Genomic DNA, 72,089 nt, shown 5'->3' with positions numbered 1-72,089 from the left:
GATCCTACGTGGGGAGCATGTACCCAGTGACTCCCGTTGTTGATTTAACAATTGGCACTCTTATTTATGACATCAGCAATCACCCGAGACTCTTGCTATGAGCTGTCTAGGCTATGGAAGCCCCTTGAGGATTTCTAATATTTTTCTGTAATAATAGCATAGCTAAAATTAGAGCTTAAATTATAATTTCACAGCTAGATTTACTTCACCATGGGCACGGTAAACAGGCAATACCTTCCATTCAGACCAAATAAAGGGAGAGACAGTTTTAAAGTGAGTACATAGCTTTCTTCATGGGCATTGTCTACCTCACAGAAAAACCACTATCAGAATATGCCTATCAGAATAATAGATTTATAGTTTAGGCCACCAAAGATTATAAATGTGACTGAACACCCCCTTGACTTGCATCCTCTTAAAGGTTTCCTCTGGTCTTCTTTAACAGAAACCAGGAGGAAGAGAAAGCTAGGCATCAGAAGCAGTGTAAAGATAGGTGGCAGGCCTATTAATGGCTGCTCTACACAGTGATCTGCCCTCAAGGAGACCCAACAGGCCAGTCCACTGCATGGCTTTCAATGTGGAAAGCCAGGGCTTCAGCAGAAGTCAGCTTATGAAGAGCCCTGACAGCTCTGCCAGCCAAGTGTTGGGTCACTGGAAATGGAACTGCCCGGGAGTCGAAGGACTTCAGGTCAGAGCCACAGATCTTGTTGGCTCTAAACTGAAAAGCTCTTCCCTCGGCCCAGTTTCCAAAATAACCACTGCTGGAGGGGACAACCAACTAGGGTCAGTAACATTTTAAACAGAACTGTAAATTTCGTGTTAGAGATGCCACCTGCTTTTACCAGCAAGCTCTCCTCCCAGGCCAGGTAGGTAATGGAAGTCAGCAGGGTTTCTTCCCCAAGGAGGTTCACACCTCCCTTAGGATGTACGCCAATGTGGAAAGATAGATAGGTCTGGGCCTCATAACTGGCAAGGCCTTAAAGTCCACCTGATTATTACCCAGCCCCTTCTGTCAATTTCTATTGGCCTCTCAGAGAACTTATTCATGGTTTACACAGCACCTATCTTAGGTCCTGTAATAATGATTCTGTCCTTTGTTCTAGACCCTGTCTAGCCCAATTGGGACCTCATTCCTTTATAATCATACCCTCTACTCTTACATCAATGGCTCCACTCCCAATCTGTGTGTATTGATGGTTCTCTCCCCAACTTAGCATTGTATAATTGTTCAGAATTTTTCTACAGACAAACCCCTCTACCCACAAGAGATGAACAGCCTTTCTCTCAGTCTTGCCTAGGATCAGCTTTGCATCCTCTCTCTCCTCACTTGTGATCTCAGGAACAGCTTTGGGCCACCAAATCAAAATTATAATGATATATAACCTCACATTTGTTAGAATGACTACTTTTTTAAGATTTATTTTAGTTATTTGAAAGACAGAGTTACAGAGAGAGGTAGAGACAGAGAGATCCATCCCAGATGGCCACAATGGCCGGAGCTGTGCCGATCCAAAGCCAGGAGCCAGGAGCTTCTTCTGGGTCTTCTTACATGGGTACAGTCTCCCACGCAGCTGCAGGGATCCCAAGGACTTGGGCCATCTTCTACTACCATCCCAGGCCATAGCAGAGAGCTGGATCAGAAGAGAAGCAGCTGGTACTGGAACCGGCACGCATATGGGATGCCAGCACTTCAGGCCAGAGCTTTAACCCGCTGCACCACAGTGCCAGTCCCAGGATGACTACTTTGCTTTAAGATTTATTTATCTGAAAGGCAGAGTGACAGAGGGAGGGAGGGAGGGAGAAAGAGATACAGAGAGATCTTCCTTCTGCAGGTTCCCTCCCAAATGGCTCGGCCAGCCCAAAGCCAAGAGCCAGGAACTCCATCCAAGTCTCCTACATGGATCGAGGGTCCAAGAACTTGCACCATCATCTACTACAGGAAGCTGGATTGGAAGCGGAGCAGCCAAGACTCAAAATAGCCTCTCATAATGGATACTTACATGGCAAACAGGAAATTAGCCCAGTATGCCACAACAGCCCCCAGGGAAGAATATTATTTGTTTAAAAGTTTGGCAAGATGGTAGATAAACTCGAGTCCTTGTACACTGTTGGTGAGAATGTAAAATGGTGTAACCATGATGCAGAATAGTGTAGAGATTTTTCCAAAACACCACTACTGTGGTGTAGTGGGTAAAGCCGCCCCTGCAGTGCCGACATCCCATGTGGGCATCAGTTCGAGTCCCGGCTCTCCACTTCCCATCCAGCTCTCTGTTATGGCCTGGGAAAGCAGTAGAAGATGGCCCAAGTCCTTGGGCCCCTGCACCAGTGTAGGAGACCTGGAAGAAGCTCCTGGCTCCTGGCTTCAGGCTGGCTCAGCTCCAGCCATTGTGGCCATTTGGGGAGTGAACCAGCAGATGGAAGACCTCTCTCTCTCTCTCTCTCTCTCTCTCTCTCTCTCTCTGCCTCTGCCTCTCTGTAACTCTACCTTTCAAATAAAATAAATTAATCTTTAAAAAAATTATTTATTTATTTGAAAGGCAGAGTTATAAAGAGAGAGAGATAGAGACAGAGAAAAAGATCTTCCTCCTACTGTTTCACTCCCCAAATGGCCACAACTACTGCAGCTGGGCTGTGCAGAAACCAGGAGCCAGAAGCTTCTTCATTTGGGTCCCCCATGTGGTTGTCAGGGGGCCAAGTACTTGGGGTCATCTATTGCTGTTTTTTCAGGCACATTAACTGGGAGATGGATTGGAAGAGCAGCAGCCAGGACTCGAACCAGAACCCACATGGGATGCTTAACCCACTGTGCCAGAACACCAGACTCCTCTTACCAACTTTTTCTATGAACTTTTTATATTTATTTATTTGACAGGTAGAGTCATAGACAGTGAGAGAGAGAGACAGAGAGAAAGGTCTTCCTTCCGTTGGTTCACTCCCCCAATGGCCGCTACAGCCGGTGCTGTGCCGATCCAAAGCCAGGAGCCAGGTGCTTCCTCCTGGTCTCCCATGAGGGTGCAGGGCCCAAGCACTTGGGCTATCCTCCACAGCACTCCCGGGCCAGCTGGACTGGAAGAAGAGCAACTGGGACTAGAACCCAGCGCCCATATGGGATGCTGGCATGGCAGGCAGAGGATTAACCAAGTGAGGCACAGACCCAGCCCCTCTATGAACATTTTTAAATATAAAGAAAGGTTGAAGACAACATATTAAAAACTGAATGTCAGTGGTAAAGTTTAAATAATTGCTAACATTCTTTTATAATTGTTTCATTTATATGTGTGTATATGAATATATATGCATGTGTGTATGTGTACACGTGTTCTTAGACACATGTAGAAAGAGGGAGAGAGTGGAGAGGTGGAGAGAGTTTTCTTTTGTTGTCATTGTTTTATTTTTGACTTTTTATGATTCTTTTTTCTAAGTTCAATTTATTTATTTATTTTTACCTAGAAATCTTTTATTGAACTTCATGCATTTCATATATATTAATTATATATTAATTTAGGAACATAGTGATTCTTCCCACCCTCCCATCTTCAATCCCACTCTTCTTACTCCTCTCTCTCCTATTCCCATTCTTATTTTTTACCAAGATCTATTTTCAATTAACCTTATACACATAAGATTAACCCTACACTAAGTAAAGAGTTCAACAAGTAGTATGAAGAAAAAAAAAAACTGTTCAACAGTCGAGACAAGGGCTGTTCAAAATCATCACATCTCAAAGTATCAAATTTCACTTCTTTTTTTTTTTTTTAAAGATTTTATGGCTATAAATTTTATTACACTAAATAAAGTTTATGGCTTTGAATACATATGCCCATTACATTTTGTGGAATTTTATAATACAATTACAAAGAACATGTAAATTATATGGAAGAGATGACATTGTATTAACAGTATGGGGATGAATTTTAAAATATGATTGATAGTATATTTAAATATGTATGTATATGTATACACAAACATATAATGATATCCATTCTTTCTTTAAAAACAACAATAAGCCCAAACTTAATTTCTTATACTATATTATAGAAAACATTACTAGAAAAATAAAACAAACAAATTAAAGCATAACTAATTCTCTGTTGGGTGTCTGACAGTAGTGTTTATGTTTACCAGACCTGGATAGCTCAAACTTTTGCCTGGGATCATGATGTAGCAGCAATAGCTAGTCAAACAAAATGCAATTAGCTATTTGGCTTCATATAGATACAAGTTGTTATTTGTAAGCAATTTTGATATTGCTGTGGTGCTGCTGTGAATTATTCTCCCATGCAGTGTTTGTGTCATATACCCTTATGGTTATTGACTCTGCCATGAGCAATTCTCTCACATTGTGATTCCACAATGTTCCCTTGTTGTGATTGGCAAAGCCACAGAATGGCTATAATTTTGGAAGGCCCAGTCTAACAGATTTCATAGTTGAACATGATGTTTAGCGAAAAATTTATTTTCTGTTCTAAGGTAATGAATATTTAAAATAACTTCTATATTTCATTGACTAAAAATACTTTTTCAAAAGTTATTTTCATGTGCCCACCAGCTCTAACAGAAGTTACTAAAATCTGCAGGGGCAAGGAGCATATTTGTCTCTTTCCAAATCTGGGTAAGGTGACCCCTTCTGGAAGACTGTTTACAACTCCAATTCTTCAAAGTCTTTGCTGCATCAGGGTACCTTTTAGGTAAGAGTGGAAAACATTTAACAGTAAGGGACTCTTGTGCAGACCAAGACTTGTCTCTACCACTTAATAACCTTATTATAACCAAGTCGCTAATACTACCCACTTCAACTACATTGCTAATAGGTTGAGAAAATAATGCTTATCTTAATAAATAGTTGTAAGATTGTTATAAACAAATGATTTGAAGACATTCATTTTGTTTCTCATTTAGCAAAATTTACATACTTTTATATGTTTTTTTTATTTAAACATTTTATTGAAATACAGTATACATACCAAGGCTCTATACACAGCTACACAGATAAATGAACATTTTGTCTTCGGAACAGTCTCACAAACAACACATAAATTAAGAACAAAACATTACTACTAGTGCAGTTTTCATTACTCACCCCTCTATTTCTATTCTTTCAAACATGGGGAAATGAGAATATGTTGTCATTTAGATGGTATGATTCAATGAAGCAATTATAATTAAATACAAAATGATCTGACATCCTCACAATTTGTATACTCTCTGTGTATATTAGCTTCCACAAATAAGAGGAAACTTATGCTATTTGTTTTTCTGAGTCTAACTTATTTTACTTAGCATAAATGATATTATTTTTATATAATTATATTAACTTAGCATAATGATTTCTAGTTGCATATATTTTGTTGCAAATGCCAGGGTTTCATTCTTTTTTTTTTTTTTAAACTCTTATTTAATGCATATAATTTTCCAAAGTACGACTTATGGATTACAATGGCTTCCCCCCCATACCGTCCCTCCCACCCACAACCCTCCCCTTTCCCACTCCCTCTCCCCTTCCCTTCACATCATGATTCATTTTCGATTATCTTAATATACAGAAGATCAGCTTAGTATACATTAAGTATGGATTTCAACAGTTTGCTCCCACACAGAAACATAAAGTGAAAAATAATAGATGATTTTTTTAGATGATGATGAAATCAGAGCAGACCTATTGTCATGTTTAATCCCAGTGAGAGTCAAGTTGGGAATTGATAATTTCTTTTTTTTTTTTTCTTTTTTTTTTCTTTTTTTTTTTTTTTTACAGAGGATCAGTTTAGTATGCATTAAGTAAGGATTTCAACAGTTTGCACCCCCATAGAAACACAAAGTGAAATATATTGTTTGAGTACTCGTTATAGCATTAAATCTCAATGTACAGCACATTAAGGATAGAGATCCTACATGAGGAGTAAGTGCACAGTGACTCCTGTTGTTGACTTTACCAATTGACACTCCTGTCTATGGCATCAGTAATCTCCCTATGCTCCAGTCATGAGTTTCCAAGGCTATGGAAGCCCTCTGAGTTCTCCGACTCTTATCTTGTTTAGACAAGGTCATAGTCAAAGTGGAGGTTCTCTCCTCCCTTCAGAGAAAGGTACCTCCTTCTTTGATGACCTGTTCTTTCCACTGGGATCTCACTCGCAGAGATCTTTTGCCAGAGTGTCTTGGCTTTCCATGCCTGAAATACTCTCATGAGCTTTTCAGCCAGCTCCGAATGCCTTTAGGGCTGATTCTGAGGCCAGAGTGCTATTTAGGACATCTGCCATTCTATGAGTCTGCTGAGTATCTCACTTCCCATGTTGGATCACTCTCCCCTTTATTTACTCCATCGGTTAGCGTTAGCAGGTACTAGACTTGTCTATGTGTTCCCTTTGACTCCCAGTCCCTTCACCATGACCAACTGTGAACTGAAACTGATCACCTGGAACAGTGAGATGGCATTGGTACATGCCACCTCGATGGGATTGAATTGGAATCCCCTGGTATGCTTCCAACTCCACCACTTGGGGCAAGTCAGCCTGAGCATGTCCCAAATTATACATCTCTTCCCTCTCCCATTCCCACCACCATGTTCAACAGGGATCACATTTCAGTTAATTTTCAACACTTAAGAATAACTGTGCATCAATTACAGATCTAAACCAGTCATATTAAGTAGAACAGATAAAAAAAACTACTAAATTTCACTTCTATAGATTACCTTTTATGTACTCTGTTACCACAGATCAGGGAGAACATACAGTATTTGTCTTTTTGGGACTGGCTTATTTCACTTTATTTTGAAAATATATTGCACTCCGGGGCCGGCGCTGTGGCACAGTAGGTTAACGCCCTGGCCTGAAGTGCCGGCATCCCATATGGGCGCCAGTTCTAGTCCAGGCTGCTCCTTTTCCAATCCAGCTCTCTGTTATGGCCTGGGAAAGCAGTAGAAGATGACCAAGTCCTTGGGTCCCTGCACCCACGTGGGAGACCAGGAAGAAGCTCCTGGCTCCTGGCTTCAGATCGGTGCAGCTCCAGCCATTGTGGTCATCTAGGGAGTGAACCAGCAGATGGAAGACCTCTCTCTCTGTCTCTACCTCTCTCTGTAACTCTGTCTTTCAAATAAATAAAATAAATCTTTAAAAAATTGCACTCTAATGTATATATACACTCTAGTCCTACATACATCAATATTCAGTTAATAGTTATAATATATTTACCCTATAAAACCATAATATTTAATTACACCTAAGGAAATTCTCCAGTACATATTCAAAACCCCTAATTTTCCCCTAAATGTCATTTATAGGTGATTGCATTTCAATTTAGGATTAAATTATAGTTCATGCATTATGACTCTAGAGTATGCTAAGGTAGAGTATTCTCACGTTTTTTCTCTCATGATGTTGACATTTAAAAGAGATCAGTTCTTCTAAAATGTTTACAGAACTGATTTTTAAACCATCCTATTTGAATTCCCTTATTCTTTGCTCACAGGTTAATATCAACTTTTCCCCCTACTCTCAAGTCCAGCCACCTTTTTACTCTTGCACATTTGGCAGGTGATTTGCCTATTTATTTTTCTTACTTTGTTTTTGTGCCCTCATTGTTTTGTTTTGATTCAGCTGCCTGTCTTTTCATCAGTACCAGATTCAGTGTTGCTTACTAGGAACCTATCTTGAATAGTTTGTGTATAGGAATTATGAACATATGCCTCGGAAAAATGAATGAAGTAAAGCTTATCTTTGGTGCTCATAGTCTGGTGAGTGAATTGTCTAAACACAAGTAATCAAGGTTTAGTTTGTCTTCTACCTGATATGGAAATCATTATTTCTGGTACATTCAGTTGAACGCAGCAAACATAAATTGAGCACCTACTATACCTATTCTATTTACTTATTTTCTGACAAAACAACACATGTCTTTCAGGTGCTCAGTAATGAAACAACTCAGCTAACAAGAAGTACAATGACCATAGGAAACCAAGAAATTAAAAATAAGCCATTCCAGGTTAAACAATAAGGAGTTTGCACTGAAAATACCAGTGTATCGTCTCATCCTCAAACTAATCATCAATGAAGGGCAGTGGAAAACTTCAAAGAGAACAGCACACCAGTTCTCTCCAATTAAAGTAATCTACCCAAATTGACCCAAACCAGATATTTCCTTTAATTTAAAAAATTATAATGTCTACTCACTTTAATCTTCTAGCAATATAATGAAATCAGAGTTAGTGCCACTAATAAGACTGACATTATGAAACCAGCTCCAAATCAGCATTTTGATGATACAGTAACAATCATACAGAATAATTCTCCAGATGTTTCAAGAAGGACCAGCACCTCACTTGATACCAAAGACTATTGTGGTGTTTTGATTGGGTTTTTATCCAGTTAAAAATGACAAAATGATTTTGATCAAAAAGAAACTTCATATGGAGTCAAGATTTGCCACATTATATCAGTGACAACGTGCAGCTCCAGTAGATCCAGGTATCCATTCTTCCTGTCTATAGTGGCACAGGAATCCAAACTTCTCTGCAAGGGAAAGGGTGGCAGTCACATGAAATGATGTATCTTATTCTAATTCCCAGGATAAGCACAGCATCAAATTTCACTTATCTGAAAAAAAACAGATCACATTAACACTCAGGTGGCTAGAAATATTGGTATATACTATGTTGGATCATGTTAGTCATAGATGTTAAAATTGTTTTAAAAATTATGTATACTTGCAAGTGACCAATTTTAAGACAAAATTGATGGCAGGTTTGCTCTAAACATTCTTCTAGTCTCAGTTTTTGAGTTTTCTTTCTACTATTATTACCTTATTGCCTTCATAATAGATTGTATAATTTGGGTTTGCATTATTATTATGAAATATGAGACAGGCTAACTTTATAAATAAAAAGTGTTTATTTAGCTCATAGTTTTGGAGGTCCAAGGGCATCAGGTCAGCTCTGGTAAGGGCTTTCTTGGTTGTATCACATCATGACAGATGGTAATGGTGAGAGTTCATACAAGAGGACAAAATCACATTGCATAACAGGAAGCCAGGGAGACACTGGATAAGGCCAGACTGAGGCTTTCCTAACACCACTTTGAGAGAACTAACCATGATTCCACAAGAAACATCTTACTTCTTTCTGAGGGCAGCATCCCCAGTGGTGCAAGGAGTTCTGACTAGGCCCCATCTCTTAACACTGTCACTCTGGATCCAAAGTCCTGACACATGAAACTTTGGGGGAACAAACAACATTGAAATTATAGCATACATTAATATAACAACTTCTGTTTGGGGGCAATAAGCCTTTCTAAGATAAATAAACTCAGAAAAATACTTTGAAGTGAAGTGTTACTTCTTTGGTCACAGTCTCCTCTAAAACAATTAAACAATGTAACCTTTTCTTATAAAGCTAGTCAATCAGTTTTTAATACAGAAATTAGAATTTAGGTGCCAATGACGTAAGTGAAATTTGTAATTGGTTTCTACAGATATATTCTTAAGGATTGATGAGGTACTTTTTCCCATGGCACTCCACATTCTTAATGTATTGAGCACACTTCAAGATGTTTGTGAAAAGGGCATAGAGAGTAAAGCTGCCACCTGTGATGGCAGCACCACATATGGGTACCAGTTTGAGCCCCAGCTGCTCCATTTCTGATGCAGCTCCCTGTTAACAGCCTGGGAAAAGCAGCAGATGATGGCCCAACTGCTTGGGCCCCTGCCATCCACGTAGGAGGCCAAGATGAAGATCCTGGTTCCTGGCTTTGGCCTGGCCTAGCGCTGCCCATTTTGCAGCCATCTGGGGAGTTGGAAAGAGCTTTTGGATGATCTCTCTCTTTCTTCTTTCTCCCTCTGTCTCTCTAACTCTGAATTTCAAAATAAATAAATACATCTTTGTAAAAATAAAAAAATGTAAAATGTTTGAAAAATTGAATTCAAAGATAAGTGTATTTTATGGCAAAAAGTTGAAAACCATGCATAGCTTTCTCATAATATACATTTTTGTGACCTTTTGAAGATACCTTATATATGGATTTCAATTTTTTCACCAAAATAAGCTTATCTTTCAACTGCATTTTTCCATGGACTTTTTGAAGTACCCTTGTATATGCAGACCAACCTCTCAACACCTTCAGTGTGATTAGGATACATTGTGTTTACCATGTTTTCTTTCCAAGTTCCTGTCCACCAATTTCCATGATTTCTTGCCTACCCCATAAGCAGTAAACTCTGTTATTTTCTAATATCTCTTTCCAATTTGTCTGTCTGTAAATAAAACTATGAATACATTATGCAAGTGTTTATTTGCATTTATTATGCAAATATTTGTATGAAATATATACTATTCCACATCTTGCTTTTTTAACTTAATATATCCCAGAGATTTTTCCATTGTAGTATATAGAGAATTCTCTACCCTTTTGTTTCTGTCTTTGCATGTTAATCCACTGTATGGATTGTATGGATTGTAGTTTATTAAAAAGGTTTATTAAACCATTAACATAAACGCATGAGTCTCCAGCTTTTTGCTATTGCAATTAATGTTCAGTGAGCAAATTATACATATATATTATTCTGTACAAATGCATTTGTGATTATTTTTAGACCACCAATTTGTTTTTGTATTTTTATTTATTTTCATTTTTTTTTTTGAAAGAGGGAGAGAAAGAGACAGAGAGAGATCTTCCAACCACTGGTTCACTGCCCATATGCTCTCATTAACCAGGGCTGAGCCAGATTGAATCCAAGAGCTGAGAACTTAAACCAGGTCTCCCATGTGGGGAGCAGGACCCAAGTAGGTGAGGCATCATCTACTGTCTCCTAGGACATGCATTAACAGGAAGCTCAATCAGAAGTGGAGTAGTCAGAATTCGAACCACACTCTCTGGTATGAAATGAAGCCATCCCAAGTAGTGACTTAACTGCTTTGCCAAATGCTCACCCCTGTGATTAATTTCTATAGGTGAATTTTCCAAGTTAAAAAAAATCTTCAATTTTGATAAACACTGCCAAATTAGGCCCCATAGGAGTTGTGCCCATGAGCATTGTATGAGAGGATACATAACGTCAAACTTCATGATTTTTGACACTCTAGTAAGTGAATTGTCTCCCAGTGTACATCTAACTTGCATTTCTCTTACTGTTCTAGTGCTTGGTGCAATTTTCAGATCCCAAAGATAGTTAGAATTACTTTTTCTGTGAACTTCACATACCTTTGACCCTTTTTTGTCTCCTGGCTTTGGCTTGGTGAAGAACTGGCTGTTGTGGCCACTTGAAGAGTGAATCACAGATGGAAAAAATCTTTCTCTCTCTCTTTCTCTCTCTCTCTCTCTCTCTCTCTCCCTCCCTCCCTCTCTCCCTCTTTCTATGTTGCTCTACCTTTCAAATAAATACATAAATACTTATTAAAAAAAGACACCAGTTGGGATGCCTGCTTCCCATATCTATCTATCTATCTATCTATCTATCTATCTATCTATCTATCCTGTCTTTCAAATAAATAAAAATAAATCATTTTTAATGAAGAAAGAAACTATGCTTATTGCTTAAGGGTTTATTTTTTTGTTTGATAATTATGATGCACGTATGGGTTTGATGTTTTTGCATTATAGATAACAAAACTGCAGAATGTCATAAGTATTCCTTTATGAGAGACAGAAAGACAAAGAGCAAGAGTGGCTGTCTGCTGGCCACTCTCCAAATGTCCACAATGGCTTCAGGAGTGAAACCAAGAGCTGGAAACCATCCAAATCTCACACATGTGTGGGAGGAATCCAATTACTAGATCCATCACCACTAACTCCCAAGGTTTGCATTAGCAAGAAACTGGAATTAGCAGCCAGTCAGGAATTGGACCCAAGTGCTCCAATGTGGGATGTGGGCATCATGACCAGAAGCTTAACTGCTAGGCCACCATCCACCCCAAGAATTCTAATGGATATCATGTCATTTTTTTCTTTATTTACGTTTTATCTGAAGTCAGAAATACAGAGAGACAGGGAGCTCTTCCATCTACTGGTTTACTCCCCAAACGCCCACAACAGCAAAGCTGGGCTAAGTCTGGAAGTCAGTCAGGGTCTTCCACTTGGCTTGCCAGGAACTCAAGTATTCATGCCATCAGCTACTGCCACCCAAGGTGCACATTAACAGGAAGTTAGATCAGAAATGGAGGAGCTGGGATTTGAACCAGGCACTCTGATGTGGTATGTGAGTATCCCAAGCTGTGCCAAATGCCCACCCTAATCAGTAGCATTTCTACACAGAAATAATGACCTAGCTGAACAAGATATCAAGATACCATTTATGATAATATAAAAAATCATATTTTAGGTATAAACTTAACCAAGAAGGTAAAAGATTTGGACTCCAAAAACTATAAAATATTGATGAAAGAAATTGAAGACATAAGTAAATGTAAATATAGCCTGTGTTCATGGATGAGGAAAATTAATGTTGTCATAATGCCCATACTATCCAAAGCATCCAGTACAGGGCAGGACACAGGTTTCAGGCATTGATTATCAAAATTTCAATGACATTCTTTCCAGAGATAGAAAAATAATCCTAACATTTATACAAAATCACAAAAAGCCCAAATAGCCAAAGTAATTCTGAGAAAGAAAATTAAAGTTGGGGACATCTTAATTCTTGAAGTAAAATCATATTACAAAGCTATAGTACTCAACACAGTATGGTACTGATATAAGATCAGACATATAGACCAGTGAAAAATAATAGAGAGCCCATAAACAAATCTAAGAATATAAAGTCAACTAGATTTCCCAAAGAGATCCGGAAAGACACAATGGGCAAAGGATATTCTTTTCAATAAATAGTGCTAAGAAAATTTGATATCCATACACAAAAGAATGAAATCCTACCCTTATTAATGGAACAAGGATATAAGCCTCAGCCATTTTAGTTCCTTGCCTGAAAGTAAGTCAAATTCCTGGATGAGTCCTTTACTCCTACATTATTTCAAGAAACCAGTCCATTCCCACACCCTGTATAAGAATATCATGTCATTTTTTCTTTATTTACGTTTTATCTGAAGTCAGAAATACAGAGACCCATTCCCTGCATTCTTTTCCATGTTTGAAAGCCCAGGGAAAACCTGAAATTCCGTAAGAAGAAACTCACCGTGGTCCACTGTCCCCTACCATTCCCTACCCCAACCCTTAGCCCACTCTAAGCTATATAAGACCCAGCCGTCTGGAGGACTGGGCCCTCTGCAATGTATTCAATCTGTGTGCTCACCGAGAGCTGGCCACCTCTGTGACTTTATTTTTCTTCTTGAATAAATTACTTTTGGCTTGAGTTCGTATCCTGTCTCCTCTTTGTTCTGCTCTCCCTTCCTTACACTTACTTTACACGATACACAAAAATCAGCTCAAAATGGATAAAACACCTAAAGGTAACACAGAAAACCACAAAATTTCTAGATGAAACATAGGTCTTCACAATGATTTCTTGACTAGCACATGACAAAACTCAGATTACAAAAACAAAACTGAATAAATGGGACTTCACCAAACCGAAAAGCTTCTGCAACAAAAGAGGAAACAATCATGATGACCAGGTAATCTGTGTTGTATCCTTGGATCTATCATCTCCCCATTTCCTCTTCACAAAATTGCTCCACTGTTTTATTCTATGTCTCTTTATATATGACTTTGTTAAGATCCCACAAATAAGTGAGATTATGAAATATTTTTATTTCTGTGTTTGGCTTATTTCACTTAGCATTATGCTTTTTCAGATCCATTCATATTGCTGAAAATGGCAGAATCTCCTTCTCCCTTAAGTCTCAACAACTCTAGAAATTTAATGTTCAACATGAGGAATGTAGTTAATAAAATTACAGCATATTAGGGATCTCTGTTTAATAAGTACATTTTTAATTTTTTGTTAATATAAAAAGAACAGATTTTGTGTATTTCATAGGTACAGTTCTAAGATGGGAAGTATAACTCCCAACTAATAGATTTTATCTGTTCTTGTCATAAAGATTTGCTCCACCATAGAAGCCATTTTAAAATATATATAGAGAGAGATAGAAATAATGTAACAGCATGTTGTAAACTTCAAATATGTATAATACCAATTTTTTAAAAAATAAAGCAACCTTAAATTTGGGAAAAATATTTGAAAACCATAGACTTGATGATGTATTAACATCCAAAATTTACGAAGAATTCATGTGAATCAATGGTTAAAAAACATATTAAGTCCAGCTGGCGCCGCAGCTCACTAGGCTAATCCTCCACCTGCGGAGCCGGCACCCCGGGTTCTAGTCCCAGTCGGGGCGCCGGATTCTGTCCCGGTTGCCCCTCTTCCAGGCCAGCTCTCTGCTGTGGCCCGGGAGTGCAGTGGAGGATGGCCCAAGTGCTTGGGCCCTGCACCCACATGGGAGACCAGGAGGAAGCACCTGGCTCCTGGCTTTGGATCAGCGGAGTGTGCCGGCCATTGCGGCCATTTGGGGGGTGAACCAATGGAAGGAAGACCTTTCTCTCTGTCTCTCTCTCTCACTGTCTAACTCTGCCTGGAAAAAAAAATCGTATAAGTCCGTTTTAAAAATGGGCAAAGGACCTGAGCAGATATTTTTGCAAAGAACACAAAAAAAAAAAAATGGGCAACAAGCATATGAAATGTTCAACATCACTAATCACCAAGGAGACACGACCCAAAACCACTATGAGATGTCTTCTCATACCCATAAGGATAGATATCTATTGTCAAAAAGACAAAATAAGGCAGGCGCTGCAGCTTACTAGGCTAATCCTCCACCTGCGTTGCTGGCACCCCGGGTTCTAGTCCCGGTTGGGGCACCGGATTTTGTCCCGGTTGCTCCTCTTTCAGTCCAGCTCTCTGCTGTGGCCCGGAGTGCAGTGGAAGACGGCCCAAGTGCTTGGGCCCTGCACCCACATGGGAGACCAGGAGGAAGCACCTGGCTCCTGGCTTCGGATCGGTGCAGTGCCGGCTGTAGCGGCCATTTGGGGAGTGAACCAACGGAAGGAAGACCTTTCTCTCTGTCTCTCTCACTGTCTAACTCTGCCTGTCAAAAAAAAAAGACAAAATATATCTAAAGTCAAAATATAGCTAAAGTCAAAGAGTCAAAAGATAACAAGTTGGTGAGATGTAGAGAAAAATTAATGCTTTGTACACTGTTGGTGAGAATGAAGGTGATCGGGGCCGGTGTTGTGGTGTAGTGGGTAAAACCGCCACTGCAGTGCCAGCATCCTATATGGGCACTAATTCGAGTCCCAGCTCTCCACTTCCCATCCAGCTTGCTGCTATGGCCTGTGAAAGCAATGGAGGATGGCCCAAGTTCTTGGGCCCCTGCATCCATGTGGGAGACCCTGAAGACGCTCCTGGCTCCTGGCTTCAGTCTGGCTAAGCTCCAACCACCGATGCCCTTTGCAGAGTGAACCAGTAGATGGAAGACCTCTTTCTATTTCTCTGCCTCTGCCTCTCTGTAACTCTGCCTTTCAAATAAATAAATAAATCTTGTTAAAAAATCAGGGTGATCACCATTTTCCCTTATTTGATATTACTTTATTATTGGACACTTGGAGTTCCTTTTTTCAATTTTCTTGTAAAATATATAATACGTTATTGGGACCTATTGTCACCTTACTATGCTGTGTGTACCACTATGAACTTAGTCCTTTCTGCGGTGACTCTTCCTTATCACCACCGGAGAATTAGGCAGGCTGCCCACAGTTTGCCTTAGCTGAGGAGGGGAAGTGCGCCACCCGCCACTCAGCCTCCCCGAACCCCGGGGACAATCAGACGTGATGGGGAGTCCAGTCGAAGCAGGATCTCACTTTATTGTAAGAGGGGAGTGTTTATATAGTTGCAGTACAGAGCAGTGTGGGCAAGGGGTGGGGTGATGTGATGCAAAAGGGTTTTAGCCAATCCTATTATACCACCTCAGTGATCGCTAGGATTTCGAAACTTAGAGACAGGTCTTTAAACTCAAGGCAGGCTTCAGGAAGTTACTCTAGGCCTCTCCGGATCCAGCCTCCCCCACAGCTCCCCCTTTTGGTTTTAACACGCGATCCCTGTCTTAGGTTGCCCCCAGCCATCCTTGTCCTTACCTGTCATTGGTAACCCAGGCAGTTTGGCCATGAGTCCTGTCTTAGGTTGGTACAGGACGCTGAGTGCTTTACCCATCTTGGGGTGTCACGTGACTTGTAATTATGGGAGTGTGGTGAGCCTTCTCCACCGCCTGTCTTAGGTTGTTCTGGTCCATCCGGAATCATACCCGTCATTGGCAATGTGGAGAGCACCGGGGGCGCTTCCCCAGTTCAGGGGATCGTGGTCCTCTGTGGCTACCAGCCTCTGGTAGTGAACCTCAACCTGTCTCACCCTTGTTGCCTCTATGCCCTGTTGTATAAACTGTATGAGGCTATTCATTATGCATGTGCCAATAGTAAGGATTAAAAGCAGGACAAGAAGTGGTCCAAGAAGAAGGAGGAGGTAGGGCAGGAGTCCATTAAGGCCGTCCAAAAGGGGCTTTCTTGGAGTTCTCTTCGTCTTTTTTCCAGGTCCTCCTGGAGTGTTTTGATGATCGCGTTTGGGTCATCGAATCCCCATCACTGGGCTGGGCACTTATTGTCAGGATCACAGCGAAGAGTAGCATCCACATCATCACCTGCCTCTGGATCGCTGTCCGTTTCTGGAAGAGGGAAGACAAGGGCATCTCCCTCGGGGGCGCACCGCTCCCTGGGTGGGTTGTTACTTGTATCGGGCATAGGCCTGATGTTCCTGGCCGGTATCCAAACTCCCATAGGGGAGATGACAGCCAAATCCTCTTCCCAGCTGAATCAGCGGGTCAGGCCCTCTCCAGAGTCAGGTGAGAGGGTCTCTCCATCTAACGAGAATCTGGGGTTTAGGGGTTAAATGTCCCCAATGTTTTTGGAACCTTGACTCCTTTGATCCTTTTGAAAATTTTAAAATATTGATGGTAAACAAGGCCTTATATAACTGTAAATGGGGGGTAGCCACTCCCCCTTTTTGTTTTAACAACTGTTCCTTGAGGCATTGATGGTTTCTTTCCACAACAGCTTGTCCCTGATGGTTATAGGGTATGCCTGTCGTATGTAGAACATTCCAGAGTTTGAGAAAGTCTGAAAATGCCTTGCTGGCAAAGCAAGGTCCATTATCAGTTTTAAGTTGTGTGGGCAGACCAAGAACAGCAAAGCACTGTAAAAGGTGGGACTGGGCATGTTCAGTTTCTTCCCCTGTGTGGGCCGTAGCCCAGCACGCTCCGGAGTAGGTGTCTATGGACACAAAGACGTACTTTAACTTTCTGAATGAGGAGAAGTGAGTAACATCTAGTTGCCAGATGACATGTGGTTTTAGCCCCCTGGGGTTAACTCCCTGCAGCTGCAGGGGAGGAACCCGTAGGTAGGGCTGACATGATTTGCAGGTGTGGACTATTTTCTTTAAATCTTTAGCCGGGACTTGAGGGAACCTGTATTGAAGGCCTCTCCAGTTTACATGGGTTGGATCATTAGCTGGGATGCCTCCTGCAGTGTTGCCACCAAAGTATTGGACGCTAGTTGATCCACCCAACAATTCCCCTCCGCTAAGAGCCCCGGCAGGCCAGTATGACTTCTGATATGATGAATGTAGAGGGGGCATTTTCTTCCCTGCAAAAGCCCTTTACGCATGACCATCAGTGGACAAATAGGATTGTCATCGAGTCTGATGTGCGAATGTGGCAACTGAGGGAGGAGGTTGATCATGTATAGACTATCTGAATAAATATTTAAGGCCTCCTGGCTGTCCTGGAGAACCATAAGGACGGCCATCATTTCCTTAAACTGGGCCGAACCTTGGCATGGTGTGAACCTCTGTCGAATGGGTGTGTCCCATTGCTCAGCAGCGACCCCCATCTGTAAAGGCTAGGAGGGCACCCTCAATGGGCTCTTGGCGAAATAGGGAAGGGAAAACCAGGGGCAATCTCCATACCAGAGTGGGCCACTTAGTGGGGCCATAATGGCAGTCCAGGTTTCCCAGAAACCCCTCCAATGCCAGCGCAAGGCGTGAGTGGGTGCGGGTGAGCCATTCCACATCAGACATCCGAAATGATGGTCTGAGGCTCCGTACCATAATGACGGATGGTGCATTCTCTCCCTTTTATAATAGCGTCTGCCAAGCTGTGGGTAAACCCTTGGTCCCCCTCCCAGAGGGATTTGAATCCACTCTATTGGCTCCCCCTCCTGGGCGATCGCCTCAAGGACGACATCCTTTTGTAGTAGGAGCCACAAAACAAGGGGTAGCAAGGAGCTAAAGTGTCTAAGTGGTCTCTCTTGAAGGGCCCACTGCACAGCCTCAAGGATAGCCAAGTGCTCTGCAGAGGAGGTAATTTCATCGTTGGGTCCCCTATTTCGAAGCAAATCATATAGGGGCAAAAGGGTTCCCTTTGAGATTGGGATCCAAGGGAGTATCCAGTTGACTTCCCCTAAGAGCTTTTGGAGTTGGTTGGTACTTTAGTGGGGATTTTTATACTGGGCTGCATGGGACTGGCCTGGGTGAGGGTCAAGCTAGCCCCCAGGATCTTAAAAGGAGGGACCCTCTGGACTTTGTCTTGGACCACCATTAAGCCACCTTCCCTGAGAAGGCAAAGAACCTGCTTTAGAAGGCGCCCTGTAATGATGTCATCCATATACGTATAAAGCAAAATTTGTTCCTTCTCTGCACCAATTTCCAAACTTTCTGTATGCCCCTGCACACACCCCCATCTCTTATAATGACAATTCTGTGTTCAAAATGAAGGGGATTTTTTTTTAGCTCCCACATTTGAATAACATGCAGTATTTGTCTTTCTATGTCTAGTTTTTCCACTTAGCATATCCTCCAATTCCATCTATTTTGTTGCAAATTACAGGATATAATTCTTTTTCTAGCTCAATAACATTCCATTGTGTATATATAACACAATCTCTTTATCCATTCATGTGATGATGGACATTTTGGTTGATCGCACATCTTGGCTTTTGTGAACAGTGCTGCAATAAACATAGTGAGGCAGGTATCTCCTTGATACAATGAACCTAGACAGTTGATATTTGGCTTACAATGGGGTTAAATTCTAATAAATCCAATATAAGCAAAAAATGCATTTAATAACCAAGCTATCAAATCATATCTTAGCAACACGGTACACTGAAGAATATTGGTTGTCTACTCTCATCATAACACTAACTGGGAGCATTTCAGCAGCCTGGGAAAATTACTAGAAGAGTTTGGGTAGGATTAGTGTCACTATTTCTTTAAGTGTTTTGTAGAATTAACAGGTCAAGTCTTCAAACTTTCTGAATCTTTCTTTTCCCTATCTGAATCTACTACTGAACTTCTGTAGTAAATTTTTCAATTTGACTATTGCATTTTAGCAGCATTATTTCCATTTCATTGTTTTTTATTATTTCTTTGTGTTGATATTACAGTTTTGTTCATAAATCACTTTCCTGATTTTATTTAGTCCTTAGAGCATGTTTTCCTTCATTTCTTTAAAGACTTTTTCTAGTGGGGCCAGAGTTGTGGTGCAGCAGATTAAACTGCTGCAAGCAACACCTGCATCCCATATCAAAGTGCCAGTTTGAGTCCCAGCTGCTCCACTTCTGATCCAGGTCTCTGCTAATGTGCCTGAGAAAGCAGCAGAAGATGACCCAAGTGCTTGAGCCTCTGCCACCCACATAGGAGACCCCAAAGGAGTTCCAGGCTTCTGGCTTTGGCTTGGACCAGCCATTGTGGTCATTTGGAGAGTGAACCAGCATATGAAAGATTTCTCTCTCTCTCTCTCTCTCTCTCTCTCTCTCATTCTGACTTTCAAATAAATAAAATATTTTTTAAAAAGAGTTTTTCTGGTAAGTTTGAAATCTATGTTTCTTTAGAGTCTGTTTCTGGAAGTCAGTTTCATTCCTTTTAATGGACCATATGTTCCTGCTTCTTTGTATGCCTTGTGATCTTCTGTTGAAAAATAAACACTTAAAAAGTGTTACAGTTTGGTTCTCTGTGGATGAAAAACGTGACTAATCATCCTGAAATGAGGTTTCCATACCTTGTACCATATATTTTGTCCCCTCCGGAGAATGCAGCAACAAGGCACCAGGTTGGAATCAGACACTCTACCCTTACAAGATGCTGAGCCTGCTTTGCACCTTGATCTTCCACACAGGAAGATCCTTTATGGGAAAACCTGGCTCAAGTTCCAACTACTAAGCTTCTCACCCAGCTTTCTGTAAATATGTACCTTGAGAGGCAGCAAATGATGGTTCAAGTACTTGATTCCCTGCCCTCCATCAAATTCAGATTGAGTTCTGGGATCCTGGCTTCAGCCCTAGCTATTGCAGGCATCTGGACAAGTGAACCAGAAGAAACATTTCTCTCTTTTTTAAACTTTTTTTAGTAAATATAAATTTCCAAAGTACAGTTTATGAATTACAATGGCTTTTTCACCCCATAACATCCCTCCCACTCGCACCCCTCCCATCTCCCACTCCCTCTCCCATTCCATTCACATCAAGATTCATTTTCGATTATCTTTATATACAGATCAATTTAATATATATTAAGTAAAGATTTCATCAGTTTGCCCCCACACAGAACACAAAGTGCCAAATACTGTTTGAGCACTAGTCATATCATTAATTCACATTGAACTACACATTAAGGACAGAGATCCTACATAGGGAGTAAGTGCACAGTGACTCCTGTTGTTGACTTAACAAATTGACACTCTCGTTTAAGGCATCAGCAATGTCCCCAGACTCTAGTCATGAGTTGCCAAGGCCATGGACGCCCCCTGAGCTCGCCGACTTTGATCTTATTTTGACAAGGCCATAGTCAAAATGGAAGCTCTCTTCTCCCTTCAGAGAAAGGTACCTCCTTCTTTGATGGCCTGTTCTTTCCACTGGCGTCTCACTCACAGAGATCTTTCATTTAGGTCCTTTTTTTGCCAGAGTGTCTTGGCTTTCCATGCCTAAAATACTCTCATGGGCTCTTCAACCAGATCTGAATGCCTTAAGGGCTGATTCCGAGGCCAGAGTGCTGTTTAGGACATCTGCCATTCTATGAGTCTGCTGTGTATCCCACTTCCCATGTTGGATCGTTCTCTCCCTTTTTTATTCTATCAGTTAGTATTAGCAGACACTAGTCTTGTTTATGTGATCCCTTTGACTCATTTCTCTCTGGCTGACTCTATCTCTATCTGTGTCTCTCTCTACCTGCCCCCCTCTCTCCTCTTTCTCTCTATCTTCCTCTCTCTCTCTCACTCTCTCCCTCCTTCCCTCCCTCCCTCCCTCTCTGAATTTCAAATAAAATGGGAAAAAAAGAGGTGCCAGAATAATTCAGTGAAGAAAGCAGAGACTTTTCAAGATGTTGAAGATCTGGAAATGCATACACAAAAATATTAACCTGAACTTCTACCATGTGCCATAAAGAAAAGTTCACTCAATTCGGATAATCAACCTAAACATAAAAGCTGAGACTACCAAGTTTCTAGAAAAAAATACGGAAGAATAACTTCAAAATTTAAGGAAGAATATTTTAGGTAATTTACAAATAAAGCACAAATTGTAAATAACAAATGATACTTCATTAAAAAATAAGCATGTCTAATTATCAGAAGATATTACCCAAATAAAAATGAAAATAACTTCTTTGGTTAAATTCCTGCCTAAATATATTTAATTTTTATTGGTATATGAGTGGATTTCTTTCTTGATTTCCCTTTTAGCAAGATCATTACTGGTATATAAAAATGTTACTGTTTTTAGTATATTGATTTTATATCCTGTGACTATTCTGAGTTTGTTCTAGAGATTTTTTTTGTGAAGTGGATGCCATAAATATGAGAAAACTCCACAGTCCTCGCTGACTTTAAATTCAGTCTAGAGGAGTAACTGGCTATCAAAGGACTGACTTTGCTCCAAAGAAGGAACCTACATTACTTCCATCCATTCCTAAAGCACCAGATCTGAGCTGCTGTTGTAAAACTGCTTAACTCCATTGGTCTTAAAGGGCAGCAAGCAGCTGTGTCTCTACCAGAAGCCCCCAGAGACAGGGCAAGGGCACTTATTAGGACAAAGAGGAGGTCCCTGTGAATCCTGTAGCTGCAGGAGTTCTGGGCACAAGCCTTGAAGCAATAATCACTCCGTGCAACCCGAGGAAGTTCCCCTTGGCTTCTTAGGGATAGTCACCAGCATTAGCCCATACACAATTCCCGAGGGTCAATCCTAAGGAAGTCCCTTATCCAGCTCTTAGCACAGGGAGCTGGGTGGCTATGGCACAAGCCACAGCATCAAACTTATATGCCCTGTTGAAACCAAAGGAAGTCCCCTCTGTTGCTTACAACTCTATGACTGTCATTGTTGGTACTAAAACACCTGGAATAACTTGCACTAGCCTGCATGACCTATAAGGTTCTACTGGCATTCATTTGCTTAAGACTGGTGGCTCCCAGTCCACAATCCCCAGAATAACTTGCAGTCACTCTGTGAAACCTGGGTAGGTACCCCACTGTATCCTGCAGTTCCATGGCTGGGAATAATAGTATTACATTCCTCAGCGTCACCAGAACATGTCCTGTGGGACCTAGGAAATAATTGACCTGACCTGCATTCTACTGCACTAGGCCCATACCTGCCAGGGTGCAGTCCTCAGTCTAACCTGTATTCACCCCACAGGATTGGAAAGATTCCCTGAGCATTCCCCATACTGAGACTTGAGCTCTTGTTGAAATAAGCCCCATGATTAGTCAGTACCACACAGCAGGATCTGAAGAAGGTCCCAGCCATATCACAGTCCCAGGACCAGAGATATTGAAACCATAAGCCCCAGTATCAGTTAGCCTTTCTGGTAGAAAAAAGGGACAACTGCTCTGTGTCCCATAGCACAAAGAGCATGGTTACAGCCATCACAAACCCTACTGTTAGTGACACTTAACTCTCTGAGGACTAAAGGCACACACCTTTGGGAGCTCATGTCCACTTCAACATCTTAATACCACCTAAACAAACTGCCATAGACTAGACAACTTTGGCATGCAGACACTGCTGATACTAATCACAGCTGAAGAAATCACTCAGTGGTTACATTTCCGGGCTTACCTAGAACCAAAGCCAGAGAAACAATCTAGGTAATAAACTACATTCCATCTAAACAAAAAGTCTTTTCAAACTAAACCTACTCCTAAAAATGAGGAACTATTACACCATATATGCAGATATCAATGTAAAGACAAAGGAAACATGAAGGAGAAAGGAAGTATAATGTCTCCAAAAGTACACAATATTTTTCACAAATACATCCTAATCTAAAGGAAATCTATGAAATGCCTGAAAAAGATCTCAAAATATTGATCCTGATGAAACTCAATGAGATGTAAGAAATACAAATAGCTTAAAGAAATGAGCAAAACAATACATGATATGAATGAGAAATTCAACAGAGAGAAAAAAGAATGAAACAGAAATTTTGGAACTGAAAGCTTCAAGTAATGAAATAAAAAATTAGAACCTCAATAACAGAATAAATCAAGTGGAAGAAGGAATTTCTTATCTAGAGGACAAACTTTTGAAGCAACTCAGATGAAAATAAAGAATGAAGAAAGCCTATGTGACATATGGCATGCCAGTAAGTGATCAAATACTCGTGTTGTAGGGATATCTGAAGGAGAAGATAAGGGAAAAGGCATTGAGAAATACTGAGTGAAATGATAGTTGAAAACTTCCAAAGTCTTGAAAAATATATAGGTACACGAATAAAGGAAATTAAAAGAACCTCGGGGCCGGCATTGTGGCTCAGCGGGTTAACACCCTGGCCTGAAGCGCTGGCAGCCCATATGTGTGCTGGTTCTAGTCCTGGCTTCTCCACTTCCCATCCAGCTCCCTGCTATGGCCTGGGAAAGCAGTAGAAGATGGCCCAAGTCCTTGGGCCCCTGCACCCGCGTGGGAGACCTGGAAGAAGCTCCTGGCCCCTGGCTTCAAACTGGCGCAGCTCTGGCAGTTTCGGCCAATTGGGGAGTGAACCATGGATGGAAAACCTCTCTCTCTCCGTGACTCTCCTCTCTATGTGTAACTCTGACTTTCAAATAAATAAATACATCTTAAAAAAAGAACCTCAACCAGGCTCAATGAGAAAAGGCCATCTCTAAAGCATATTATAGAAAAAATTATATAAAAAGTTAAGGCAAGGAAGAAATCCTAAAGACACTGAGAGAAAAAACATCAAGTTACATATAAAGGAAAACCAATTAGACTAATAGCTGAGTTCTCAGCAGAAACCTTACAGGCCAGAAAAGAGCAAGATGATATATTCATAGTATTGAAAGAAAAATACTTCCAACCAGAAATATTATATCCAGCGAAGTCATCCTTAGAAGTGGAGAAGAAATTAAATATTTCCCAAAAGAGCAAAACCTGAGATAATTCAACATCACCAGACCAGCCTTATAAGAAATCCTATATCATTATGAGAATAATACCAAATTCATTAGCAGATAAGATACAATCAGTAACCAATCAACAAAATAACAGGATTTATTTTTTTTTCTTATATAGCAATATTAATCTTGGAAATAAATGGATTAAATTCCCCAGTCAAAAGATCTAAGTTGGCTTAATGGATTTAAAAAAAAAAAGACTACTATATACTATCCACAAGAAATCCACTTCACAGGTAAACATACACACAGACTGAAAGTGATGGGTTGGCAAAAGATACACCATGCAAATGGAAATCACAAATGAGTGGGAGTTGTCATACTCGTAGGAAAAGAGGTAGGATGGAGGATGGAAGTGAGGGAAGGAGTGAGGGCAGAGTGAAAAGTATCATTATTCTCTTACAACTGTATATATAGAATAAATAAAATGTGTTCCCCTTATATAAATAAAAAGTAAAAAGTAAATATTTTTTAAAAATTTAAAACAGACCAAATCAAAAACTGTAAAAAGAGACTAAGAAGGACATTGTATATTGATTAGAGGGTTGATTCAGCAAGAAGATATAACAATCATAAATATCTATGCACCCAAGTGGGTTTAGAGTCCTAAGGACTTGGGCCATCTTCTACTGATTTCCCAGACCATAGCAGAGAGCTGGATCGGAAGTGGAGCAGCTGGGTCTTGAACCAGCGCACATATGGGATGCTGGTGCTTCAGGCCACAGCGCTGGCCCCGAAGAATGCACGTTCTTATCAACACATGGAACGGTTTTCCAGGATAGACCATATATTAGGCCACAAATCAAGTCTCAGGAAATTTGAAAAGATTGAAATTATACCAGGTACCTTCTCAGACCCACAAAGGAATAAAATTAAAAATAAACAACAAGAACAATAGAACATTCACAAACATATGAAAATTAAATGACAAGCTACTGAATGAAGAAATTAAAAAGAAAAGAAAAAACTTTCTTGAAACAAATTAAAATGAATACAGAGCATAACAAAATCTGTAGGATATGTCAAAAGCAGTATTAAGTTTGCCCACTCCTTAGGAGCTTCCAATTTTATCATGAGAATAGCAACGGAGTGGTGATTCCACCCTATTGAGCTCCCAGTTTACTCTGAAAACAAGTTACCTATCCCACCTTTCCCAGATGGCTCCTTTGTTTAATCATGAGCAAGCTAGACAGCACAAATACAAATCAGGTCTTTTGTTGGCTTTTGTCCCTACCTTGTAACTGATTGTTAGCTGATTGACATTTTTTCCAAAAATTGTGCTTAAAAACCCAACTACCACCAACCCCTTCGAGTTTTGCCTCTCTTGGTACCCCACGCCTAGCCACTTCGACAGAAGGTCTCTGACTTAAATAAATCTTGCTTTTCTCTCCTTCTTGAAAAAAAGCAGTATAAAGAGGAAAAATTACAGCAATAAAAGTTCACATTAAAAGTAAGTAAAAAGGCCGGCGCCACGGCTCACTAGGCTAATCCTCCGCCTTGCGGCGCCGGCACACCGAGTTCTAGCCCCGGTCAGGGCGCCGGATTCTGTCCCGGTTGCCCCTCTTCCAGGCCAGCTCTCTGCTCTGGCCAGGGAGTGCAGTGGAGGATGGCCCAAGTACTTGGACCCTGCACCCCATGGGAGACGAGGAGAAGCACCTGGCTCCTGCCTTCAGATCAGCGCGGTGCGCCGGCTGCAACGTGCCAGCCGCGGCGGCCATTGGAGGGTGAACCAATGGCAAAAGGAAGACCTTTCTTTCTGTCTCTCTCTCTCACTGTCCACTCTGCCTGTCAAAAAAAAAAAAGTAAGTAAAAAGTGTGGATGGTGTGGTGGCACACCCGGTTGGGCTACCACCTGTGATACCAGCATCTCATGTGAGCACTGGTTGGAGGCCTAGCTGCTCCACCTCCAATCTGGTTCCCTGCTAATGGGCTGGGGAAAGCAGGGGAAGACAGCCCAAGTGCTTGAGCCACTGCATCCACATAGGAGACCTGGATGAAGCTCCTGGATCCTGGCTTCAGCCTGGTCCAGTTCCAGCTGTTATGGTCATTATAGGAGTGAACCAGCATCTCCCTCTCTCTCTCCCCCTCTCCCTTCTTCCCTCCCTCCCTCTCTCTCTTCCCTCTCCCCCTCCCTCTCTCCTTCTCTCTCCATCTCTTGCTGTTGCTCTGCGTTTCACAAAAATAAATAAATCCTTTTTTAAAAAAGATCATCTCAATAGATGCAGAAAAAGATTGATAATATTCAGCATCACTTTACGATTTTAAAAACCCTCACAAAATTAGGTATAGAAGGAATATACTTCAAAATAATAAAGGCTATATATAACAAATGTACAGCCAATATCATACTGAGTGGGTAAAAACTGATAGCATTTCCCGTCATATCTGGAACAAGACAAGGATGTCTACTTTCACCACTCTTATTCAATATAATAGTGGAAGTATTAGCAATAGCAATAAGAGAAGAAAAAGAAATTTAAAAGGGCATCAAAATTGGACAGGAGGAAATCAAAATAGCCACAACTGCAGAGGACATGATGCTGTACATGAAAAAACCTAAACACCCCACCAAAAAGCTGTTAGAACTAACCAAAACATTTGTAATGTCACAGGACACAAAATTAACATATAAAAACAACAGCATTTCATACACTAGTAATGATCTCACTGAAAGAGAAATCCCATTCACAATAGCTACGAAAAAAAAAACATAAAATATTTAGGAATAAATTTATCCAAAGAAGTAAAAAATCTCTACAATGAAAATTGTGAAACACTGATGAAAGAAATCATCAAGAAACACACAAAATGGAGAATTATTCCTCGCTTGTGTATTGGGAGAATTGATATTGTTAAAATGCTCATATTACCTAAAACAATTAATGGATTCAATGCAACCCTATCAAAATAACTATGATATTCTTTACAAAATTAGAAAAAGCAACTGTAAAATCCAGATATAACCAAAGCCATCCTGAGCAAAAGAAAGCAAGCTGGAGGCATTACAATATCTGATTTCAAAGCATACTACAAAACAACAGTAGCTAAAACAGCACAGTACAAGCATAAAAACTGACACATGGATCAATAGAATAGAATATAGAGCACAGAAATTAATCCATGTACATACCACCAACTGATTTTTGACAAAGGTGTCAGGAATATACAGTGGATAAAGGGCAGTTTTTTTTTCAATAAATGCTGTTGGAAAAACTGGACATATATATGTTGAAGAATGAAATTATCCCTCTCACCATATACAAAAATGAACCCCAGATGGATCAAAGACCTAAATGTAAGACCTGAAATTATGAAATTGCTAGAAGAAAATATAGGAGAAACACTTCAGAACACTCATATAAATAATGATTTCTTGGATAAGACCCCAAAAGTACAGACAGAAATAACAAAACTGGACAAACTGAGAAGCTTCTGAACAGCAAAGGAAATAATCAATAAAGTTAAGAGACACCCACAGAACATCAGAAAATGTTTTTAAGCTACTCACCAACAAAGGGTTCATATCCATAATATATCAGGAACTCAAAAAATTCAACAATGAGAAAACAACCAATCCAGTTAAGAAATGGGTACAGGATCTCAACTGATAGTTCTCAAAAGAAGAAATACAAATACCCAACAAATATGTAAAAGCAGCTCAATATGATTAGTTATCAGGGAAATGAAAATGTAAACCACAATGGGATATCACCTAAACCCTGTCAGAAGGGCTATCATCAAAAAGACAAGAGAGTAACAAATGCTGGCAAGGATGTGGAGAAAGGGAACTCTTATACACCCTTGGTGAGAATTTAAATTAATGCAGTTACTATGGAAAATAATATGGAGATTTATTTAAAAACTAGAACTAGAACTGCCATATAATCCAGTGATCCCACTACTTGGTATATATCAAAAAGACATGAAATGATTGCATCAAAGAGATACCTGCTCTACCACGTTTATCACAGACTGCTCACAATAGCCAAAATATTGAATCAACAGAGGTCTCCATCATCAAATGAATAGATAATGTGGTATATATACACAATGAAATACTATTCAGTCATTAAAAATAATGAAATCCTGTCATTTGCAACAAAATGGATGGCATTGGAGGACATCGTAGTAAGTGAAATAAGCCCAGCACTGAAAGACAAATACTGCATGTTCTCCCTCATATGTGGGAACTCAAAATAAAATTAAATCTCAATCTGAACACAGAAAGTTTACTACTAGAGGCTTGAATTGATAGCATATGTTTGTATTAAAAAATACATAAAGCTTGGCATGGTTCATTAATTATAACAAAATATACTAATATTAGAGGTCAATAATAGCAAATGTAGGGTGAGGAGTATATGGGAACTCTTCGTGTTACTACTTCACAATGTTTTGCTTGTAAATTTAAAACTATTTTGACATAAACTGTTTTTAAAAAAGAAAATAAATAAATAAAATGTAACAAAATAAAGAAAATCCAGGATAATTGTAGGGGAATAGCTTCTACAGCTCCGGAAAAAGATGAGGACAAGCACATAGATTAAAGGAGGAAGGATGTGAAAATTGATAGCATGTATAAAATGATGCTTTTAGATGAAGATGAATAGATTGAAATAAATTTCCTCTATACTGAATAAAGAAAGATTTGAGATCATCAGCTTGAAAGATGGAGGAAGGAAATGGGATTTAGGGGAATAGGACATGGTTGATGTGAAACATAAGCCAGAAAGAATATGAAGCATGTAAAATAGGATTGTTGAACTATGGTCAAAGCCAAGAGTCAGCTCAAGCACAAAAACTTGGACTAGACTACATTTGTTCAGTTTTATGATGACATTATAAGCAATATCCTAGCAAAGAAGTGGAGAAGTGGAGCAGTTTTGCATATTTTGAGTCCCCTATAACCTGAAAGGTGAGTGCTATTGTTATCTACATTTTTCAGATGAGAAAAACTGAAACTCAGAATGGAACAACAGATTTGCCTACAATATTCTTCTGGAAAGTGATGAGTAAGAATTTAAACACAGGTTGATTTGAATTCAAAGTTCATATGCTGGTTATCATCAAGCCTACCACATAGAAAAATGTTCATTGGATGTTTTTCAAATGACAAATACTTTATGAATTGCAGAAGTAAACAAAAATGGAGGTTGGTCAGGCAGGATTAGCAAATAGTTAAAGTTAGTGCAAGAATTTTGATTTGCTAAAAAGGAAAATATTGAAATATTACTACAACCTTCATTAAATATTCAATCACATTTCAAGCCTCTTTTAGGACTACAATGTACCATCATAAGATTAGGTGTATTTTGAAAATAAGCTGGGGCTGGCGCTGTGGCGCAGTGGGTTAACACCCTGGCCTGAAGCACCAGCATCCCATATGGGCCTGGTTCGAGACCTGGCTGCTCCACTTCCCATCCAGCTCTCTGCTATGGCCTGGAAAAGCAGTTGAAGATGGCCCAAGTCCTTGGGCCCCTGCACCCGCATGGGAGACCAGGAAGAAGCTCCTGGCTCCTGGCTTCAGATCTGTGCAGCTCTGGCCATTGTGGCAAATTGGGGAGTGAACCAGCAAATGGAAGACTTCTCTATCTCTCTTTCTGCCTCTCCTATCTCTCTGTAACTCTGACTTTCAAATAAATACATCTTTAAAAAAAAAAAAAAGAAAGAAAAGAAGCCATGGACTCTATGTCGAAAATCTACCTCAAATAAAAATACCTATTGCCTTAAAATCGAAGGTTTTTTCTTCTGAATTTGTGAAATGAAAATTATTTGTATATATGATCAAGCAACTTCTGAGTCAAATATGCTTCCTGGAAAGCATTATTTTGGGCAATAATAATATGTGTTAATTATATGCATACTCCTATTAAAAACAGAAAATATTGAGTAATTATGACACTAATTATCAACACAAACATATACACAAATATACAACAATCCATTATTAAGGGTAATTCAAAAAATCATGAAAACAGAAATAAAATATTAGTGTTTGGGTGCAAAAATTGAAATCCATGCATAATTTTTTCATAATATATATTGTCCATCAACTTTTTGAAGACCCATCTTTTGTCTAACATTTTTGTACCAAAATAAATTTGTCGGAACACAGCACTGTGGTGAAGTGTATTAAGCTGCTGTCTGTGATGCCAGCATCCCATATCAGGGCTAGTTCAAGTCCTGGCTGCCGCACTTCCAATCCAGCTCCCTCCTCATGCACCCGGGAATGCAGCAGAAAATGGTCTGAGTGTTTCGTCTCCTGCCACCCATGTGGGAGACCCAGATGGAGTTCTGGGCTCCAGGCTTTGGCCTGGCCCAGCCCTGAGCCCTGGCCATTGTGGCCATTTGAGGAGTGATCCAGCAGATGGAAGATTCTCTCTCTCTCTCTCTCTTTCTCTCTCTCTTTCTCTCTTTCTTGCTCACTCTCGCTCTTTCTGTAACTCTGCCTTTCAAATAATAAATCTTTGAAAATAAAGAAATTTGTCATTTAATTTTACTTTTCCACAAAACTTTTGAAGTATCCTTATAAATATACACAAAAATATATGAAGCATAAAGAAGCACAAAAAGAACTGCTACTCATGTATACATTGTTCAAGTTACACTTGTATACAGATATCAGAATTATCCTTAATAAATTATGTTTTATACACAAAATAAAACTGTTCATCTGATATCTGGAAAAATAGGACCAAATATTTTAGTTTTTCCCTAGTATTAAACTGGAAACTCTCATTAGAAGTCTATCATTTAGACAACATAAAGTATTGACATAGTTCAAAGAATGCATGGAACCCACTTCACATGGTCAACGGGCCATAAGAATAATAAATGTGCAAAAAGAAGACACACAATTCTTCAAATTAGCTTCTAAAAGTTACGCACCACAGGATTTGAATATTCCACTCTCCAATTACAATATTAGGGGGTTTTCTTTTTGCTTTACCATTGCTCGCTGTTTTGCCTATAAGAGAAGAGATATAGTTCCTCCCTGTTCACTTCTTATATCATACATGTATTTGGTTAGTAGTAGTATATGCCAAGGCACATAATACTGTAAAGTTTGATGGATAATGGTTAAGCTACATAAAATGATCAAAAAGGGGAAAATATCAAAAATCAAAAAGAGGAAAAATATCTTAAAATAATTAATCAATTCTATATTGATTTTTAGGAATAAACTGTAAGAAGTAAGAAGAATTTCCTTTTTTTAAGATCTATTTATTTTCTTGAAAGCAGAGTTACAAAATGATGGAGGTGGTGGAGAGAATCATCTATGCTATGGTTTATTGCCTAAATGACTGCAACAAGCCGCGGCCAGGCCGGGCTGAAGCCAGAAGACTGAACTCCATCCAGGTTTCCCATGTCGGTGGCATTGGGCCATCTGCCACTGCTTTCCTAGGCACATCAACAGGTAGCGGTATTGGGAAGTAGAGCAGCAGGACTCATACCAGCGCCCCTAAGGAATGCTGGTGTCTCAAGCAGTTGCTTAACTTGCTGCACCACAACATCGGCCCCATCAAGAAGAATTTCTTACTCAGTCATTATTTTCTAAACCAAAAGTGTTTAACAGCAAGTATATAAATTAAAATTCTCAGATTCAGCAGGCACTCACTGTATAGGATGGAGAGGTAGGGGTAACTAGAATTTACTGAAAAAATTTCCCTCAATACAGCACATTAAGGAAATATAACCAAACATAAAAAAGAAAAACTGAAAATATTCAAAATTCTGTTTTATTTTTATGCACATTAGCACATGGCTTTCCCCAGCTTTTCAGGGTAGAGCTCACTTCAGAATTATTCTTGTTTTTTTGGAGTCACAGTTCTGCATGACAGCATAGGTTACATATAAATACGACACTGGAAGTTCATAGAAGTTCATTACAGAAAAACATAAAGTTGAAGATTAAATTAAAGTTGTGCTTAGGGACAAAATATTCGAGAACACAGAGGAAAACTATCTTTCAAGAATCAAAATAAGCTACTAGATAATTTTGCTAATGTCTACTTCATCTTTGAGGTATTTTGAAATGAGTTATTTGATTTAAAATATTTTATTGACTTAATTTGATAATGAGCAATAATATAATCTAAGTAGTCAAAACTATGGTGAAGCATCTTAAGCATGTGTTTATAAATAGCATAACTTTAAAATGTGCTAATATAAATCATTGTGTTTCTTTTTTTATTTTTATTTGACAGGTAGAGTTATAGACAATGAGAGAGAGAGACAAAGAGAAAGGTCTTCCTTCCACTGGTTCACTCCCCAAGTGGTCGCTACAGCCAGCGCTTCGCCGATCAGAAGCCAGGAGCCAGGTGCTTCTTCCTGGTCTCCCATGAGGGTGCAGGGCCCAAGCACTTGGGCCATCCTCCACTGCCTTCCCAGGCTACAGCAGAGAGCTGGACTGGAAGAGGAGCAAGCGGAACTAGAATCCAGCACCCATATGGGATGCCATGGCCGCAGACGGAGAATTAACCAAGTGAGCTATGGTGCCAGCCCCAAATCATTGTATTTCAATGAATTTTGACTAGATGCTTTAATATTATTTTTGTTTTTCAAACACAAATACACACTATTATATCACTTCTAGACTATTTCCACTAGGTTTAATATCATAAATTCACTATACTAAATTTTATCTCTTTTTTCACTGATAATGGTGCATGTGAAAAATATGCTTTAAATTTTAATTAACTGAAGGACATTTGTTGCAATAGATTTTCTATTAAGTAGTTAAAAGACAACGATATTAAAATAAATTTATATTTTCGTAAATGAAAGCTGCTCATTAGTTGAATATATTTAACATAATATTACAAATTATAGGACTTGGACTATCACTTTATATGTCTGTAATTTATTAATTTCAACTTCTCATTCCATCCCATAGATTCCCAGTAATATATATTCAAAAATGTTCTAATAAATAGTTATTTCAGTATATTTTCAAGTAAAACATTTTTATGGAATGTACTTATTACATATTTGCATATAATCCTTAAGTCATCATTCTGAAACAAATTTTAGCTCTACTTCTAAAGGCAATTTTTGATACATTTCAAAGTTTTTTTTATTTTCTAATGACCCTTTACTGAACAATATTTTTATCCAGGGTACACTAAACTATCCTTCATACCAAAAGGAAATGCACGTGTTTTGAAGTGGAATTAAATACCCAGATAGACAGTTGTACTACAGTCGGCTGTACATCATGGGAGGGGGGAAATTCTGATCATTGAAACTGGGCTAATTCACCTATGCTTACATAAAATTGACAAAATGCAGGAACTCAGTGTTTATGATAGTAAATGAAAAACACTCAAGCAGTCAAGCTTCAGGGAATTCAATTTATCTACACACTTCAGAGACTAAATCAACTGTGATGAGTTCTAAAAATATGGAGCAATAAATGACTAATTTAATAAAATTTTGTTATAATAAATGCTTTTATGTATACTTTTCAATCCACTGTTATAAAAATAATTTTCAAGATGCAGAGTATGGCCCATAGTCACAGTGCCTCATTGATCTTATTACATGAAGATTTGTTGCATAATTTTAAAGAGTAAAGTGAATATTGCCAATCTGTGTCTGTATGATAATCATTCACTAATACAAATAACAAAATGAAACTAATACTTGATTATGTGATATGGGAAACACATGAAGAGAAATCAAGGCTTACAAAACCCACATCTAAGCCCAATTGCAAAGTATAGTAAGAAAACAAATATTTTTGTAGGATTTACTTTCTTTTTTTTTTTTTTTTTTTTTTTTTGACAGGCAGAGTGGACAGTGAGAGAGAGAGACAGAGAGAAAGGTCTTCCTTTTGCCGTTGGTTCACCCTCCAATGGCTGCCGCGGCCGGCGCGCTGCGGCCGGCGCACCGCGCTGATCCGATGGCAGGAGCCAGGAGCCAGGTGCTTTTCCTGGTCTCCCATGGGGTGCAGGGCCCAAGCACCTGGGCCATCCTCCACTGCACTCCCTGGCCACAGCAGAGGGCTGGCCTGGAAGAAGGGCAACCGGGACAGAATCCGGCGCCCCGACCGGGACTAGAACCCGGTGTGCCGGCGCCGCTAGGCGGAGGATTAGCCTAGTGAGCCGCGGCGCCGGCCTGTAGGATTTACTTTCAAAGAAAAATGAAAAGCAGTGAAAATAGATGACTCCAATAAGAGAAAGGCAATCTAGGTAAAAAAAAAAAAAAAATGACCTAAATGAAAGATCTCTGTGAGTGAGATCCAAGCGGAAAGAATGGGCCATCAAGGAAAGAAGTACCTTCCTCTGAAGGGAGGAAAGAACTTCTACTTTGATTATGGCCTTGTCTAAATAAGGTCGGAATTGGTGAACTCAAGAGGCTTCCACAGCCTTGGCAGCTTATGACAAGAGCCTCGGATGATTACTGACGTCATAAATAAGAGTGTCAATTGTTAAATCATCAACAGGAGTCACTGTGCACTTACTCCCCATGTAGGATCTCTGTCCTTAATGTGTTGTACCATGAGAATTAACGGTAAAACTAGTCTTCAAACAGTACTTTATACTTTGTGTATCTGTGTGGGTTCAAACTGTTGAAATCTTTACTTAGTATATACTAAATTGATCTTCTGTATATAAAGATAATTAAAAATGAATCTTAATGAAGAATGGGATGGGAGAGGGAGTAGGAGATGGGATGGTTTGCAGGTGGGAAGGTGGTTATAAGAGGAAAAACCGCTATAATCCAAAACTTGTACTTTTGAAATTTATATTTATTAAATAAAAGTTTTCAAAAAATGCTTCAGCTTTGTATGCTAATCAATTCTTAAAAATAATTTATTCAGTGTTACAATTGATAAAACCTTTAAAATTTTCCTTTATGAACTGTGAATTTCTTTTGAGCATGCCAAATGAAAATAAAACTGATACTCAGTTTCATGTAATTAGGATATCCTTAAAGTCCAAAGTAATAAATTTAATAATTTTTACTTTCACTAATATGTGAATGCAATATACTTCTACAAAACATTTTTATCATACATCCTCTTATGACATGATTTTGCTCCTTCTTAAATGTATTTTCTGAGTCTATCCCCCTCAACAATGGGTACAGGCTGAATATTACTTACCCCAAGAATCCAGCAATCTTTTATTTATTTGAAAATAGTTATCAAACTAATCCCTTTTCACCAAATTGATCAGTTGAATCAGAATTTAACAAGAGAATCTGATCCTTCTTGTTAACTTGAATGTCAAAAATGACCAGTTGAGCAGTGACAAAACTGCAGCTGAATGATTTCTTATCCAAGATGGTGGTCAATTGAAGGAAATTAGAGCAGTAAAGAGTGGTGACACGTGGAACAATTTTTTAAAACCTTTACACAAATAATCATTATAGATTCACTTGAAATCATCAAAAACTGGAAACAATCCAATATCTTTCAGCAGGTGAGTGGTTAAACAAATTGTGTACATTCATACCATGGTTGTACCACAATAAAAAAAAAACTATTTATTCACACAAATTATATAAATCTCTAGAGAATTAGACTTAACTTTTTAAAATATCTCAAAGATTACATTTTATATATTCCATTTATAGGATGGTGATGAAGTAAGTTTAGTTATAAAAATGGAGCATGAAGAGTATTTGTGGTGACTGATCTTATCCTTTAAAAAAAAACTATGTGCTGATTTTATTAATTTGAGAGAGAGTTATGAAGACACAGCTTCCATCCGCTGGTTCACTCCCCAAATGCCCACAACAACCAAGGCTCAACCAGGCCAAAACGGGGAGCCTCCTATGCGGGTGGTAGGGACCCAGGCATCTGAGCAACCACCTGCTTCCTCACAGGGTGCACATTAAGAAGCTGGAATTGGAATCAGAGCTAAAAATATAGCCCAGGCACTCCAATAAGGGATGTAGGAATCACAAGTGGCAGCTTAACTGCTTAGCCAAATTCCAGTCTTTAAACTATTCTATATTTGTGTACAGCAGTTAAGACACAAACCCATGTGTGATAAAATTGCTTAGTACTAAATATACACACATGCGCACAAGAACTAATGTGTATATAGGCTAGCATTGTAGTGCAGTGGGTTAAAGCCCTGACTTACAGCCCCCATATGGGGACCCGCTTGGTTTGAGTCCTGGCTGCTCCACTTCTGATAAAGCTCCCTGCTAGTGTACCTGGGAAAGCAGTGGAGGATGGCCCAAGTGCTTGGGCCCCTGCACGCACGTGGGAGACCCGTAAGAAGCTCCTGCTTCCTGGCTTCAGATCAGCTCAGCTCTGTAACTCTGTCTTTCAAATAAATAAAATAAATTTTTAAAAATTAATGTTTATGAAACTGGTGAAACCTGGACAAAATCAGTGGATAAATTTTACGTAAACACTTTGTTGTGCTATTAAATGTGCTTTGCAAGATGTTAGCATTGTGAGAAACTGGGTGAAGCGTACACAGGATCTCCATATTATTTCTTCCAACTACATGTGAATCTAACAATTATTTCAAATTTTTTAAAAAAGTGTTTTAAAATGTATGGGAAGGCCGGCACTGCGGTTCAATAGGCTAATCCCTGCGGCGCCAGCACACCGGGTTCTAGTCCTGGTCGGGGCGCCGGATTCTGTCCCGGTTGCCCCTCTTCCAGTCCAGCTCTCTGCTATGGCCCGGGAGTGCAGTGGAGGCTGGCCCAAGTGCTTGGGCCCTGCACCCGCATGGGAGACCAGGAGAAGTACCTGGCTCCTGGCTTTGGATCAGCGCAGCGGCCATTGGAGGGTGAACCAACGGCAAAAGGAAGACCTTTCTCTCTGTCTCTCTCTCTCTCTCACTGTCCACTCTGCCTGTCAAAATAAATAAATAAATAAATAAATAAATAAATAAATAAAATGTATGGGAAAAGAAATCAGAGTACCTGATTCAGGGTTTTAAAAGTATACTATTGGGGCCGGCACTGTGGCATAGTGGGCATAGCCACCTACAGTACTGGCATCCCATATGGCCACCAGTTGGAGTCCTGACTGCTCCACTTCCGATCCAGCTCTCTGCTATGGCCTGGGAAAGCAGTAGAAGATGGCCCAAGTCCTTGGGCCCCTGCTCCCTTGTGGGAGACCCAGAGGAAGCTCCTGGCTCCTGGTTTCAGATCGGCACAACTCTCTGACTGTTGTGGCCATCTGGGGATTGAACCAGCAGATGGAAGACCAAGACCTCCTTCTCTTTCTCTGTCTCTCTCTCTGCCTCTCCTTCTTTCTCTGTGCAACTCCAACTTTCAAATAAATGAATGAATCTTTTTTAAATGTTTTTAAAAAGTGTATACTATTCTGTGCTAGCTCTCATTTCTTTTTTTTTTTTTTTTTTTTTTTTTTTTTTTTTTTTTTGACAGGCAGAGTGGACAGTGAGAGGGAGAGACAGAGAGAAAGGTCTTCCTTTGCCGTTGGTTCACCCTCCAATGGCTGCTGCGGCCAGCGCACCGCGCTGCTCCGATGGCAGGAGCCAGGTACTTATCCTGGTCTCCCATGGGATGCAGGGCCCAAGCACTTGGGCCATCCTCCACTGCACTCCCTGGCCACAGCAGAGAGCTGGCCTGGAAGAGGGGCAACCGGGACAGAATCTGGCTCCCCGACCGGGACTAGAACCCGGTGTGCCGGCGCCACAAGGCGGAGGATTAGCCTAGTGAGCCCGTGGCGTCGGCACTAGCTCTCATTTCTAATCACAGTGTAGATGTATCAGAAATTAAAGTATTTCAATTCTATTTTAAGCCAAGGTATAATTATACTATAGATGATAGTTATAAAGCAGTCTGAACTAACATTTGAAAAAAATCATTTGACACAGTCTCATCTCAGGAATTTTCTTTTTGGTGTTGTTTTGAGCCATTTTTTCTATTCTTTTAGGATTTCTTTTTATTTGAAATGCAGAGTTATGGGAGAGAGAGAAAGAGAGAGAGAGAGAGAGAGAGAGAGAGTCTTCCATACACTGGTTCATTCCCTCACATAACTGCCAGAAACCAAGAACTCCATCTGAGTTTCCCTCATGGGTGGAGGGGCCCAAGAATATTAGCAAGAAGCTGGATTGGAAGTGGAGCAGCCAAGACTAGAATCGGTACCCATACAGGTATCTGGCATTGAAGGCCAGGGCTTTTACCCACTTAACCAGCTGCACCATAATGCCAGAGGTCTTCCATCCACCAGTTCACTCCCCAAATAGCTGCAACAGCCAGAGCTGAGCAGATCCAAAGCCAAGAGCCAGGAGCTTTTTCTGAGTTTCTCACATGGGTGCAGGGGCCCAAGGACTTGGACCATCTTCCACTGCTTTCCCAGGTGGATTAGCAGGGAGCTGGATTGTAAGTGGAGCAGTTGGGACTCCAACCAGCACCCATATGGGATGCCAGCACTGCAGGCATCAGCTTTACCTTCTGTGCCACAGCACTGGCCCTGCATTATTCTTTTCTATAATAAACTATCAAGCTATAATGAAATCATGAGGGAAGAAAATAATTTTGTCATATGTTTACAAGTTTTGTGCTCTACCTTACAATTTTCACAGTACATTGTACAGTGGGAACTAATTGGTCTCAAATTTATAACTGTATAAAACCATAGCTTTGGGGCCAGCACTGTGGCACAGCAGATTAATACCCTGGCCTGAAGTGCCGGCGTGCCATATGGGCATCAATTAGAGACCCGGCTGCTCCACTTCCAATCCAGCTCTCTGCTATGGCCTGGGAAAGCAGTAGAAGATGGCCCAAGTCCTTGGGCCCCTGCACCCACGTGGGAGTCCCGGAGGAAGCTCCTGGCTCCAGGCTTCGGATCAGCACATCTCCAGCCATTGCAGCCAATTGGGGAGTGAACCATCAGATGGAAGACCTCTCTCTCTCTCTCACACACACACACACACACTCACTCTCTCTCTCTCTCTCTGCCTCTCTTCTCTTTGTGTAACTCTGGCTTTCAAATAAATGAATGAATCTTTAAAAAAGACATAGCTTTTAGATAACCAGAAGAGAACATAAAAGATAATATTATCAGTCACTATATTAAATACAGGCAATTTATCCAATGGAATTATTACCTGAAACCTAGACATCAGTTTTTTGTTATTGCAAGAATGAAACAGTTAACAGAACCACAGAAAAATTCAATTGACTGCCAAATGAATCAGCTTAACTTTGATGTTAACCTTTGGGCTTTTGAAAAATTAATACATAGTAGACATATTGCTTATATTCACAAGTATGAAAATGGGATATTTCCTTTAAAGGCATGTATATAATTATCAATTAAACTTAATTAAGTTTGGATTTTATTTCTTTTGCTTATAGACCCAACGTTATTACATAACATAAAACTCATTTCTTAGAACTCAGTAAGGTTGCAATAATGATCTGAGCCGATCTATAATGGATAAGCTTTTTCTCAATTCAACAGAAAATGCTGACCAACATGCCATATAAAGCTACATCTACTTCAAAAATGTTCCTGATTATATGATCCCAATTATCTTTTTTTTATTCTTTTCATTTTTCACCATAGAAAATTAAAATGATTTGGTTGATCTTTGTCCAAGTTTTTGAAATGTGTTGTAATAACAAAATAAAACATTATTTGACATGCTTTAAAATAATATGTCATTCGATTAGAGATAAAGATTTCTCAGCTGGGTTCCATCAGTACCAATAAAACATAAAAAGATCAATTCATGAATGAAATACAGAAAATCTCGTAGTCCTTTTTAATATTAAATTTATAATTAAATGACACTATAATTACAATCACATTTGCTCTCTGTGTTTCAAAAATACCTTTGGAAGGGGAAACCTCATTAATTTAGAAACTATAACCAAAAAATGGCATTGGTATTATATAGTGAAAAACTTCCTCATGCATTTTATTTTCTTGTTGAACATAAACATAATAATAACGGCAAGTAATACCAATGAAACCAAATCAAACTCACCAAATAACAGAAAATTAAGAATTATGGGAAGATAAAACTGTAAAAGTGTACCATAATGTTATTTCATGACATTATCCTTAACATTGTCACCAAAAAAGTATTTTGTGAATTAAATTTGTATATGTAAAACAGAAATCACTACACGCACTATAATAAACCCTTTGGAGTATGTCCCGCTTTTTTATAGTTAAGTCTCTTTTCCATGTTAAAGTGTTATGAATCCTGGAATTCTCGCAACTTCTCCATTGGTTGCAATAAATATTTCTTTACTAAAATAAACATGGTCTACTTGATTTTTTTTTTCTTTTGGTAAGATCACTTTGTGGCAACTGCCCTTGGGAAGAAACTCTCTTCAGTCAAGTAAATGGTACAGTTCAATCTGCCTCATTTGTTGCGATGACCGAAAACAGGAGGTCAGTCATTTATCAATTCACATTTTAATTAAAAAATATGGCTTTAAATAGTTAAAATTAGTCCACCAATGTGAAATATACACTTATACTATTGTGTTAAAATTCTTCACTGAAAATTTGCATCCAGGATATATGTATCAAAATTTCCAGAGGATACAATCTACATCTTATTAAAGCATAACTATCTTAACTAGCTGATTTGATTATCTAGGAGTTGAGAAATAAGCATTGAAAAGAAAATAGGATATTTACATTTTTTAAAACTTCATTTCAAAACTATTATACATTCAAGCACCATAAAATCTCATACAGTAGAATGCTATTTTTTCCAAAGTCATAGCATTGCTGTTAAACAGTTGGCAGCATCATTCCTGGTTCTTGGGAGAAATTTTATTGTAGTTCCTCAAAATGGTGTTTGCTTAAGGTCTACCAGAATGAAAGATGTCTCACAAGATCTTCCAAATTCAAAGGAATTCTTATAAATACTCAAAGGTCTCTTCCAAATAATGACATTTAAAAGACTAATATATGTGCAATTGCAATAAAATAATTTTTGATATTTAATTTTCAATCATTTCTTTGGGTTTTCTAGGTGTTGATGGTCAACTACACCTGGCCATTTGTATCAATGAAAATAAAGGAAGTGGATAATCAAGATCCAATTAAGCAATCGTGTTAAGCCAAGAGAAAATGCTGCCTGAAAATCCAGCCCATGTTTTTACATTAATTGTATCCCATATCATTCTTTTATAGGTGTAATAAGAATAAGCTTCCTCAAGTTTCCCAATTTAAAAAATAAAATCAGAATGTCATTTTGTTACATTCTAGCAAGAAGACTGACGTCCAAAACATTTTTGGCTTTTCACAAAGTCAAATTCTTAATGAATCAAATGGTTCTATAAATCAATCATCCAAAGATGCTGGTCCAGGAAGATGGTGGGGACTAAGAGCAGCATACAGAAAATAAGTCTTGTGCTTTGACTTTCTAAAGTGTGGGGAGGCCTGTTGCCCCAGACAGAGCTTTACTACAACAGGAGTGGCAGGAGTTGGAGGCACTGAAGAGTGGCAGCAGCTTCTCCCCAAACCTCAGAGCCAATCTTTTAACCGAATTCAGTGAGTCAAGTAGAGTTCTCCAGCGCCAGAAGTTCTGGCGAGTCTCCAGGCAAGCACGGAAGGCTCGGGTGTGGGTTTCTCAGCAGGCAGCACCTAAGGCGTCTGAACCTCAGAGAGTCGTGCAAAACAGGATAAGTCTCTAAGAGCTGTGAGAGGCGGAGCTGGGTTTTACTCCCTGCCCTATACAGACTTTCTCCGAGAATCGCCGCAGGGATCTGCGGTGACAGAAGGCTATATAATTAATGACGCAGACAGTGTAGAAATTCCTTACTTCTGATCCCTAGGCAGTGATCTTGGAAGATCATTGCATCACTAGAAATTGACAACTGGCTCTACCTTCAATGTAGTTTCTCTGAACCTCAATTTCTCCTTCTGGATAAAGGAGCAATGAAACTACGCTCCATTTATTGTTGCTAGGGGGGTTAACACAGTGCATATAAAGAGCTAACGCTTAGCAATCTTTAAAAAAAATGACAGTGGTTGTTATAAGAAGCCTGCACCGGTGACCTTTGTCTCTCAAGATCTTCCAAGACCGCCTGAACTGGGGGAGCCTAGTCATTGCTCTCTTCTATCCGACTGCTTCCCCAGGTCCCCAGGATTTGCAAGCAGCCACAGTGAGTGTAGCACACCTGCTGATGTCATGAGGAAAAATAGGATCCTCTTTGGAAGGTCACATTTGTCCCGAATAGACATAACCCCAGCCCTTCTTCCCTTGGCGGGCTGAGGCGGATTTCTGGCAAACACTTGTCCCCTGGCTAGCTACCTAATTCTGCGGGGTATCAGAACGTGGTCTCTCAGAAGCCCTTACCCCCGAAGTCTAGAAGTCAAGGATCAGCTAGCTCTCAGGGACCTGAAACCGAGAACTAGGAAGCTCACAGTGGACAGTGGAAGGAGGGAGCCGGGGTGCAAATCTCTCTGTCTGGGTGGGATTGTTTATCCTCAAGCCACAAGAGGGTTCTGCTCCCGCGGTCGGCGACTTTGCCACCTCAGAATCCTGCCTGAACTCGCATTCAGCCCCCTTCCTGCACACACTCAGGCACAGAAACCTGTAAGGGTGCGCCTGGCATGAGTTCGGAGATGCTTGGGGATCGAAGTCTTGTTCCTCCTGGTATGCTCCCGGCCTCCTGCCGCTTCCCAGCACGGAAAACTCTCATTCTGAAATAATTGCCTTGCGCATTACTGCAGAAGAAAAATAGTTACAAATTCCTTTGTTTTGCTTGGGAAGTGATCAGATTTGGTTGGTAATTGCCTGCCTGATCAAGAGCCATTTCCTTCATGGTTAACCAAACATCAACTCGACTCAGTCGGGCCCGTTTTAAATATCACCAAAAGTGAATAGCCCCAATTACGACAGGAAACACATTTCCCGACATGAAACGAGGACCAGAAACAGATTTATCCGTGCTTCAAACTGCACGTTGTCCCATGGATGGGCTCCGCATGCTGTTCTTATTTGAAACCCCTCCCCCTCAACACACGCTCTCGCGCATGCTAACACACACACACACACACACACACACACATTCTTTCAGGGGCCCTGTGGAAAAGACGCTTGAAAAACTCTGTTTTGAGTTCTCTTCAAAAATGGCTTGAACCTGTTTGTTACACTGATATTTTCGAGCTGAAAAAAATTAAAAACGAAAGGGAAACATCATAAACGAAAAATAAAATCTCCCCTTCACTTTCCTTGCGAGAAGGAGAAGTATTTGCCACAAAAATTACTTTAGAAAGAGCATAGCTCTCTTTAGACATGTATAACTCTCTCCGGAAATAGTCACGACAAGTCATAGATTTACACCTTGTTGGCTTTGAGTTGGAAACCTCAGGAAGTAGGGAATGTGTTTAGAGACCCTTCACGCATCTCACCCTCTCGAGTTAGCGTCCGATTTTGATGAGCAACGCGGGGCGCGCCTTGGCCGCTCTTTTGCCTCCCAATGTCCTTACTCGAGTTACCTGATTCAGACGTTTTATTCAGGAGGCCTCTGAAGCTTCCGGCTGACCCACAACGTCGCTGTGGTGGCCAAATGCGGAGTCCTGGACAGGGTTTCTCGCATTCTTGCAATGCATGGCGCTCCCGGCAATCAGAAATTTTTAAAAAAAGAAAGAAAGAACGGTCCAGCGTTCGCTTAATGAACCCACACTGATCCGGAACCTGTCTTCTCGAAGAGCCTCTGTACTCAAAATGAGCAGTGATATTTTCTTTTCAAGTCCCTATAGAGCACTGGGTGCTAGCAAAGTCTTCCGGCTCAAGGCCTTAGCCTTCATTGAGAAGTCAGTTCTGTCGGAGTTGACCTGGAGAAATAAATCAATAAGAAATAAAATCAATCTTGTGTTCCTCGGCATCAGGGAAATCTGTCAGCCCAGGTATTTCCGGGATACGCCACAAATTTCTTAAAAAGTATATGTGTTGCATAAGCCTTAGGGGAGTGTGAACGTTTGGACATAGGACACTTGGGACTGGAAGAGCGACACTAGCCGCTGGGTGTCTGTGAGCTGCTCAGAGCGCGAGCGGCCCGAGCCGCCAGTCGCTGCGACAGAGTGGGTCGCTGCGACAGAGTGGGTCGCTTAATGGATGACTGCAAAGCAGAGCAGTCCGCGAGCTGGGCCCCGGGGCGGAGCTGCTGTGCTGTTGTGGATTGAGGATTGAAAAGGTTCTCCAAAGGCAAGTGCTCCTGCTGGGGATAGAGATGGGCCCCATAGACTTGCAAAGTCAATCTACTGGTTCAGAGGCGTTTTTTTTTTCCCAAGAGGTGTGAGAACTTGCTGCTTACAGCAGGGTGCAGCCAGGTGGCAAGGGGAAGCGAGGCAGGATGTCAGGCGCCTGCAGCCTTGAGGCCCTGAAGACTGCTATCAGAGTGTCGCTGAGCCTTTGCGGCTGGCCCTGAGTCAAAAGAGGTTTTCCTTCTAGAGAACAGAGAGGGGAAGGAGGATCCACCCTGCTGGGTGTGCCACCCAGATCCCCCAACTGCCCCAGCTGCTGCGTCCTCTTGCCGCCCTGGCTCCTGGCCACTCTGAGTTCTTAAGAAGAGTCTTGAGAAGGGTTAGCCACGGAATAAACCTGAGACTCAACTTTCAGCCTACTAGGCCAGCCGGGCCTCCTGACACAGCAACCCACAGCTTCTTGCCTCCCAGCTAACAGCCCCTGTCTTACCTTGGGTTCGCTTTGGGGGCCTCAGGCAAGATTGTCAGCCTCTGCTGCTCCTGCTAGCTGTCACATGGCAAGTATCATTAGGGAGGTTCAGCTAAAGTTGTAATTGGTATCATCTTCCTTCAACTAGGAACTTCCTGGCAGAGATCCTGAAATCACCACTTTTCAGGGGACCCAAAGTGGGATATTAGTGTCCCCTAAAATGAATGCATGCTAGACTTGGCCTGTGTGTTGAGGGTATGCTGTGATACCTGAAGAATTCAACAGTCCCTCCCTGGGTGGAGATATTGCCAGAAGGCCCCCAGGCCCAGAAAACTATGCCCATGGATGGGAAGAGGGGAGGGGGTGGAGTCAGAGAATGAGTTTCGAGAGCCATGGAGTGAGTGCAGGAGGCCAGTGTGTCTCCCTGGAAGATGAGGAATGTGGCTAGCGCAGAAGTGACTGAGCTGAGTGGCAGGTATCTGGCTCTCAGAGGTTGCCCTGGCCAAAGTCTGGGAGCAGTGATGCCTTCTCCTCAAGCTGTTCGCCCAAGGACCTCTACACCACTGAGCCAGAAGGATTTTCGAATCCTCTACACACACAGGATTTCAGAAGAACGCCTAAAGACACAAAACATGGGCACTGACCCAAGGGTAGATGGGGGCAGTGGGTGGAGCAATGGTGTGTACATTGCTTCTTCTTTTACTTGTTTCTGCTCTTTCTCAGTAGAGCTTCATGTCAAGAGAAATTGTAACACACACACACACACACAAGCACACACATACAAGCCACAACTGCCTTCAAAACCAAAAAAAGTCTATGGAAGGCACCTAGCAGTGAAAGGGATGTCAGGGAACTGGCTGAAGGGTTGTGCAGTAGCCCCTGTATCCCTTTCCTCCCCACAGAGGTCTTGCAGCGTTACTGGAAGGGGGGAAATAAAACAGATAAAGAAACAAGGAAAAGGAAAAGGAGCAGAAAGCAAAAGAAAAAAGAGAAAAAGGGATACAAATGGAGAGAAGAAAAATAGTGTTAAATAGAGACAGACAATGATCTAATGTCAGGGTTTTGGCTGTGTTAATTGCGGGTAGATTCATCTGGTGAGAAAATGTATGGGGAGAGGAGATAAAGCAGACCTTTTCCTGGTTTTAGAGAGCTACGATGATTCTTCATAAACAGCATTTTTTCTAACAACTCATTAATGGAATAATCTTGGCACTTCCAGTTCAAGTAATTCAAGTAGTGATATTTTCTGCATGTCTGAATGATTTATTTAAATATTATCAAGCTGTTACCTGTAGCCATTTCTCAAAGTCTAGACCACTTGCTTTGGGGATGATGTATAAAGCATATCTGAATGTAACTGTGATCTTAAAAGAAAAGGTCAGTAAGAAAGAAAAGACCAAGAAAGGGAAGATTGGAGGTAGAGGAGGTAAAGGAAATGTATAAGGCATAAAACCATAGTTAGAAAGGCCTCATTAAAATTCACACACCACAAGTGCAAGCTATAGAGAATTATTATTTCCAGCAATGCTGAGTGGGCATTCAGTTAATCTATAACTGTCTAAGTGCTAATGAAGCACCAGAGAAGTGACATAAGGAAGGACCAGTTTTGACTCAAGCTCAACTTTCTGATGTGGAGGGCTTGAGACTTGAAAGATGAAGGATACATTTATAATTATTGATTATTTACACAGTTCCAAGCCATCAGAAGAAACTAAACGGTGATCTTAAAATTTCTATTCTGGGAATTACTTGGGTCACATACAGGGTACGCCGGGTCACATATGGACCTATTCCTCTGGTTACGTGTTTTTCTTTTATTCATCTACTTTGCCCAATATAAGCCAATGGAAAATTTGTTCTCAAAATTCTTGGGGTAAAGTTCCCAGGTCTTGAATTTCTAAAAAGCCTACCAACCTTAAATTATGAATCAAGTGGGAAAAATGAAGATGTTTTTTAGTGATATACATCAGTGGCAATGAGAAATATAATGAACCGGGCCGGCACCGCGGCTCACTAGGCTAATCCTCCGCCTGCGGCGCCGGCACACCGGGTTCTAGCCCCGGTTGGGGCGCCGGATTCTGTCCCGGTTGCTTCTCTTCCAGGCCAGCTCTATGCTATGACCTGGGAGTGCAGTGGAGGATGGTCCAAGTGCTTGGGCCCTGCACCCCATGGGAGACCAGGAGGAAGCACCTGGCTCCTGGCTTCGGAAGGGCACAGCACGCCGGCCTTGGGGGCCATTTGGGGGTGAACCAACAGAAGGAAGACCTTTCTCTCTGTCTCTCTCTCTCTCTCTCTCTCTCTCACTGTCTAACTCTGCCTGTCAAAAAAAAAAGAAATATAATGAACCCAAGTTTAATGCTATAATTATTATCATAGGAAGACTCTCACCAATTTCTAGCAGTATGGACACACAATTAAATTCAACAGAATAAATTTTCCTTCAGCAATGTTTTTACAAGCATAAACATTTAGCTTCCAGTCCTCCCCATGGGAAGAACACATTGAAAAAAGAATTTGTCTCCCTACCCTTTTTTCTCCACTCTACCTGAAAGCAAGGGTGACAAAGTTTGATATGCATAACTGAATTGTTAAATGTAAAAGCACAGACTTCTCAAGATACTATGTAATAAAGCTAATCAGAATTGAAGGACTCAGTGTGAGAATTAGCTTAATATTAATTAGACCAGTTCACTTCCTTACCTGGAGTGAGAACACAGCTATGTGTTGGGGGCCTGTCATTAACAAATTCTGATCTAATTATGTAAGCAGAAGATATATCTACATTGAATTGGTAAAATATTAAAAATGTTTTCCAAGAATCAAGTTGATAAAATCAGAATGTACATTCTGTAAGATGTGTTTTCCATGCATTTTTGACACTCAAATGCACTTTTACTAATTTTATCTATTAATATAGTTCTCAACTTTATTTAAGGAAGGTGATTCCCCTAAAGACTTCTGAACATAGAATCTGCTCTAGGATTTAACCAAAAGTTGGTGTTTCTTTAGATTTGTATCTATGAACCATATTGAATCTGTTAAAGGTTAATTAAAATTCTTTAAAAAATCCTTAGAAAACATCGGAGGGCATTGTGGCACAGCAGGTTAAGCTTCCACCTGCAATGTTGTCGGCATTCCATATGAGCGCTGGTTTTTGTCCTGGTTGCTCCGCTTCTGATCCAGCTCCCTGCTGATGGCCTGGAAAAAGCAACAGAAGATGGCCCAAGTGTTTGGGCCCCTGTCATCCATGTGGGAGACCCAGATGAAGCTCCTGGCTCCTGGCTTGTTCCTGGCCCAGCCCTAATTGTTGTGGCCATTTGGGGGATGAACCAGTGGATGGAAGATCTCTCTCTGTCTCTCCCTATCTGTAACTCTGCCTTTCAAATAAATAAATAAATTTTTAAAAAGTTGCTATTTCCAACACTGACCCAAATTTCTTCCCTTTCTAGTGTCAGGCCTCAAAATATTTATATTTGCATAGTTGATACAAAGATCAGCACATTTTAGAAATTAACTTAGTTCATCTTTCTGATGTTGAAAATAGATTTAAGTGCTTACTATGTTACAGGCAAAGTGCTAAATAGTTTGCATAAGTTATCTTACTAAACCTTCAGATGCACATTTACAGAAACATACACTGTGAATGGAGGTATTAAAAGGAAAAGCTTAAAGTAAAGAGGCTTAATAAAAATAAAAGATCTGTGTAAGATCACTTTGATAGAAAATAGCAGAGTCAGAAATTGAATCAGGTCAGTTTAGAACCAAAGTCTACCTAAATGCTGTACCAGTTGAGCCTTATTCCTACTTATTATCATAGTCCTAGGAATTCATTTAGGAATTAAAGTTCTTTGTTGAGGAAGTCAAATTGGCTTTCTGAATTTACAATTCTGAGAGTCTATAGTACATTACTTTCCTATTGACAGAGTCAGTAGTATTGAAGAAAAAGGAGGAACAAGAAAAGAACAACTGGAGGGAAGGTGATATTCCAAATTATTATAAGATTAATGTATTTGGCAGGATTCTTTTGTCTGCATGTGTTGAAGCTCAAGAATACTAAGAATACTCATGTAATTTGCCTAGTTCAGGCAATGTTGAATTCAGGTACTCAAATGATGTTGGGAGAAAGCTGACCACATTTCTTGACTCTGCTTTCCTCGGTGTTCCTTCTAGGGAGGTCTTTCACAACTAATGCTAAGAAATAGTCATGAATAACTTACCTAAATTCATTTTCTAGAAGCTTAGAACTATGCCAAAATAGCTTATTCAGAGAAAGTGAGGATCAAGAGAGAGAAACACTAATAACAATTGGAAGAAATAATCTCCATCAAGAAGTTGCTTATGCTTCTGCCAAAGAATGGTACTAGGTACCAAATATTTTATTTATTTATAATATACACTGTAAACATGGAGATTAAAGGGTAATCAAACATTTTATAGAAAAATTGAATTAAAGGGAATGCAATGTTTCCATGAAGCTTTTGAATCTCCCATATACTATATATAGATAATAGCATATACACACATACATATATAGTCTCATGTATATATTTGAAATATATATATTGACTTATTTCATTCTTTCCTGTCTTCTCTTTATAAATAAAAGTAGGAGTTAGAATCCCTCCATGTGGGTTTGGATCTACCCTTTAGTTAGTAAGTACTACAGAACACGAGATTTTTTTTTCCTTTAGAAAGGCATAGTTCCTTTCAAACATAAATTGTCTTTCAAAAAACCATATTCTTTTATAGAAAGCCAGAGAAACACTGAATTTTTGCCCTTCACAAGTCATAAATTTCTCATAAATATAAAATTCTCAGATTACATTAGTATAATTCTGAACGTCTACTTCCATCCATGCTTACGTTTCACAAAATGCAGTACTTTTCAGGGCCTGGTTTATAATGTGTATGAGTTAATACACGTACCTATTTATGGTCATTAATAAAAAATATTTAGAGTTTCATTAGAGATACAAACTACTTTCTGTATCCTTAAAACAGACTCAGGTTTCATATTCAGTAAGTGCTCTAATAAACCATGTATCTCTTAAGGTACATCAGTCTCCTATGTATCCCCATAGATGATGAACAGGTTTGATTTGTGTTAATAACAAATTTATTTTTTTCCTTGTAGTAATGAATTCTCACTGTGTTCCCAGTTGTTAGTTTTGGGGGCAATTCTAAACCAACATTTTACTCTAAGGATTTTCCTTTTGTTAATTTTTTAAAGACATTTCCTTCTAATCTGGGCACTTGTAGTTCCCAGCGCCTCTCTCCACATGGTCCACTACCTCTCCTTGCGTGGAAAAGTCTCTTCTAAAACTTTATTGGTGTTACTGAATGAAACAGAAAAACTACTCAAAAGAGATTTCCAGGTGTGGAGAATGAATTGCTGGCATAATTGTCAGGCCCCAGTACCTGTCAGCCTAGTGCTTCAGCAGCTGAACAGATTGCAAAGCTGATTCTGGGATTTGCATTTTTTTTCTCTCAGATACAAGTTAACAAAAAATAACTATACCTTAGTCCCAACACACATGAGGAAGAAATGAGACATTATGAGAAATATAATGAAATAAGAATGGGAAAAGTTTAGATTACAAAGAGAAGTCCTGGATGACTAAATTTCATGGATGTAATAAGTATTAAAGAATACTTTTTCTTCAAAGAAAGAAACTTACATCCCAAGATATACTATTGCCTTGTTTTTTTAAAAAAAAATCACATCCTATAGTACCAGAAAGGACATTGCAGTAAACATGTTTTACCTTACTTTTCCAGAAATAGGTTTTTATTTTTAAAGCTCATCAAGAAAAAACTTTCCTAGTTATACAAGGTAATGCCCTGTCTTATAACAATAAAGTGAGCCAGAGTTCAAAGGCAAGAAAAGGCCCATATTACAAAACACCAGTGAAAATGCTACATGGTGATTACCACTTTAAAATTAAGAAATAAACTCCTGACTTTTCTGCTTCTGAGCTGTGTCTTTAGCTATAAACTTATGCAATGGATTTTTTAAAAAGTAATCTGAGTAACAGAGAATGGATAAATACCTCTCCCCACCCTCTTGATGACTCCAGAAAGATACAAATGCCCATGAACATGTGGCAAAGATGACAGCCAGACCTGCTATTTTCCGGGCTTAAGTACCTTTGTATGCTGGAATTGGCTATGGCTACCGAGATTCACTCTGTTCTTCTAGGATAGTGATAGTGTCTTTCCCAGCTCTGCATGGTGACAGTATATAATTAATTAATGGGTCAAAGCATTCAGCAGCATTCAAACTGTAACTAACCCTTTGTCATGCTATCTGAGAACAGTGGAGCACTTAAAACCATACCCAATTGCCAGAAGGTGTCCTGTCCATAGCTAAATGTCCCACCACCACTACCATTCCCACTGCAATCACAGGGAAAATCTTAGCAGGGCACACTTGTACCTAAGTAGCTGAAATTAAAAGGTCACACAAGTCTCTTACCCTCAAACTGCACTACTGGGGTCCTTTAAGTTAATTCAAGTTCTATTGCATTTTAAGTGGAGTTAACTTGACTTTAAATGACTTTTGAACAATTGCATCAGCAGAAAACAGTAGAATTTTTTTTGGATATGTACAAATATTTTTTCGTACAGATGTAATCTGTATAAAAGTCCTGAAGCACCTGGTTTTTTTATTTCTGATGGAAAGTGGATGACCAACTCACAGGCACACAAGCAGGCATTGCACATCTGCATACAGAAACATGCTACTGGGATGCAGTCACCAAATCTCTTCCTGAAACAAAGAACATTTTCATCCATTTTAGAAAAAATAAAAAGCCCAAGAAGATACTTCGTGAGACACTGGAATCAATTATTTAATCGCAACATTTTGAGGTGCGCACATCCTTGGGAGCAAAAGCCCTGTTGTTGCCCTAATCTCGGATGGTGGCCCTAAAGCCCCTAGGCTGTGTGTGTGCTGATCAAGTTGTGTGAGAAAAGGCTATGAGTGGAAATTATTGGGCTCAGGCAGAGTAGGAGCTTGAAGGCCCCGGCTTGCTCTGATCTTTGACAGTGGAAGCCTCCTGCCTGCCCCTGCCTGCGTCCCCCTACCAGGAGAGAGAGGACAGACTGGCACAATCATCCACCCAGTTTCAGATGCTGACTGCAGAGCCCAGCAACACACAAAGCTTGCACTTCTCTTCCTTTCCCCGGCGCCTTCACTGGAGAGCAAAAGTCCCCAGTACACTTCTCTGGATCTCGTTAAATAATATTTGCACTTTTGTTGGAAAAGTGGCCCCTCGTGGGCAATTATTTCTCGTGTCTTTGAGTTTTACAATTTAATGTAAAACAGTAACCTTGTGTCTTCCTCTCCTCTGCCCCCCCCCAGCCCAACTGAAGCCCCTTTCCCACCAACCCCAGCCCCTCCTCCCTGTCAGACTCTGAAGTGTCACTCACAGTTTTTTTTTTTTTTCTTTATGCTTCCAAGAGTTTCCAAAACAAACAGTGGAGGCTGCGACCGGCGGGTATTCACTCAGTCGGATGCAACAGTATCTCCCAATCCGAGCAGCCTGAGCGGCCATTGGCGGCAGGTCCGCTCCCTAAAAGGCCCCGCGCTTGCCAATCTCTGTTCTCTGCCAGGTCCTGGAATGCCTGAATCCGGGACTGATGGTCCGCACATGTCCACTGGGAGGGAGGAGACCGCAAAAGGCAGGGAGACTAGACTCCGGAGGACTTAGAGTCCAGTTTAATCTCTCTCTCCTTTCATTTTGTTTATTCAAAGAAAAACTACATGTATATATAAAAAAATCACACACACACACACACACGCGGAGAATTTTTTTTCTTTGAATATAGATCCAGAACTTGTTTTTCCGGATTTGGAGGTTTTTTCTGCTTTCCCTCGCTCGGCTATCCTTTGCGTTCTTGCTCTCTCCCCGCTCCCTCCTTAACCCAACTCAGGTTGAAACTTCGTGGCGCGCGTTCCCTTCACCCCCTTCAGGGATGGCTCTGAGCTCTCGCGCACACGCCTTCTCGGTGGAAGCTTTGGTGGGGAGAACCAGCAAAAGAAAACTGCAAGATCCAAGAGCGAAGGCGCAGTCTGAGTTACAGGAGAAAGAGGGCAGAGAGGAACAGGAGGAGAGAAGGAGCGGCGCTGCAAGGAAGAGCGAGCAACCCGGTGAGTAGCCCCATTCAACCCCGAAACCCTAAACCTGCCGTCCATGCCGAGTTGGACCTGCATCTCTCCACCTGGCTCTGGGTGCTGCAGTAAGGCGGCAAGCCCTACTCACGGACGTTCTGGCCCAATCGGACAGCTGCGCTGGGGGCTGTGAGACATCTCTGGCACTTGGCAGAAACTTTCAGAGCTACCTGGGGCGCCTTTGCGGTGATTGGGAGGGTACTCGTTCCTGTGAAGAATTGCGGTTTACCGACCCCCTCAAAGCTCTGAGAGCCAGAGGGTGACTGTTCCTCCTGATAGAAAGCAGCACTCTTCCCCAGATCCTGAGGGGATCCTGTCTCGGATACGAACCGGCTCCAGGAGAGCGAAGACGGGCAAAACCAAAGGGTCTCGCCGTTCACAGGGCGCGACCTGGCCCCCCACCCCCAACGAGAGACCACAGAGGGGGTTGTGGGGAGCTGGGGGATTCCCCCGACCAGGGTTCCTGGGGAGGGAACTAGGTTTGCCTACTCCAAGAGAGGCACCATCTAGAAGGGAGTGCGCGTGACCTTCGAAGCTCTGTCAAACCCTGGGCATCTCTGTGTCTAACAGAAAAGCGACCCAAGACAGAACCCTCAACTACCCTCTCTGGCTGCGGCGGCGGCGGTGGCGACGGCAACAGCCGCGACAGTCTAGAGGAGAAAGATGTTATCCACGTGGAACTTCAAGGATCCGAGCTGTGGAAGCGATTCCATGACATTGGAACTGAGATGATCATTACCAAGGCTGGCAGGTTCGGTTCCGCTCAAGTTGTTCTTAAGGGTCACACATCATTCGCGCTTAATGTGAGGCTTTAGTAAGATGTGGAGTCACTGGTTTCAGGCTCTGATACCCCTCCCCCCTCCAATTCCCTGGCAGACACTAGAAAGCCACTGCCCCCTCCATTGATCAAGCTAGGTTGTACTTGGCCCCACTAAGTGGCTCAGTTTTCCTTTCTTGTACACCTTGACTCCAAGAACTGACTCCTCCAGCTCTGACTTGGGTTGCATATGACAAAACTCAGATCTTCCCAGGCAGGTGCCAGATGCCTTCCCCACATCTTAGGCTGTATTCAGATCTTTCAGTTACAGCCTCACAGATATCAGTGGACAGCATCTTCTCATCCAGGCTCCCAGCCCACTGCCCCTGTCCCTGTCCCAGGCCACTTTACGGTGGCCCTTTCCTAAGGCAACCTTATGGATGAAGCAGCCCCGTCAGAGCAGCAGGGGGATTTTTTTTTTTTTTTTTTTTTGGAATCTTCCTAATTTCAGCCTTTCCAAATCTGCCTCACAGAAAATACCTCTGAAAATTCGAAGGAGAGGCAGAGATTTTTCTCTCCCATTTTCTCTTCTGCAGCTTTTTATTATGATGGTGGAGGTGGAGGGAGGTGGACACAATCTATGACATATTTTTCTTCAGTCAGAAATCGTGGACTTTTTCAATCAAGCCTACGAAAATCTGTCCTTATGTAGCAAGAACCTGTCATGAAGTGGAAAGGGTATTGTGACTCCCTTCTCTGTTCACTGGAGTCAGCATTTATCTACCACCCCTTCCCCTTCCAAACATGTCCAAAAAGCTCCTGGGTTAGCCTTTATTTTCTTTGCCACAGACGGATGTTCCCCTCAGTTCGAGTCAAGGTGAAAGGACTGGACCCAGGAAAGCAGTACTACGTGGCCATCGATGTGGTACCGGTGGATTCCAAACGCTATAGGTAATTGGGCCCACAGGAGGACCTAGCGGGAGACAGGCAACCCCATCTTGAGCCTTGCAACGAGAGTATTTTGAAAACTCTAACAGGAGGGTTGGGGGTTTGTTGTCCCTGGGCTTTGGGAGTGGAATCTTCTCACTGAAATCAGGATTTAGAGTGAGAGAAGGGCAGATTTGTTAGTCACTCCCTGCCCCCACCCACCCATTCCTAGGCCTTGGGCGGCAATTGGTGTTTTAATGTACCCGGGAAGGGCGGGGGTCTCTGAAAACAAAGTGGGCTCTAGCGGCCAAAGGGAAGTCGGAGGAGGGGGGAGGGAGATGTTGGAGGCTCGAGGTGGGTTCCGACTTTGAGGATGCTCTGGTTCTGAATTGCCTGACTCTGGCAGCAGGCACCTGAAGCAATGCCTTGGTTATTAACCCTCGCTCGTCTCGTGGGTCTGTTAGAACGCTGGGCGGGTCTCTCCTCCTTTCTCTAGCCTTTCGTCTGAAGCGGTAGTGAGGCCTGAGGGTGTAAGCCTTTGATTTAGAGCAGAGTGAAACTACCCGAGTTATTCTAAAACCAAGAGGTCCGTCCTTCCAGACTTAGCAACCTAGAGGCTCCAGGGGGCTGCGCTCTGCCTTAAAACTCTGAGTTAGGGGAGTGTGCAGGAGCAAGCCACACTAGGACTGTGGATGTGGCACTCCGTGGTGAGTGCCTGGCCCTCCAAAGAGACAGCCTGTCTCACTGCCAGCGCTGGTTTTCACGGCAAAGGAGGAAGCGCAGCTCACCAGCCTGCTGGGGCCCTGGCTTGGAAACAAGCAGTGCTTTTCGCACTGCAGCTGCTTTGAGAATACCGCGCACAGCTGAGAGGTTCGGATTGGAAACTGAAAATCAGCCCTGGCGCAGCATGGGGCGGGATTCCCGAGGGTTTTCTGATGCGAAGACATTTTGACAAAAGGGCTTCAAAACGTCTGGTGACAGTAGGCTAGACGGACATCCTCCTCGCCGGTTTTCTTCCCCGACTCTTCTTTTCCGACGCTCGTGGAGTTTTCCTGCGTCTCTGCGCGGTAAAATGGGTCGGATCCATTCTCTTGCAGATTCTTTGAGGAAATACAAACCAGACTCGGAAATCCCATGAAATTTTACTCGCCCTGGCACTTCATTGTATTTTGATAACTTATGCTTATCTACAGTTTGTTTTCTGCCCTTGGATGCTCCTTGAAAATCAAGTTGGTTCTTCTGCTACTTGCCTTTCGGATCCGTGGGCTAATCTTGAGCCAAATTTTTAGAACCAAAACCCAACTACCTGCTTCTCTTACTCCTTGCTTTGGCCCACTGTGCCTAGCACCACACTCCATGCCTTTCAGGTACGTGTATCACAGCTCACAGTGGATGGTAGCTGGGAATACAGACCACTCGTGCATCACTCCCAGATTCTATGTCCACCCGGACTCGCCCTGCTCGGGAGAGACCTGGATGCGGCAGATCATCAGCTTCGACCGTGTGAAACTCACCAACAATGAGATGGACGACAAAGGCCATGTAAGTGAGCACGATCTATCGTTTTCCCTGAGGAGGGAGGTGCCAAGCTCCTTCCTGACAGCACCCTGGAGAAGTAGGTTTCTCCGAAATGCACATCTTGTACCCTATAGTGCCTGTCCAAGTAGTGGGTATGTGAGTAAAATAGCCACTTGAGGGCTCCTGAAACGTTTGACCTTTCAGAGTTGTGGAGGTTAGGGATGGTCAGCCTCAGGAGTTTTAGGATCCAAAGAAATCCTTTTAAGCCAAAATATCTGGTCAGGGAGAGTGTCAGGGAATGCATTCCCAGGGCTCTCAAACACCTTGGCTTCCTGGGGACACACTGGGGACTTTGATTTTCCTTCTAGTAGTTCGCACTGCTATCATGTGCGCACCTTCAGTGTGGTGTGATGTGGTGCCAGTATGGAAGCATGGAATCCCAGAACACAGTCTAGAAATCTCCCCCACAACCCACCCCCATGGAAGGCCTTTTCAGGTCCAGTGATCTGGTCCTTCAACCTTCTTCCTGGGTGTGCTTCTTCCTCTGCCAGCCCCCAAAGGAGAGAGGGGGCTCTAGGGATTAGGAGATGGAGTTACCTATCATTTACTGCCCCGGAAATCTGCAGCAAGCAATGACATTAAGGTGACAGTTCTATGTCCCATGATCACCCACGGAGGGAAACACAAAAGGGTCCCCATCTGGAAATACAACCATTCCTGGAAGAAACAGCAGAAGTTCCTTGCTGGGGAAACGCTTCGCCTCTGTTGGGGGCCAAATAGCACAACAAAGGTCCTCTTGAGTGTCTTCCGGGGCCTCCCCAGTTTAGCTTCACATTTGTCTAGCACTGGGGATTGTCTGAGAGGGGGAAAGTGTTAGGAAGGGGAAGTTAGTTTTTCTGGCAGCATTTGATTATTTCTCCTCCAGATCATTCTGCAGTCCATGCATAAGTACAAACCCCGTGTGCACGTGATGGAGCAAGACAGCAGGGTTGACCTGTCCCGGATTCAGTCTCTGCCTGCTGAAGGGATCAAAACGTTCTCCTTTAAAGAAACGGAATTCACTACAGTGACAGCTTACCAGAACCAGCAGGTAAACCTGGCCAGGACTCAGGGCAGTGGGAATGGCCCCCAGAGGAACTTTGAGATGGAGGCAAGCTTCACTCTATGGACTACATTTTTGAAAATTTAAAAGATTCATAGCTCTCTTGCACTGCCATTAAGTCACGTTTGCTAATAAATTGTGTGGATCTGATGTTAGAAAGGAAAGCACAGCAAAGCGAGCAAAGAGAAAACAGTCTAATCATTCCAAATATGACTTATCAATATGATTACGTTTATTCAAGGTGCCGCATTACAGGTTGCAAAGTCTTTGGTGGTTACTGTAACAATTATAAGCAATAGTGACAGTCTTGTTACTAAGAACACTGTATCTTTCTCTCCCTTTTGAATCCATAGATTACCAAACTGAAAATAGACAGGAATCCTTTTGCTAAAGGATTTAGAGATCCTGGAAGAAACAGGTAAGCAACCTAACAATCACACCTGCTATTTATGTACACTTTTTCACAAGTATTAAAGATAAGGAAACTGACTCTAAGTTCTGCAATTAGTAGGTGTTAGGGTAAGAACCAGATGTTTTGTCTCTAAAATCTTACCTTTTCTCACACTCTCTCCTACCCACTTTTAAGGTACTGCTTATTCTAGAACTCTGGGTTTGACTGAATTTTTTTCAAAATTCTAGATATAAAAGAAATATTTCAGATTATCATTCATAGAAGATGTTAGAAAATCACTCAGAAGTTCATGTAAATCATTACTTTTGGGAATTGCATTCTGAAGTTGCTGAAAGTTGAATTTCTTTTTTAGGGGTGTATTGGATGGGCTTTTAGAAACCTACCCATGGAGGCCTTCTCTCACTCTGGATTTTAAAACCTTTGGTGCAGATACACAAAGTAAGATAACTTGTAAATTTTCTACATATTAAGGGCATAAAAACAGCCAGAAACCTGAACCAAATACTTCACAAGGGGATAAATACAACCCAGAAAATGTGTGTTTACAAACAAGCGGATGTATATGTACCTGGATAAGGAGATAAGATATAAAAAGGGCAAGAAGTTGTTATGAAGGAAGAGGGTAGAGCTGTGATAATGGGGACTTACTGACATCTGTCTCCTCAAGTTATCTTATACTCTGAAAATACTAGATAACATTCGGATCTCCGAGAACATCTCTCTGTCTCATACTCAAGATCTGCCTGTGGTGCATTTTTGGCCTCATTTGTAAATATGTTAGCTATTAAAATGAATATTTTGTATTTTATTAGAAACTTGAAGCATAAGTTACAGTGATTTCTATTAAATTACACTGTCCCTTAGGTATAATTTTTCTTTTTTTGACAGTGGGGAAGTAAATGCTGCAAATAATACTAAGATCACTATTAATTTCATTAACATAAGCTTTTCAAATATTTACAAGATATTTGTTCCCAGGACCTTATATGACTACATGATAATAATAATAAGTAGATAATTTGGTGCCTGTGATAGAAAAATAATAGAAGTAAATATCTTCCTTTACTATTATAACTAATAATAAATTGAAGAATTTTTATTTGCCAGCAATATGAATTTTTTTAGCCTTAATTCAAGGTATCATTATAGATCAAACCATCAACATTATAGTTGGGTTGAATTTTACATGATGCCATAAAAATCAATTGAAAGATGAAGAAATCAAATCTAAGCATTTAGTGAGACATTTCACTGTACTACTGTATTGATGTGGTTTAGGGAATTACATATGAAAATATGAACACATATTTTGCAAAATCAATTAACTAATAGCATCTAGACAGCATGCTTTTAAAATATTGAAGCCAAAAATATGCATTAACAAAGGAGAAATGTATAAGATGATCATTAATGTATAATTTAAAATAGTGTTTTAAAAGATGTCCAGTATGCTCTCAAATTTCAAACAAAAGGAGTACCAACTTTTAAAGATTTGTTTATTTGTTTCAAAGTCAGAGTTAGAGGGAGAGAAAGAGAAGGAAAGAGAAAGAGAGAGAGAGAGAGAGAGAGAGAGAGGAAGCTCTTTCATCCACTGATTCAGTCCTCAGATGGCCACGATGGCCAGCACTGGGCCAGGCTGAAGCCAGGACCCAGGAGCTTCATCTGGGTCTGCCAAATGGGGTGAAAACACCTGAGCCATCTTCTGCTGCTTTTCCCAGGCCATTAACAGGGAGATGGCTCGAAAGTGGAGCAGCTGGAACATGAACTATTGCCTATATGAGATGCCAAGGTTGCAAATGGCAGCTTCACCCGCTATGCCACAACGCCGGCCCAGGAGTACCAATTTTTAAAATGTTTGAATGTTTTATTATAAAAGATACTACCAACCTGTTTATAGGAAATAATCTATGTTTACATAAACAAAATAATAAAGAATAAAACAGCAACACCAAAAAAACTTCATTAAATCCAGTCAATAACCAATTGTTTTATTTAATTCAAACATTTACAGAAATAGTTAAGAATCTAGATTTTCCTAGAACTTATAATTACCCCTAGTTTTAGTAGGTTCTAGAAAACCATAAAAGAATTGTATCAGATATCACTGATACAAACTCTTCCATTCACTTCTTGATGTCTCTTAACTTGTAAAATTGTCTCAAACTCTTGATACAGTGTGACATGGAAGTCGCTCCATCCATAATTCTCATATAAGAAAAATTTAAGAATAATGTTTCTAAATGTGCTGTTTTCATTTATACAAGTTTATTTTCATGTACACTGACATTTTATTAAACTGGAACATTCTATAGAATCCAAAACAAGCAATCCATTTGTTCAATCTGTTTAACTACTTTTTTATTTTATAATATTTTAAAGTTTAAAAATATAAAGCTAGTTTGGATTTATAAGATGTAATTGACTCCTGATCTTATAATAATTGGGTTTCTTCTGTAATTCTTTGGTTAAATATGTTTCAAGTGCCTAGTACAGTCTTTGAGCATAGTGAAAGCTCAATACCTGATACATAATAGTCAGGCTAAAAGTAATCATGGTAGTAGCAGAGATGCTCTACTCAACTCTGATTAAAGAAATGAGCACGTCCTTTATCACACTAGCTAAAAGAGCTTTGAAATTGCATGAAATTGCATCTAAAAACGAAACGGGTGGTGATGGATATGATTACTGATCCTACTGGGATACTAAGTTCATTGTTCATTGACTGAACTGTCATTCACAGGTGGAAGCAGTGGCTCATCTCCAGTGACGTCTAGTGGAGGAGCTCCTTCTCCTTTGAACTCCTTACTTTCTCCACCTTGCTCTCCACCAACGTTTCACTTACCTACAAGCTCCCTTGGAATGCCCTGTCCGGAGACATACTTGCACAATATCAACTTGCCCCTTTGCTACAAAATTTGTCCAGCTGATTTTTGGCGACAGCAACCTTTTGTCTTACCTACTTCTGAAAGGCTAGCAAGCAGCAACAGTTCTCACCCTTTAGCCCCACTCATGATGGAAGTGCCCATGTTATCTTCTCTGGGGGTTGTTGGTTCAAAAAGTGGTTCCTCTGAAGACTTCAATGGGCAGTGTCTTCAAACATCTAATTCTGCCAGTCAAATGTTGTATGGATTACAGGCATCTGGAAACATTTTCCCACCCAACTCCATTGCCCGAGAAGCACTCAGTTGCTCTTTCCATCCTCCCTATGGCTTTTATAGGTATAACTTCTCTATGCCATCTAGACTGGTAAATGCTGCCAACCATCTCAAAGTGAATGACAACAGTCAAGTTTCCTTTAGAGAAAGCAAATGTAATCATGCTCATTGGCATTCAACAATTAACCATTGTCTTTAATGGAACAATCAATTTCTAATACAATTACATGTAAGCACATATTTTCTTTATTTGTAGCCAAAGAAAGATAAACTGCTATTGAGCTTAAAAAGCTTCATAACCAGACAGCATTGCTCTGTTAAGTTTTTTAAGTGCCTTATCTAATGTTCACAAGAAGTTGGGTATACACTCAAATGTGACTTGCAGAATCGCTGATTACAGTGGCCTTGGGCTCCAAAATAAGAAACTTGGTAAATATTATTTGATGAGAGAGTCCTCCAGTGAAACTGATGTCGAGTGATGGGCTCTCCAATTATGGTGAGGCCAGTTTACCATACCAACTTTTTTTTTTAGCGTATTGACAATAACCAAGAGACGTATGTCATTCCTATGAAAGCGGTGAAACAATTTCAGTCTCATTAATGAAGATTGGCTTCACTGTGATTATCTATCAGAGTTATTGTAGAAGAAAATTTAATTGCCTTATACATTTATACTTTGCTATTGAAGGAAATACTAATTTCAAGGTACAAATAAGGAAATAAACTTTCTAGAATTATTTTTATTAATCCTTGTAGCCTAAGAACTATTTAATCCTGAAGGAGCACAAAGATCAAAAGAAAAGTAAACTATTCTAAATAAATGTGATCTTTTATTTCCTTTTTCGATGATCATTCCTAGATGAAGCTTATTTACTTCTTTAACAAACTTGATATTTAAAAACAAATTTAAAAAAAAATGATTATAGTTATCCAAAAAGATTAAGAAACTATGGCTTGAAGGAGGAAACTACATTTGAGGCTATAATTATGAAGATAGAATTACATGAGTATAATTTAATTCCACTCTTGTGTATCAATAGCATTAAATTAGACAAGATGAAAGTAGAATAAGTAACACAAAATTCAAAATTTTTCTTTCATGAGATCCTAAAATTCTGAACAGAATTATGAACTACAATCTATATATAAAATCTGTATGTCTTTTACATAAATCAGATTGTAATTTTTTATGCCAGTAACTCTAGCCATTTTATTAATTCAAGGGCCTTAATATCACAATGACATGACTTGACTTTTGACAATTTACCCAAACTGCTAAACTGAGTTTTCAAGATTTTCCTAAATAAATTAGGAAGAACATATAAGTATTATTTATTATGTTCAAATGGTTATTTAATCCAAAATATGCCTTATAAATGTGCCCTGCTATGTATTCATAAAAATTATATGTTCTTCACTCTTGGAAATATGGATATAATAGCACACAGTTTTCAAAATAAGTATTCTAGTTAAGAAGAAGTATTTGTGGCCTATACATAGTAGGGATCTGTTACAAAGGTCTTCAAGGCATAAAATCTGTCTTAATCTAAATTTTTGTTAAAACAGGATTAAAAGCAACAAGCACACTTTATTTTTGTCTACTCCAAAACAGGAAATCTGTAGGCTAACTTCAATCAGTGTAATAATTAGGAAGTTTTTTTTAGCAGAAACTCCCATGTCAGATTATACTGAAACTTACTCCAAGGGCTTAAAAGGAAGAACCTCAGTAATTGATGAGAAAGTATCTAATTGAACAAGTAAGAAAATCTGTTTTTTAAAAGAATTATTTAAGAGAGGCATTAATTTTATAGATAGTACAGAGTACAAATAGCCCATACTTTATGTATCAGATAGATTTGCTGTGTATTTCCCACTTAAAACTGATAATATGGAATTACATTGATAATGGCGATTAATATAAAAAATCAAAGTCTGAATGCTAGAAGTTAGGTATGTATATATCTTAAACTATTTTGTATCATTTTTATAAACTATCATTTCACACATTTAATTGAAAAAGTACCCAATGAAAAGCCTTCACATAAAATTAGGCTTGGAAGAAATTTCAAGAGGTGTAGCAAATAATCCCTGCTTCTGAGAAAGTTATAAATCTGTAGGAATCTGTAAATAACTAATTAATACACATAGTTATATAGTGCCCTTATTTTTTCTGTTTGAAGAAATTCCTACTCCTTAACTCTGCAAAACCCGAGTAACTTGGTAAATTGACTCTCTGGTGGCAGAATAAAAACAAAATGTGATAGAATACTATCACTTTGAACTGAATGAACTAAACATTAGGTTTGATTTAAAAGCCTACAAAAATCAAAAGGTACGTAGACAAGATGTGAAATAGTTAACAAGTGAAAGTGGCCAAATTATACTTAATAGGCCTCTAAATCTACTAATTAAAACCTCTATTTCCATATAGTTTGACCACACATATATGAGTACCCCCTCCCTCTTGAAAGAAAATGTCTTTATTCAGGTAACTGAATTGATAAAGTCTGATTCTTAATCTGACTTGCCCATATGACTTAACCCAAAAGAAATCTAAGGAAAAAGCAAACTTTGCCTCAATTCTGTAAAATTTCTAAAATAAGTCAGAAAACACGTTACCTTATGTTTGCACAATGCTCAATCAAGCTCAGACTTGCAGTCAGATTCCTTGGTCAGGAAGGTAATATTTTGTGAAGCTAAAATTAAGAACTGAAAATTTGAACCTCGTTGTAAAACTCGTGTCTAAGTGGATAGATAGATCTATTAATTACATTTTAAAAAGAGATATATAACTACTGGTAACACAATTTAGGGCATCAAACTCTTTGATACTATTATTTCTTTTCACTATACAAAATAGCTAAGCCATCTGGAGATTACATTTTAAAGTGTGATATAGAACTTCAGGTTTTACATAGTTTTAGAGCCTTCAAACTCATGAATATCACTGTTCCTATTCACTGCACTATGAAAATGAAGAGGTTTACTTTCCCTAAGCTATGAAAATAAAAGTTAAGGATATTTCACTGCTATTAGGCATGATTTCCCCATATGTCTTGGAATGGACATGACTTCATTCTTTTGTGAGGATGAAGCATGTCTGTGGCATGAAAATAAACGAAGAATTAGAATCTGCAAGTGATGAGTCAGTGAATCAGTCTGAACCATCATAGTCCTATGATGCGCTGACAACCTGACAAAGTGCCAACAAAAATAAAGACAAGCATCTGTATCAGACATTGTGGAAGATTTCCTTTTCATTCTCCTAATCATTTATGTTATATACCTTGGAGAAAATCACACTACACATAAAGCAGGTAATATGTACCTTATATGTATTCCTTGTATAATGCTGAGCCAGAACATGACAGAAGTAAATGTTTTTATAAATATTAAAATAACATTTATAAAATTCTACATGCATGCCAATGACAAATTTAGATGCTTTGAGACAGTAGTCATAGTGCGTGTATTCCTTGCTGAATCTCACTAGAAGTCTTTTCCCTATCTGAATGTGCGGTTTGATAAATTGTATATGTCACACTATAATATTAATATACACTGGTACCTCCAAAAGCTCATGGAAAAATTGAATTAAAAGATAGTCTGTTGTGGTGCAAAAAATGGGATTCATGCATAGTTACTTCATAAGACACGCTTTCCATGAACGTTTTGAAGAACTCTCATGTATATGGGAACATATAACACCAGTTGGGTATTAGTTTAATTTTATTCTTAAATAATTTACACTGTGTTGCCTTTCCTCTCTTTGCTTCCTAAAAATAGATGCTACAAACAATGCCTACTCCTTGCATACATATACTATAAATTACATATACTAATGTGGAAAGGTAAATGTGAATATATTTAGGAATGTCTAGTTGCATGTATTGTGGTATGTGAATTGAATTAACTGGTTAGAAGTACAATGTTTTTACACCAATTTAGAGATATGTTGCCATTGTGCTGAAAAATTTTCAATTAGCCAAAATAACAATAATACTCTGGTATACAGCAACAGTTTACCAGTTGATTTCACTGGAATTTAGCATGTTTTTTGGAGCAGTTTCAAACAAACCAAATGCATAGCTTAGGCATTAGTGGCAACTGCTTTGATATAAGTGCCTTGGTATACATATAATCTTCTTAGGTTTGGACTGCAATTAAATGATAATTTGTATTAAAGCTGTACAAATAAACATGGTTTGGATGGCAACATAAAACAGAACAAATAGATACATAGAACATTTGAAACATATCCAATATTAAAACTATTTACATGTGTGGTGCTGGCCAACTTTTGACATGCTGTTTCAATAAAATATTGAGAGGAAAGACTAGTATCATTTCCTTTCAAAGTTTCAAATGTTCATGTTTACAAATTTGTACTGCACATTAATATGTAAACATACATTATGGTAAGCAGATGTACAGAGAATAGTTACAGGATATTTCTATTTAGTTGAAATGCCTATTGGTTTTATTTTTGAAGTACCTAAAAGAGATATACCATTTAATGCTAAATATAATAGAAAACCTTGAAATAACAGTACAGTAAGTTGTATCACTAAAGTTCTTAAACAAATTATCTTATTTGTTATTGTTAAATATGGCAGAATCTTTTTTTGGATTTGTAATAAAGTACAAATGACATTTCAGTTGTAGAAATTTTATAAAGAATTCAGAATATTACTAGAACAAAAAAGGAATAAAATCATGAGTTTATATTGAAAACTGTTTAATATCTTTAAAGGGCTTTTCATTAAGTATATATTTAGTGCATCTTTTATTTTTATGGTAATTGTTTTAAAAATACTGATGCTTTAATAATTTACATTTCTTTAAATTTTGCCTAAAATTGAATTTTCATATAGCTTCTGTGACACAAAGATTTTGTGACCTTCTTACTAATTATACTAATATCTAATCATATTGATCTTCTGCTTTATTGAATCTTGAAAATTTTAGAAAAATTGCTTTCATAGTAACACAAACAAAATAGATTACTCCTTGGTACTGGCATGGTTTCTCCCTAAGACACAAATTGAAGTAGAAAAGTTACACAATGCTTTACCTACATAGACTTTGTATTGGTTCTTTAACAGAAACCCATACGTAGGTCAAATAGTATTTGGTAGATTAATAGCTTTGTTTTGCAAAACCAAGTTTGGATCCTCTTCAAATCGTGACGCTAGGCAGGAGAAATAACTGTTTGACAAAAATGTCATCACTTTATAACCTGTCATCATGACTCTTTTTCTGTAGTTGTAACCTTAGTGAAGCAGAGGTGGAGATGAGGTGTCACATTACAAAAGGATCTGTGGGCCACAGCACCACACATATGGGATTAGGATAAACTAATCCAGTGTTTTCACTCAAGTGCTCTAGCCAAATTCAGCACTTCTCTGAATGTGATGAATCAGGGCAGTTGCCCTGAGCCTTTGGCTAGTCAAGATACATCTTGGAGTGGATAGTTGGGGTGAGTGCTCAAGTTAATACTAACAAAAACCTGAAACTTTTTACACATAAATTATTTTATATTTTAATTTAGTTGTCCATTGGGAATGTATCTCCTACTAGACTATGGGAGTGGAAGAAAGGGTAATTTCAAAAATAATATATTTATCTTCCAACTTCTACAAATTTATATGCATTTTACCGAAAACTGAAATACATAAGAAGCAAACAACACAAAAAAGATACTTAGCCATATACAGTTTAGTCATTGTGTATGTCTACATACAATTGAGCATACACTTTATGTGACTGAGGTCACACAGTACAAATAACATTTTATCATATGTCACAAATATTATGAATTCAAGGTTCAGGCTGAGCTGGGAGATGGAAACTAAACTCAGGATTCCCACACGAGTGACAGAAACCCAAGTACTTAAGCCATCACTTCCTGCTTTAGCAGGAAGCTGGAGTGGAGCTGTATCTCCAACACAGGTACTGCAATACAGGATGCACGCATCTTCACTGCTAGGCTAAATGCTGGTCCCTCACGCACTAAACCAAGCTAACAGGATAGACATGTAATCTTATCCTTTCACAAGGACATGTTATTTTAAAAGACAAAAATTGCAACAGGCCTCTGGATAAAGATGTTGAGAGAGTTACAGTTAAAATACTGCATTCCTTTAATGCTCAATTAAAAATGAGACATGAAGCAATAGCGTGCAATAAACATAATGTGGCTTCTAAGAAAATTTGTTATGGGAAAAGTACTATTAAAATATTAGTGAGAAGATAAGTTTTCAATGAATAGCATTCCGTGGTATGGATGTACTGTAGTTTATTAATCCATGGATGAACATATAAGTAATTTCCAGGTGAAACCCACAATTCATTTTGTGTTAAGTTTTATATGTTATGTTTTCTGTAAGGTGTGAGTATTAAATTGAGGCTTTTCCTTATTTTTTAATTTGCATCTTATGGATATTCAATTATGTCAGCATAATTCATTGAATTCCCTACTCCCCTGATCCACTGAATGTTGAACATTACATTGCTTCTGTGCCTTTGTAAAAAAATCAGTGGAGCATATTTGCATGGGTTTATTTCTGGGCTCTCTATATTGTTTCATTGATACATGTTTCCAGCTCTCTGCCAAATACCATGTTGCCTTAATTATAATAGCTACATAATAATTCATAACATCAGGTAGCATAATTTTTCCCACTTAATTATTTTGCAAAAGTATTTTGACTATGCTGATTCTTGCTTTCCTTCTGCATATTTTTATAATAAATTTCATTAAATCTGTGAGCAACCTTGATGAGATTTTGATAGGAATTCCTTTAAATCTATGGATAATTTTGGAAAGAATTGACAACTTTAACATGTTGAGTTTTCCAACCCACACATATGATGTATCAATCCATTTGGATAGGTCTTTCTTTAGTTTTTTCATCATCATTTGGCAATTTTCAATGTACATCTTGTATATGTCATTTTAGGTTTACACTTAAAATACTTCATTTCTTTGGAGCCTTTGTAAGTTATTTTTAACTTTGATTTCTGGATGTTCATTTATAGTACACATAAATGTGATTGCTTTTTCTGTGTGGATTTTATATGCTGCAAACATCATGACTTGAATTACTAATATTTTGAGTTTTGAGAGTATTTTTGTATGTTCTTTGAGATTTTTTAGGTAGACCATGTCATTTGCAAGTAGGGACCATTTCACTTTTTTTTGTGCCTTTTATTTCCTTTATTTGACTTATACATTGGCTAGGACTTCCAGGAATAATGGGAATAAGAATGGTGAGAGTGAACACGTTAATCTTGCTCCTGGTTTTTACCAGTGAATATGTAGCATTTTTGTAAATGCTCTTTATCAAGTTTAAGAAGTTCCCCTCTATTCCTATTTTTCTCAAAATTCTTTTTAGACTTTTTGACACTTAATAATTGCAGATACAAAGGGAATAATGTAATCCTTAGATAATGTGTCCATTGTGCAATGGTCAATCAAGGTAATTAGCATATCTAACACACTGAACATTTATTATTTCTGTGTTGTAAGAACATTCAAAATCCTCTGTCCTAGCTGTCTGATATTTACTAAGAATTATTTTTAGCTAGGTATAGTCACTCTACTGTGCAATAGAATACCAGAATCTCTTTGCAAACCTTCCTCTCTGTTATTTTCCCAAGCTTCTGATAATCACGATTCTACTATTGACTTTCATGAAATCAAATTTTCTGTATTCTACACACACATGGGAATATGCGGTATTTTTCTTTCTGTGCCTGGCTTATTTCACTTAACATAATGTTCTCAAGACTCATGACATTGATGTAAATGTAGGATTTCACCATTTTTTTGTGAATGAACAGTATTCCATTGTGTATATATACAACATTTTCTTTACCCACTCATGCATTAATTCATGGGAATTTAGTTACATTGATTACATAGCTTGACTTTTGTGAACATTTCTGCAGTAAAACAGAGAGAGAGAGAGAGAGAGAGAGATCTTATCCACTGATTCACTCCCCAAAATGCCCACAATGGCCAGGGCTGGATTGGCGTGAAGGCAGGAGTTGAGAACACAATCCAGATATCCCACCTGGGTGGTATGAACCCAATTATTTGACCCATCATCACTTTCTCCTGTGATCTGTATTGGCAAGAATCTGGAGTCAGGAGCCAGAGCCAGGAATTGAACCAAGGTACTCCAAAGTGGAATGTGGGATTCATGACCTCTAAGCCAAATGCTCACTACCAGTGATCTCTATAAATTTATTTATTTATTTATTTATTTATTTATTTATTTTGAAAGCGAGATCACATGCCTATTAGTTCATTCTTCAAGTGCTTAACAGCCAAGGGTAGGCCAGGTGAAACCAAGAGCCAAGACTAGGGTCTCTCATGTTGGTGGCAGAGACCCAGCCACTTGAATTCTCATCCACTGTCTCCCAGAATGCACATCAAAAAGAAGCTGATATTGGAAGTGGAGTCAGGATTCAAACCCCAGCACTCCAATATTGGCTGCAGGGATCCCAAGAGGCTTTTAACCATGATACCATATGCCCATACTTCTATGATATTTTTTTCCTATGATCTTTTTAATGTAGTATTGAATTCAATTTGCTACTGCAAACAAGGGAAATTCAACAAATTCACAGAAATACAATTAAAAGGTTTATTTTCAGTCAAAAATTAAAATTCATGCATAGTCTTTTTTATAAAGATTTATTTATTTACTTGAAAGAATTACACAGAGAGAGGAGAGCCAGAGAGAAAGAGAGAGAGAGAGAGAGAGAGAGAGGTCTTCCATCCACTGGTTCACTCCTGAATTGGCCACAACAGCTGGAGCTGCACTAATCCAAAGCCAGGAGCCAGGAGCTACCTCCGGGTCCCCCATGTGGGCGCAGGGTCCCAAGGACTTGGGCCATTTTCTACTGATTTCCCAGGCCATAGCAGAGAGCTGGATCAGAAGTGGAGCAGCCAGGACTCGAACCAGTGCCAATATGGGATGCTGGCACTGCAGGTGACAGCCTTACCCGGTATGCCACAGTGCCGGCCCCATAGTTTTTAAAAATAATATACATTTTCCATAAACTTTTTGAAGACCCTTGAATTTTTTTGAAGAGTTGCATTGATGTTCATCAGGGATATTCACTTGTAGTCAATATGTTCATATGTTGTGTTTTCATTTTCATTAGTTGTTTCCTTTTTTAGTTTTTGTGATGACCCATTTGTTACAAAGGAGCATGTTATTAAATTTCTTTGTATTTATAGATTTTTCATGTTCTTCTTATTGTTGATTTCTATCTTTAGTTCACTGTTGTTTGAGAAGATACATGATGATCTTGATTTGTGTTTTAATTTACTGAGACTTGATTTGTGGCCTAACATATGGTCTATTCCGGAGAATGTTTCATATGTTGTTGGGAAGAATGTGTATTTTGCAGCTGTTGGATGAATTGTTCTATAAATGACTGTTAGGTCCATTTGTTCTACAGTATGGCGTAATGTGGGTATTTCTTTGATGAACTGGGGATTATACTTTTGTAAAGCTCTAAATCTGTTTTTCCCAGCCAGTGTCCGGTAGGCTTCTAATTGATACAATTACAATAATTGAGACCTGGTTTAAAAATAGTTTCTTGGTTTTTTTTTTTTATTATTTGAAAGAGAGAGGGAATGAGGAAGGGAGAGAGACAGAGAGATCATTCATTCTCTGGTTCATTCCCCAAATACGTGCAACAGCCAGGACTGAGCCAGACCAAAGCCAGGAGCTAGAATTCAGTCTGGGTGTCCCACATGTGTGGCAGGGACCCAAGTACACAGGCCATCACCTGCTGCCTCCCAGGGTGCACATTAGCTGGAAGCTGGAATCTGAAGTGGAGCTGAGATTCAAACCCAGTTATTCTGATATGGGATGCAGGCATCCAAAGCACCATCAGAACTTCTGCACCAAATGCCTGCCCCAAGAACAGTGGTTTATTTTTTAAGCTTACCTCTGAGCTTGCAAGGAGGATGGGACTAGGGCAAGGCAAGGAACAATTCAAACCTAGTTGTTTTTACTAACAGTTTACTGTGCTTCTAGAATAATACTCCTCTGATGATAGTAAGCTTTTGGTTATTTTCCAGAATTCTTTTTTTTTTTTTTTTTGACAGGCAGATTTAGACAGTGAGAGAGAGAGAGAGAGAGAGAGAGAGAGAAGGTCTTCCCTTTCCATTGCTTCACCCTCCAAATGGCCGTTACGGCCGATCCAAAGCCAGGAGCCAGGTGCTTCCTCCTGGTCTCCCATGCGGGTGCAGGGCCCAAGCACTTGGGCCATCCTCCACTACACTCCAGGGCCACAGCAGAGAGCTGGACTGGAAGAGGAGCAACCGGGACAGAATCAAGCGCCCCAGCTGGGACTAGAACCCAGGGTGCCAGCGCCACAGGCGGAGGATTAGTCAAGTGAGCCGCGGCACTGGCCTTCCAGAATTTTTAAAAAGTTGACTTTGACAAACTTTTGTCCAGTTCTTGTCGATTCATGTAGAAATGGATTTTGAGACTACTTGTTCTTCCACTACAGAAGTGCTTCTCACTGGGATCTTTTAAAAATTACAAATCCAATTTCTAACATCATTATATGATAATTACCACTGTGCATTTCCTCTTGGTTCATTTTTAGTATTTTGTGGTTTTAGAGGTATTGGTCCATTTCTTTAAAACTAACAAATTTTGAACACAAAATTCTTTATAGCATTTCATCCCTGGCCTTCTAATGATGACAATATCTCCTGTTTTATTTCTAGTACTGGTGAATTTTGTCTTCTCTCTTTTTTTCTTTGTCAATCTATCTAGAAGCTTGTTAATTTTGATATTTTCAATGAGCCAATCTTGCTTTTGCTACTTTTCAAACTCTTTAATTTATATGCTTTTGTCTTTATTTCCCTCCTTGTACATACTTTGGGCTTACTTTGCACTTCTATTTTTAGTTTTTTAATATTAGAGTTTCCCTGATTTATTTGAGACTTTCTTCACCTCTAACATAAGCCTTTACTGATGTACGTTTCCTTC

General features: G+C 39.7%; 1 protein-coding gene across 1 annotated transcript; it reads left to right on the top strand.

Annotated features, from left to right (window-relative positions):
- The first annotated feature begins 52,653 nt into the window (after positions 1-52,653).
- Positions 52,654-65,671, top strand: TBX22 (T-box transcription factor 22). Its single transcript, XM_002720231.4, has 8 exons — positions 52,654-53,170; positions 53,762-53,942; positions 54,798-54,899; positions 56,243-56,417; positions 57,319-57,483; positions 57,849-57,913; positions 58,260-58,345; positions 60,648-65,671. The coding sequence occupies exons 1-8, from the start codon at positions 52,996-52,998 to the stop codon at positions 61,259-61,261; spliced, it is 1,563 nt and encodes a 520-aa protein (XP_002720277.1). The 5' UTR covers positions 52,654-52,995; the 3' UTR covers positions 61,262-65,671.
- Positions 65,672-72,089: the final 6,418 nt, after the last annotated feature.

This window comes from Oryctolagus cuniculus, chromosome X (assembly GCF_964237555.1).
Source record: "Oryctolagus cuniculus chromosome X, mOryCun1.1, whole genome shotgun sequence".
Classification (NCBI taxonomy): domain Eukaryota; kingdom Metazoa; phylum Chordata; class Mammalia; order Lagomorpha; family Leporidae; genus Oryctolagus; species Oryctolagus cuniculus.
The sequence above is the reverse complement of the archived record's forward strand: the minus strand, read 5'-3'. Positions and strand labels throughout refer to the sequence as shown.

Coding starts and splice junctions, on each gene's coding strand:
- TBX22 (XM_002720231.4), top strand. CDS start 52,996: ATGGCTCTGAGCTCTCGCGCACACGCCTTCTCGGTGGAAGCTTTGGTG. Junction 54,900..56,242: donor GTGGATTCCAAACGCTATAG/GTAATTGGGCCC, acceptor CATGCCTTTCAG/GTACGTGTATCACAGCTCAC. Junction 57,484..57,848: donor CAGCTTACCAGAACCAGCAG/GTAAACCTGGCC, acceptor TTGAATCCATAG/ATTACCAAACTGAAAATAGA.